Source organism: Polypterus senegalus, chromosome 14 (genome assembly GCF_016835505.1).
Source record: "Polypterus senegalus isolate Bchr_013 chromosome 14, ASM1683550v1, whole genome shotgun sequence".
NCBI classification, from domain to species: Eukaryota; Metazoa; Chordata; class Cladistia; order Polypteriformes; family Polypteridae; genus Polypterus; species Polypterus senegalus.
In genome coordinates this window covers 11,046,620-11,118,708 of record NC_053167.1, presented here as the reverse complement: position 1 = coordinate 11,118,708, position 72,089 = coordinate 11,046,620, and the positions used below count along the sequence as shown (strand labels likewise).

At 39.4% G+C, this 72,089-nt stretch overlaps 3 protein-coding genes across 3 annotated transcripts in view; 2 read left to right on the top strand and 1 right to left on the bottom strand.

The window, feature by feature from the left end:
• The window catches only part of ppp1r16b (protein phosphatase 1, regulatory subunit 16B), a 55,191-nt gene extending 42,672 nt beyond the window's left edge, over positions 1–12,519 (top strand). The window contains exons 6-11 of the mRNA XM_039735931.1: positions 4,449–4,573; positions 4,912–5,037; positions 8,303–8,378; positions 8,927–9,056; positions 9,138–9,285; positions 10,691–12,519. Of these exons, the coding sequence (XP_039591865.1) occupies positions 4,449–4,573; positions 4,912–5,037; positions 8,303–8,378; positions 8,927–9,056; positions 9,138–9,285; positions 10,691–11,152 (1,067 nt within the window). The 3' untranslated portion in view covers positions 11,153–12,519. The remainder of the gene's footprint in view (positions 1–4,448; positions 4,574–4,911; positions 5,038–8,302; positions 8,379–8,926; positions 9,057–9,137; positions 9,286–10,690) is intronic.
• A 15,790-nt stretch (positions 12,520–28,309) lies between these two features.
• On the top strand, positions 28,310–36,474 carry fam210b (family with sequence similarity 210 member B). The gene is made up of 3 exons (XM_039735396.1): positions 28,310–28,664; positions 29,461–29,612; positions 35,682–36,474. The coding sequence occupies exons 1-3, from the start codon at positions 28,449–28,451 to the stop codon at positions 35,896–35,898; spliced, it is 585 nt and encodes a 194-aa protein (XP_039591330.1). The 5' UTR covers positions 28,310–28,448; the 3' UTR covers positions 35,899–36,474.
• Positions 36,475–42,450: 5,976 nt separating this feature from the next.
• aurka (aurora kinase A) lies at positions 42,451–61,779 on the bottom strand. Its single transcript, XM_039735072.1, has 9 exons — positions 61,688–61,779; positions 61,504–61,561; positions 61,018–61,297; positions 58,436–58,469; positions 57,328–57,519; positions 54,726–54,864; positions 53,109–53,257; positions 43,101–43,275; positions 42,451–42,975 (listed from the first exon to the last, which is right to left on the bottom strand). Exons 2-9 carry the CDS (start codon positions 61,555–61,557, stop codon positions 42,772–42,774), a joined length of 1,227 nt encoding a protein of 408 aa, XP_039591006.1. The 5' UTR covers positions 61,558–61,561; positions 61,688–61,779; the 3' UTR covers positions 42,451–42,771.
• Positions 61,780–72,089: the final 10,310 nt, after the last annotated feature.

Below are 72,089 nucleotides of genomic sequence, written 5' to 3'. Positions count from 1 at the left end.
AAAATATAAGCAAAAAAGAAGCAAAGTGTCTTTGCATTATGATCATGATTAAAGGAAAAGCCGCTAGAAAAACGCGGCACGCAGGCTGGATGACATATCTGAATCAGTTCACCTTATTTCTGACTGAATGAATGACATGAATCCAGTGGCTTTGTATAATTTTGAATGATCTTTCTGTATGAATAAAGAATGTCTGTTTAGCATGGTGTTACTAGTAATAGTAGGAGCAGTCATAGTTGTAGTAGCACTGTCACATGCACAGAGTACGGATGAAATTCTCGCTTGTATGGCCCAATAACACGTCATCATTCTCTGGCGCCATCATAAACTTTATGTTACTGAATTAAAACAAGAGGTGAAGTGTTCGACACATCAGGCTAATGGTGCTTTAACATCAAGGGGAATTCCACAGATGTTTTCCTGATTTTGTGGCATTTAGTAGAGTGTCAGTGTAAGTTATTAGCACTCAGAATCTACTTCCATTTTGAATGTAAGTACATCTTCTTAGCTTTAGGCTCTGGATTTTAATCAGCTAAGTATGTGGCGCCAGTTACACTGGACTCTGTGTTCAGGTTTTTTTTTTTGCTGCTCCAAGTTCTTAGGTACTTTTATCTGTGCACTTGTCATTACCGAGATCTAACATCTTACAACTCTAATTCGGGCACTGGTTTCTGTGTTTGGATGATTTTAACTCCTTTTTCTTCTGATTGGCTGTCAATCCAAAGTTTAGGACAGTAACTGTAGGTGCGTCTTTTCCAGATTCCCAAAATCAAACAAACAAGAGAGACACAGCAGCACACCTTGACTCACACACACACACACACACGCATGACTTACAGCTGACATGATAACATCTGCCAGGCGATCACACCACATATCTGCCAGGAAGCGCATCAACTATAGGACACAGAATGCTGACGCGACAAACACCGGTAGTTTCCTGAACAAACTTACAGTCATGGCCAAAGGTTTTGAGAATGACACAAATATTCATTTTCAGAAAGTTTGCTGCCTCGGTTTTTATGATGACAATTTGCATATACTCCAGAGTGTTATGAAGAGTGATCAGAAGAACTGCAATTAAATGCAAGGTCCCTCTTTGCCATGAAAATGAACTTCATCCCCAAAAAAACATTTCCACTGCTGTTGTGAAGAAGGCTTCAGGGCATCCAAGAAAGTCCAGCAAGCACCAGGACAGTCTCCTGAAGTTGATTCAGCTGTGGGCACCACCAGTGCAGACCTTGCTTAGGAATGCCAGCAGGCAGGTGAGGTGAGGTGAGGTGAAGACTTTTGGAGGATGGCCTGGTGTCAAGAAGGGCAGCAAAGAAGCCAAGAAAAACATCAGAGAAAGACTGATATTCTGCAAATGGTACAGGAACTGGACAGCTGAGGACAGGGGTAATGTCATTTTCTCTGATGAATCCCCTTTCTGATTATTTGGGGCAAAAACGATTGTCCGGAGAAGAAAAGATGAGCGTTGCCATCAGTCCTGTGTCAAGCCAACAGTAAAGCATCCCGAGACCATTCATGTGTGGAGTTGCTTTTCAGCCAGGGGAGTGGGCTCACTAACAGTATTGCCTAAGAACACAGCCATGAATAAAGAATGTTACCAAAACATCCTCCGAGAGCAACTTCTCCCAACCATCCAAGAACGGTTTGGTGATGAACAATGCCTTTACCAGTATGATGGAGCATTGGGTCATAAAGCAAAAGTGATAACGAAGTGGCTCGGGAAACAAAACATCAAAAGTTTGGGTCCATGGCCAAGAAACTCCCCAGACCTTAATCCCACTTGTGGTCAATCCTCAAGAGACGTGTGAACAAACAAAAACCTACAAATTCTGACAAAGTCCAAGCATTGATTATGCAAGAATTGTCTGCCATCAGTCAGGATTTGACCCAGAAGTTGATTGAAAGCCTGCCAGGGTGAATTGCAGGGGTCTTGAAAAAGAAAAAAAGGCCAACACTGCAAATATTGACTCTTGGCATAAACTTAATGTAATTGTCAATAAAAGCCTTTGAAACTTATGAAATGCTCGTAATTCTACTTCAGTATACCATAGAAACACCTGACAAAAACATCTGAAAACACTGAAGCATCAAACTTTGTGAAAACCAATACTTGTGTCATTCTCAAAACTTTTGGCCAAGAAAGCCAGCAGGATCTGCAGCCTCAGCTTACCATTGGTCTAAAAGCAAGACCGATTTTGCTGATGACGTTTGGTGCATGAATGTTCACATGAGCAAAGCACTGTAGATACCTGACAAGATCACAAACTTGTTACATCCATGCCTGTTCAAATGAAATCCTTAAGCAAACACTTTCATGGCCTGAAAATACAGACAAGGACAACATTTCATTAACGCAAACAGACCTCACGCTCTGGCCTTTAAGAATAGAAGACAAGATTAACAAGAAGAAAAACTACAGGCACATTAAGGAGAGAGACAGGCTCAAGAAGTTAAAAAGTACTTCACCACTGCCTTGTTCACCTGACCAAAGCCATTACAACACACAGAGCTTTGTACATGTAATAAAAGCTACGTAACTACTAAAAGACATTATAACTTCCACAAGATGTTCAACACACCACTATTTACAACACATACCCATTGTCAACAGTGTCATCTTTTGCTCTCTTGATGATTCCTCAGGACATTTTGCCTCCGTGTTTACAATTCATAAGCAAATGTATCATTACATTGGTTTACTACACCCCTACAAAGACCTGCCTCCAGCTTACGCCAGTCTTTACAATGTTAATCCTAATAAATGCCTTGGTCGAACATTTTTAAGGCTTGAAAATAAACACAGCTCTCCTCATTTGCTTCAGAAACTACAAGATTTCATTGCCACAAATGATCCTTATGCCTGAACGATTACAAACATGAGGCAAATTCAAGAAGAAGAAAATCAAAAGACGCAAATGGAGGGCACACCAGTTCAAAAAATAAAAATATACTTCCAAACCAATTTTACAAAAGGCAGACGTTATAATGCTCCGGCATCAAATGCCAGTGCTGCCGTGTTCACTACAAACAACAGGATTGTTTTCCATTCCATTCTATTTAAAGAATGAAGGTCAATGTGTTCTACTAGTATAGCTTCTTCTTCTTCTTCTTTTTTCGGCTGCACCCGTTAGCGGTCGCCACAGCAGATCATCTTCTTCCATATCTTTCTGTCCTCGTCATCTTGTTCTGTCACACCCATCACCTGCATGTCCTCTCCCACCACACCCATAAATCTTCCCTTAGGCCTTCCTCTTTTCACCTTACCTGGCAGCTCATCCTTCTCCCGATATACCCACCATCTCTCCTCTGCACTTGTCCAAACCAACACAATCTCGCCCCTCTGACTTTGTCTCCCAACCGTCCAACCTGAGCTGACCCTCTAATGTACTCATTTCTAATCCCGTCCATCCTTGTCACACCCAATGCAAATCTTAGCACAAAACAAAATTCAACAGAAAATGAAAAATATTGAAAAACCAACAGAATCCTGTATATAAAAAGAAAATGTATTATGAATGAGCTAGTAGGATAAACAAGAAGATCTTAGGTTCAAATTAGGAAGTTTATAACTTGCAAGGAAGGTGGGAAGGGAAAATGAAAACAAAAAAGTGAAATTCACCTCTCTGACTTGTAGTTGGAGGCAATGGAAACTATGTGCCATGGTGTCTGTCTTCTTTAAATCACTCTTATTCTCCCATCTGTCCCCTTCGCCTTTCCAAAGCATGATTTTTATGGTTGGAGAGCTGGGGAGACCAGAAGTGGGAGCTGGTCCCCTGGAGCTTGTGTAGAGCTTTTGTCCCTTCTGCAGTGAAGAGGATAGACAGGGCTGCTAAGATGTCTGGTGGGAGACTTGAGCCCTACTGTGTCCTTCTAAAAATATCTCTTCTAGGAACTGACCCAACACCTTTCTTAGAATATTTTTAGGGTTGCTCCAAAATAAAATAAAATAGTGTCCAAAGGTTTTTAGTTTCATATTTTAGCTCAGGCAAATGATGATGATTATTTCTTAATTCCATGAAGGTCTAACAAAGGGTCCACCATAACTCTATTCCAAGGCAAATCAAGTGTACTGCAGGATATGAGTTTAGTTACAACTTGTGTATTTGTACCAAAATGCTTGATTCATGTCTACCACCACCAGAGAACTTTTTTTTTCAAATATCTCTCTATATAAACCAGAACATCAAAGGTGCTACTTGTATAATGATTAAGTCACACATGAGGTGGGTACATACCCACAAAGAAGATGTGCTCATATTTTTTTATGCTGGTTATCAGTTATCAAACTATCTCAGAGACTTCATAGAGGAAATGACTTCTCCTTTAACATAGGTAATTTCCTATCTTTTAAGCAGGCCAACATTGCTGTTGTGTCCCATTCCTGTCACTAAATTCTCAAACCCAAAGTGTGCATTTCTGGCTTTTATCCCCCTCAGGCATAACCCAGGAAATTATTAATGAGACACGGGAGGCACAGGAAAGACTCATGGTGGCTGATATTCAAGAAATCGTACAGCAACACCGGGATATCAACCAAACTGATGAACAGGGTGTCACTTTGGTGAGTGTAATATGGGAAGGGGGAGAGGGGCAACCCCTCAAATGATCCAGAATAATCAAAGCTTATCCATAATTCAGATCTCCTGAATGATTCAGTGTTTTTAATAATATACACAACATTTTAATGGACTTCTCTCTTAATCCAGTTGCTATGGTAACCCAAGCCACTCAGTCCTCAGCTCCATTTAATTTGCCAACCTTTCCCAGTTCTGCACTGTAAAGTTTGTTAAATACTGCCCTCAAGTGGCTATTCACTAAACTTCTATTGTGATCTGTTCTGATAGTATTGACAAAGTCAGTGTCTCCAGCCAGCATGCTTTATCCTTCTTGTCCTTGCAGTTGCACATTGCTGCCGCTAATGGCTATCTACGTGTAGTAGAGATCCTCCTGGAACAAGGTGCCAAACTTGATGTACAGGACTCTGAAGGATGGCAGCCACTTCACGCAGCCACTTTTTGGGGCCAGGTGAGTCAGTCCTCTTTCATGGGACCTGCCAACTACATAAGAACATAAAAGGTACAAGCTGTGAGTGGACATACAGACTAGCGTGGTCCTCTTAATTAAACAATCAAGCCCTGTTCTGCTAGCACAGTATTGGTCTGACTTAGTTTACTTTGTAGAAGACCCAAAATTCAACTCTTTCCACTCTAACTTGATAACCTTCAGAGTGGTTTACAAAATGTCATAATTTGTGACCAAATTACTTTAGCCTATCATATGGTGACCACACCCACTATATCTACCCTGATCATATCACTTGTAGGTGGTGTCTGCCATTGCTGTGTTTATTCCATGGGGACTCCCAAGCGGAGACTCCTACTGCCTTCTCTTCCTGTTTACATCCTCTGTATATAAAAAAAAACTGCTGAGATAACAAAGGCTGAGATCTAAGAAAGTGCCAATAACATTCATCCTACAGTACTTAAGGAGGTTAATGATTACATATATAAAAATAAAAAGGCCAAAATCTTAGAAATTACCAGTAAGATTTATCCTGGAGCACCTAAAGAGGTTTGTGATTAGACATATAAAGATAAAAAGGTATCCTAGTACAGGTTGACTCCAGGCTCCATCTCTTCTTTGGGAGCTTCTTAAAACCGCTAGCATCAATACCATAACTGAGATAAGCAAAGCAAATGAGGACACACACATAGCAAGGGGTAGGTGCAAAAGTGATACAGTGCTTTTATTTAAAATCCAACAGTCAAAAAACAAACAGTGTTCAAATAAATAGTGCAGTGAAAAAAGTCAATAAATAAATAATCCAATAAAAAACAGTGTTTGTGGAGGTTAAAAATTAATCCAATTAATAAGTTCATAAAAATGAGTTTAAAACATGGGAGGAATCTTCTCTTTAAAATCACAGTCCCCGGTGCTTCCCTTTAAAACAGACGTCTGGTCAGCTTACCCACAAACAGGACCTTGCAGCTGAGGAGACGCCCAACTGACAGTTCAGCCAAACTCCTCGGAAAGGTTCCAGTTCCTGCAGCCCATGGCTCCCAGCAGGACATCATGCCGAATCACCTTGCTCCTGGGCTTGGAGCTCTGTAGCCATCTGTGACCCCGCTGCCAGGGTCACATCACGGGGGTCCATGGATTCCCAGTAGGATGCCTCACATTATCCTTGCAGGTCCCGCTGCCTTTCTCCAAGACTTACACAGCAAGTAGCTATATCGAGGAGCACGTCACTCCAGCTACCTGATCACTCAGCTGAAGAAACCTCCTTCAGCCCCTGAGCATCGGCCATATGCTCCCCAATGGACTTCTTCCTTGCTGCCCTCCCTCCCTCTTTCTCACTCTAGCTCTCTCCACATCCTACCTTCATCTCTCCTTTTTTTAACCTCCATCTACATTCGATCTCTTTTTCTGTTCTTTCATTCTTCCATGCCGGATTCCCCTTATATGTCTCTGTGGGCGCAGTGCCTCAATTGGAAAGCTAATGAAGCAATCAGGACTGACCAGACCCTCACGTTCAGGTGTGCTCCGTCTCAACCACCCCACCAACCTCCTACAGCCATGCAAGCACACCCACATACGGAGATCAACCTGGCTATTCAGTTATTTATTTAAAACAGACCTGTACTGCTTAGCCATTGACCCACTATTCCACATATGTATGATTTTTGATCTAGTATATAATAAAACGCTACTGTCTTTGTGTGTGTGTACATGAGTGGGTATGTGTGTGTGTGGTCCCTTTGAGCAATCTGACTGGTTAATTTGGCAACAGAGTTAAAGTGATGCATTTCAACAACATCAAAGTGAATAACAAAGAGTGATGTTGGGTCGCTAAATACTAACGAGGTACAACCTGACTTGCCTTTAAAGACAAGAAGTATTCATAAGAATACAGATGATGTTTTCACAGTGGGTAATGACGGCTCATCTAACATTGATTGTAGTTTAAAGTGGACAGGAGGCAAACAAGGTATCTCGACATGACTGAGTCTGAGAAATAGGCTTTATGGGAATGTGATCGAGAGAGAGGAACTACTGGGCAATAGAAGTCGAGACACACAAGGATACCAAGGAAAGGTGCAGAAGGAACACTGAGGGTACACAAAGGACAAGAGATGTCACATTTGTAAAAATGTATTCTATTACCTGTTGATCCCTACGTACATATATAAATCCTTCATGCATATATTTCAGGGATCACTGCACACAAATCCTTCAGGACCAGAACCCAACAAATGTTACTCATTATAAAAAAAAGTGACTGGTCTGATCCAAGAAACCATAGGCTACTAGGCATAATATGCATCAAGGATTAAATTATTGGAAGTAATTATTAAGGAAAAGATTTAGCATATAATATAATCATCTCAATTTTTAGAAAGCTTTTCATAAAGTCCTACATGAGAGGCTAGTGTTCAAAATGAAAAGAGTGGGAATTCAGGGCACAATGTGTAGATGGGTGAAAAGCTGGTTTAACCACATGAAGCCAAGAGTTATGGCGAGAGTAATGTTTTCAGAATTAGGTGATGGTAGACGTAGTGCCCATCCACTTCTCTATTTAATATACATAAATGACCTTGACAAGAATATAAATAACAAGCTGGATACGTTTAGAGATGTCCCTAAGCTAGGTGGTTAGGCAGAGAGAATAGAATCAGCAGAATCATAACAGAGAGATTTGGACAGAGTGCAAACTTAGGCAGATTCGTAGCAGATGAAGTTGAATGGAAATAAATGTAAAATATTACATGTAGGACGTAAAAATGTTAGATTTGAATACACAATGAGAAGTTTAAAACTTGAATGAATAGGAATCATACCGGACCCGTCGCCATCTACATTCACACAGCATACATGAGTGATAAATAAGACTAATAGGATGTTACGTTATATACAGTGACCTGTATGTGGAGCACAGGTCCAAGAAAGCTATGCTTAAGCTATATATTGCACTAGCAAGGCCTCGCCTGGAGTACTGTGTACCTGTTTTGGTCTCCATATTACAAAAAGATGCAGAAGCACTACAGAATATTACAAAAATGTTCTTCACACGGAGAACTGTAGAAACACGAAACAGATTACCAAGTAGAGTGGCAGAGTGTAGGGATTTTAGGAACCTTCAAAACCCAACCCAGTGTTATTTTCAAGAAATGACATTTGTTGGGCTGAATGGCCTATTTCTGTCAAAGCTGAACTAAAAGGTCAGTCATTCTTTTTGGGTCTCCTCAACTACAGTTCTCTGTAGCTGACTGTCAATATTTTCTGTTCATAGGTGCATGTGGCAGAGCTACTGGTTTCCCATGGAGCCAATCTGATGGCCAAATCCTTTCTTGACGAGACACCTATTGGTAAGCTTTACTGTCACTATTCATGATTCTTCTTTTGAACTTTGTTCATCTTTATGGAATGACTGATGACTGCATTTTATGGAAATATATCAGAAATGTTGCAGGCTCTCCAACCATTACTGGCTCACCACTTGACCCTGACCAACTCACTCTACCTGGCTGTACCACAGCTCTATGTATTCTGCCAACAAACTACAGTGAAAAGGATTGCTGTTTGCCATGAGGGGTGTTACGAGTGATGAAGATGTTTAAGAGAATTCCAGACAGATTTCTGTTTTCCTATGTGCTTCAGTACATTTCACACGTATAAATCTGGTCTCATGCCCTTTGTGACATATTATAGTCCATGGCACTCAATTGTTCAATCATTTCCGAGGTTAGCTTCCTTATCAACCACAGTTGAAGGACACCCAGCTTACACTGCTCTCTCTCTCTCTCTCTCTGTCTCTCTTTCTGTGATGCCTCACTCATACCACACTGCATCTCTAATTGAATTATATCTGTGGAACTTTATGCCATCATGACATTGCTTCTGTTGTCTTCCTCAGATTTATGTGAAGATGAAGAATTCAGGGCTATATTACTGGACCTAAAGCATAAACATGACATCATCATGAAGTCTCACCTGAAACAGAAGACCTCCTTGTGCCGGAGAACATCGAGCACTGGTAGCCGAGGGTAAGTGGTCAATGAGATCTGCTGGACTCACTGGCTCTGGTTGGCTCAGGTTTCACAGTAGATTGTTTGATGCCTCCACAGGAAAGTAGTCCGCAGGGCAAGCCTCTCGGACCGGAACAATCTCTACCGCAAAGAGTATGAAACAGAGGCCATTGTGTGGCTAGGAAAACCGGAAACAAAAGAAGCAGACGAGCCAGAGAGGGTTTCTGACCAAGAAAACACAGATCCTGTAAGTGCCTGTCATTGACATGAATGAAAAAAACTAGAGAAAAATTAGGAAAAGGTGGGAGATAGAATAATAGAAAGCTACAGAATAGGAGTTGTCATACAGGGTGGTGCTATTGTAATATTCCATGCCAAGGAGGCTAAAATGTGCAAACACATGTACAATTATAAAGTAACTAAACATAAGGGATGATTGAAGATTGCGGCCACACAAAGCAGCAATAAACGGGACAGAATAAGAAAAGAAAACCCTGCAGGCTCCCTGGGTGCACTTATGACTACCAGGGAGAATGGCTTGCCAACTTGACTGATTTCAAGGCCCATAAAGCCATCCCAAGCTCGCCTCCCACTACTCATCTTTCTCCCTGTCTCTCAAATTCTCTCCTAGTCTCCCTTTCCCTCGATGATTTGAATCCTTGTCAAGCTGTAAGGTATCAGGAGGTTCACCAGGGTTAGTTCCAACTAAGATGAGGAATCACGTCTGGGGGTTATGGGTGCGACCACATTTGCTATGGGAACACTGGGCTTAAAACTCACTCAAGAGCTTCTTTGATGATCCTGCACCCTTGAGCCTTCAGTTGTTCTCAAGGAAGCTCTCCAGCTACCAGTTCTATTAAAGGTACAGCACAGTCCCATACACGGACTACGGAAAGAATGCACAGCAGAGAAGGGAGTGCACTGCATGGGATGCAATTATTCATTGTTCATTTTCTTTCTATTCAGTATGCACTATAAAAATCACGAATTGGTGTGAACAGCGACATGTTGTTTCCTTGTAGCTTAAATAGTGTTTGTGTATTTTTGGTGTTAGCAGACACATCTCTGTCCATGCCCAGTCAGTCTCCTGATGCAATCAGAGAGATCTTTGATTACATAGTTGAGAATTTAGAATGAATGTGTTTAATGCATGTGTTAAGCCACAACTGGAATATGGTGTGAGGCTTTAGTCTGTTACATGGAGGATGTAACAGTGCTCATCAAAATCCTGCAGGGAGCCGCCGGAATAGAAATGAACTGGACATTCAGGCAAAGCGTAAGACACATGTCTGAAGGAACAAAGGAGCGCAGTAATGGAAAACGGTTATGAATGTCCATCCTTTCATTTTCCAACCCGTTGAATCCAAACACAGGGACATGGGGATGGTTATGAATGTAATTCACACAAACATTAGTAATGATAGTTTCACAGAGGTAAGTGGAACTACTTTCAAACAAACTGCCTGGTACTGTAGCTTAAAACATGCCTCAGTGGTCTCCACTCATTTCTAGACTTTCTTATGCTCTTGGAACCTTTTTTGGACACAGGAGAGTATTAGGAATTGATGTGATGTGGCCAGCTAATTTTCATCAAATTTTGATTTGCCTATTCCTAAATCTTCTTTCTTTCTTTTTCATTTTTTTTTTCCCAGAATACCTTGCCAGATGTATGGAATGCAAAGCCAAAAGAGACCAAACATGACACCCTGACCCAGACTGAACCTGCCATGAAAGCTGACTCCAACTGTCAGGTTCCATGCAACGGCACCCTTCCCAAGAGCAATTTGTTGCAGGAATTCAAGAGTGCCTCGTGTTCGCAGCCAGTGGCTGCCCCCTGGACAGCATGCAGAGATGGAAGTTACCAGACACTGGCAGAATTAAAAAGACAGAGAGTGGCTGCAAAACTGAGTGGCCACCCCCTGCTCAACGGCCACCTGAGCAATGGGGATGAAAATGGTCCTGGAGTAGCTCCAAAGTCCCAGATTTCCACAGTCAGCTCCAATGGAAGTGCCCTGAGTTACACAGTGAGTAGCGGGGAGCCACCTCTGCTGAAGCTGAAGCAACCGCTTGAGGTGGCGGAAGAGAAAGAAGGAGGCTGCTGCAGCATTTCTTAGCAGCTCTAGAGATAATCGTCAGAGGTGCTTCCCTGTGTAGACTTGGGTTGCACAGTACGGTCACTTTAATTTGTTGCACTATCCTGAGATGTCAAGGCTGTGCTGACCTCTGCACATGACAGACAGGGATGTTGTACTTGCTGTTCAGGTATGGGAGGGCATCTATCAACCACATTGTGGCTTAAAGCACATTTTCAGTTGAGTGTGGTGGTAATGTTTTGCTTTCTGCTGAACACCAGCCGGTGAACAGTGAGCTGCACAAAAGGAGCCGGTGTAAATTATCCCAAGGTCTGGAATTTAGATGGGAAAAAAGAGCACAGAGAGACAGGAAGGAAGAGGTCTCTTGGGTCTTTTATCAGACGCTTGCATATTGCTGCAGCAGTGATAGGCACCTATACATTCAAAGATGCTTACAAAAGCAGATGCATGATAGGCAAAGTTTTGATAGTGTTTCTATAAGGTGCACTTTCTAGAATGTGTCCTCTCCTTGTTCAGACCGTCTCACATTGTCAGGACTGTTTACAAGACACCGTCCATTACAGGGTGGACACACAGAACACCGTTATTACTTAAATCATGCTGTCATTAGCATATGCCAGGCAGCTATACACCAGCATTTGTACAAGCACTCTACACTTCCTAGAAGGCCCAGATGAGCTGCCAGATATAATTCTGAGAGTATGTGGTCAGTAAAAGGATAGCTAAAAAGAACATCTCTTACTCAGAGAAACACTGGATCAGCACGAGAGACAGCAGGACAGAGCCCAGAAGGACAGATCACTTAAGCAGCGGTAGGTGAACTTGAGAGGGAGCGGACAAGTGTTGAAGGGGACAGGTCGGCGCATAAAAGAGCAGATGAAGGCTGAGGAAGGTGTCAGCCATTGGACTCTCTGCAGGCTGGCTGTGTCGCACACTGCTCTTCACTCTCAGTCACTACTGACCTATTGGTCCTACTATGGAAAGTGTGAATGGGTCTGGTTTTCAGATCAGTAAAGAAAGAAAAAATGCTGCTTTATAAATAAATCGAAATTTTGCTGACATATAATTTTGTGGGAATTTTTATTATTATTTTTTTAATCAGGCTTCACACACATATTCTCACTGTCTCATTCTCACTTGTTAATGTATTTTTTGCACACACTGTATACTGTATGTGCATATATTTACAACACAACCTCTACCTAGACTGTGTTTTCCGGCCATTTTAATAAGATCATGGAAATACTTATTTATTTAATCGTCTTGCTGTTTTATATCAAGTGTGTTTTGTGTAGTTTTTGTGTGTGGACTGCTGTAACGGTGCAACTTCTCTTTGGAATCAATAAAGCATCCATCAATCTATCAATATATGTGTTGCAAAGAAAAAAGAGCATCTTCCAGGCATGTTTCTTTTCTAATATTTCGCTGAGTGCTTCAAAAGCTGACAAGTCCTTGAAATTTTGGGGGTCTAATATAGGAATGGTTTTTTTTTTTGTTAGATGACAATCATAAATAGACATCTTCAAGGCAAGAATCTATTCATAAACTGTGTGGCAGCACCATACTGCTTGTCAAACGTGTGATGTGGAGTATTGAAAGTGTCAAAATATAGTGAGGTGTCTTTGACACTCTAATTAACTCTCTGGATGTCCAGAAATCCTGAAAATTAAAATTATGTGGGGTCCCATAAAATACATGTTAAAAACATGCTATTGTGTCGTAAACCATTCTGTGCCTATTACTGTTTCTGTAATAAAAGATTTGTTGTGATTACTGCCACTAGGAAGCACAAAAAGGGATGAAGCCCTCGCAAAGCCTCACCCTAGGCAGCCTAGTGTCATGAACGTGCATTTATTTTTCATTTTTTACAGTTTCTCCTTGACCTTTGAAATGCTCAAGATTTTGTTATGTGGATTTCAGAGGTCAAGGAATTTGGTTGTTACATTGTTTTTTAATGGTGTTGAAAATTAAACATGTTCTCCAGTGGTCTTGTTTTTGTTACAGATGCCAAGTGGCAGTTCACAGAGGTGCACCAGGTGACATTATCGGTGCAACAACTTATAAGCCAGTAGCACAGAGCATTCAACATCTAAGTTTGTTGCATACAGCCTATTACCAAATTTTGTTATTTGAACATATAAAAGAGTCAATGGTTTTAAACTGTGTTCTGACCCTTGACTTTCATTTACATCGAATGTTTTCGCTTTTTTCACTATTCTCATTTCCGACCTTCTCACCATGATTGTCTACTTACAGTTCTTGCCTCTTGCCTCGTTTCCTTGGCTGTGTTTACTAAATCTCATTTTTCTCGTTTTTTTTTACAATGCATCTTCTGATTCCCTCTACTCAAAACAACTGCGGCCCTGTGCAGGTTGTATACCTAACCCCAACCTCAAATGACAGGCTTTCTTCCTGCACAGGCCCAACAATAGGGCAAAGCTTTTTAAATATCACATATTTTCAAAAATGTCAAAAAACAGAGAAAAGAAACACCACAAACCTCTGGCCCAGGAATAAAACAGGCAAAGTTCCTCTATATTTAATTATTCATTAGGAGATTCAAAGGCATTGCAACCAACAAGGCAGGACAGTAAACAACAGTAAAAAACGGTTAGAGAAAACAAATACAATATTTTAAAACCTAACAAAACATTGCTAAATCAGAATCAATACATTTCATGATAACAGGGGTCAAAACCAGGAATCTGAAAACAGATGCACTAAATCACAAACAGGAATGAAAATCAAAAATGCAATGCCAAAGCTGCAGTGAGAATAACAGCTTCTTCATTTATACTGCATGATTCAGTCCTAAAGCTGCACAATTAAGTGGCCCTGCCTCCTTAGGCTCCACATAAAGAAGACAGGACAGAGAACACAAAAAACTATTATTTTTAATATAATATAAAATTTTTAAGTAATTAATTTTCACAATTAAAATGATATTATTACTTACATATAAAAATGATAAAACACAACCAAAAACATAATTCATAATAAAATATACAAAATAAATACCATATATACTTGCGTATAAGTCAAGGTCTTGAAACCCAAAAAATCGATAATAAAATCAGACCCCAACTTATAAAAAATATGACACTTATTTTTTTTTTTTTTACATCTTCTTGCCTACATGCAGGGATGGATGCAGATTAACGTCATACCACTCCATCTGAACTAGTGTAGTGTTGAGGTATCACCTGTTGCATGGCTGCACTCGGGTCCTAATCTGGATCCTGAGTTGGTTTGTCGTGTGGTGGGTGCGGCAATGCACTGTACCAGTGCGTGCTCCTAACCTCATCTTCTTGCTTCATCCAATCTCACACTAGTTTCTCAGACACATCGAATTTTGTTGCAGCAGTTACCAATTTCTTTCGCCACTTCAATGACTTTTAATTTTAAATCAGCTTCATATTTTCTTCTGATCGAACGCTCCATCGTAGATAAGGGATGCTCTTATGATAAAGATGTATGATGGTGTAACATACCAAAAATACAAAACAGTGCAAACGTTGCTTCGGAATAGTTAAGGTATTACCGTGTGGTCACGTTGGCACAATACATAGAAAAAATGGCAGTGTGCTCCATGGTTACTTTCTCAGGTGGGTGTTAGCATATCGTAATCTCTTGGACCAGTAGTGTGAGTTTTCTGCATTCAACCTATACGATGAACATTATAAAATGTAATAAAAACGGTAAAATCAAGCCCCAATCTAAATGTGAGTATATACTGTATTTGAAAAACCACAAAATGTTAAATAGAAAATAGGGAAATGTCTGAACCATGAGAGCATTACAGTAGCCTGGAGATATCTTTTCACCGCCTGGATGGAGCTATAGACTTGAATGGCAGCAGTCTGCCTGGCAGAGAAGCGAGTGGGCAATGTGCCCTTTGACAAGCCTCAAAAGGATCTGAGAAAGGGTGCAGAGACTTTTACAGAAAAATTATAAACAGCCATTAGTGATGAAGAGTGTGATTGACAGCAGAAAGTGACTGAGACTGCTGATCCCAACCAGCGTTCACATAAGAGAGAAATACTACCTTCTCCTCAAAACCCATGTTTCTTCTGCCTTCTGTGCTTTTAACAAACTACAGTTGCAGTTGTGATCTGTGGCAGGATGGGAAATTGGTTCACAGCACACAATAATCTCAATCCACGTGATGAAATAACCATATTAATGTTGCACACACAGCATTTAAAAGTGTGTATCTTATGAAAGTAGCTGTTCTGTGCATTTCTGGTCAGACATACAATGTGGTGTGGCTTTTCTTTGCAGACTGCAAATTCATGTGTAATGCAGCTTGTCTACTTAAGATATGTATATTCAAACTGGTATGTACTTAGCTAATTTGTTTTATATTTCACAGTACTGAAGTAAGATTTCAAAACTGGACCCCCGGTGTTTAACACACTGTTGGAAATCAAATGCCATTTTGTACACAAATTCTGTCCCTTTAGTATCAAGGGACTCCTCATGCACTGTGTCTTACCCAGCAACCCAATACCAATCATTTCGGAGACATGTGGCACAACCACCTAAGCCACAGCTGAAAATGAGAACTAACAGCTTAATAAACATTTCCAAATATTTGATCAGCCTCAGTGAGGTTTCAGTGTGGGCAATCATTCATTTAAATAATGTTACTGAAGCTGTTAGGGAGATTTGATCTCTTTGGAGCTGAACCACACAAAAGGAGACAAAATGTTTTGCAAATACCAAAAAATACCAGCATTGAGACAGTGTAGGTTTTGTCAGCAGTAAAACAGGATATGCACACCCCCAAAGGCTGTCAGTGGAAAATCAGTGGGGGTGAAGGGGCTGGACGGAAAAGGCACTTGTTGGCAGAGGTGAGCGAAACCACCATGTCTTAACACCAGTGTAAGTTCACTTGCATGGGGCTCTCCCTTGTCAAAGATGAAGTTCCAATGGACATTTCTAACAGCAGGCTTGCTCATGTAGCTTGAAAATATGAAATGACCTTTCTGCACTGGCATGTGATTCTGCACCAACTGCTAACAAAATATATTCTTGTTTGATTCTGACTTCACCCATCAATAGTTTGATCCCAGATGTGTATTAATGGATACACCACACATCTCACTTAATGGCTGGTTTTAGGTGTAGTTCTGGTTCTGCAGAGTCCAGTACAAACAGCCTTTGTCCTTTCTAGATCACAATTTTAGGTCTGAACCACAGAGACAATGTGCAGTGCTAGCACAACAACTGTCATTCAGAGAATACAATACTAGCATGAAGGGTCCTAGACACTGAGCTTGAAACATCAGACACATACTCTCTTCTCAGAGATACGGTAAGTAGCTTTAAGATTACACATTGCAGGTGCCAAAGAAAAAGAACAGGCATCCTGGCTGGGATAAAGGATGGATTCGTGCCTGGCCAGGAGGCAACAATTGCCGGACTGAGCGAAGACCCGGGCAATGTAACCACAAGGGGACACCACTGAGCTCCAAACCACAAACACAATAATGCCCAAACACAATTCCAGTTCAAGAAAAATGTTTTTTTTTCATCTCCTTCCTCTTCCAAGAAAGTGTTGTCCAATGTCTCCCGACAGTGATTTAATTAAGGGAGACGACGGGGTCTCTTTTAAATTCAATCCAAAAACAGCTTTGGGTCATCATCTCCAGGTCATCTGGAGCATTTCAGGGCTGTATGGAAACCAGGGCAGCCCTCCCCTGGCAGTGCCATCTGGCGGTATCCAAAGATCCTGTGCCACCCTGCAGGTATCTTAAACAGGTTCAGCCTTGATGAGCACTCCCTTCCATTTTTTAGGGGAATGAACTACTCCCAGTATGCCAGTTCACCCACCCCATCAATTACCTGGCCAGTCAAGAATCCATCCTTTATCCCAGCCAGGATGCCAGTCCTTCCTCCCTGCCACCAACAACATGTAAAAGTAGATTGAACAGTATCAGAATGTGGGAAGTAACAGAAATGTACAGGTATGTATACAAAAAATAATATGTGAGTGTTTAGAGCTGACTGTTAAAGCCTACCTTTTCTGTATTAAATCATGAATGGCATTTTCAGGAAAGCATACATCTAAACTTCAAAATCTCGTTGTCTTTTCATTCTTCCTTTACTGTGAGCACTTTGCTTTTTAGTAGAATGTAGAATGTTTTTGTAGGCCATGCTGATGATTACTGATACATTTTTAAATGTGTACCTCAACACCACCACTACACACCTTCCCCATTTCCTTACTCCAAAGTGCAACCATACTGTTCACTCCATTGCATACTCTCCTTCAGATAGATAGATAGATAGATAGTGTGGTCTTTGGCCAGCTTGTCATCCCGGCCAATACCCCCAGGCCGCCAGATGGAGCCCTTCCTGCAGTGTGGAGGTGCCCCGAAGACCAGCAGGGCATCATGGACAATGTTGTTTTCATCCGCAGCTCTGCTGGATACCACACAGGCCACAAGAGGTAGCTGCAAGGAGGACCAGAGACTTATTTGTACACCATGACCCGGAAGTTCGTCATAGGAAGAGCGACGGACTTCCGGGATGAAGAAAAGTACTTTTTACCTGACCCGGAAGTGATACAAGATCACATGGACTGGGGACTGGGAATACTTCCGGGTCAGGGAATATAAAAGGACTGAGGGAACTCCCAGACGGCGAGCTGAGCTGGGTGGTAGGAGGGCAACGCGTCTGGGAGTGGAGGATTGTGATTATTATTGTTATTGTGGTTTATGAATAGTGTGGAGTGGAGGGTGCTTAGTGCACATTATTATAATAAATATAATCTTTGTGGCAATTTTACCAGGTGTTTGGCGTGGTACCTGAGGGTTCAAGGGAGCACTACTGCCCCTACTGCGACAATATATATATATATATATATATATATATATATATATATATATATATATATATATATATATATATATATATATATACTGCTCAAAAAATTAAAGGAACACTTTTAATCAGAGTATAGCATAAAGTCAGTGAAACTTATGGGATATTAATCTGGTCAGTTAAGTACCAGAGGGGGTTGTTAATCAGTTTCAGCTGCTGTGTTGTTAATGAAATTAACAACAGATGCAGTAGAGGGGCAACAATGAGATGACCCCCAAAACAGGAATGGTTTAACAGGTGGAGGCCACTGACATTTTTCCCTCCTCATCTTTTCTGACTGTTTCTTCACTAGTTTTCATTTGGCTACAGTCAGTGTCACTACTGGTAGCATGAGGCGATACCTGGACCCTACAGAGGTTGCACAGGTAGTCCAACTTCTCCAGGATGGCACATCAATACGTGTCATTGCCAGAAGGTTTGCTGTGTCTCCCTGCACAGTCTCAAGGGCATGGAGGAGATTCTAGGAGACAAGCAGTTACTCTAGGAGAGCTGGAGAGGGCCATAGAAGGTCCATAACCCATCAGCAGGACCAGTATCTGCTCCTTTGGGCAAGGAGGAACAGCAGGCCACTGGTGTGAATGTCTCTGACCAAACAACCAGAAAGACTTCATGAGGGTGACCCAAGGGCCCCATGTCCTCTAATGGGCCCTGAGCTCACTGCCCAGCAGCATGCAGCTCGATTGGCATTCGCCATAGAATACCAGAATTGGCAGATGCACCACTGGTGCCCTGTGCTTTTTACAGATGAGAGCAGGTTCACCCTGAGCACGTGACAGAAGTGAAAGGGTCTGGAGAAGCCATGGAAAACATTATGCTGCCTGTAACATCATTCAGCATGAGCAGTTTGGTGGTGGGTTAATGATTGTCTGGGGAGGCATATCCATGGAGGGTCACACAGACCGCTACAGGCTTGACAAAGGCACCTTGGCTGCCATTAGGTATCAGGATGAAATCCTTGGACCCATTGTCAGACCCTATGCTGGTACAGTGGCTCCTGGTGCACGACAATTCCTGGCCTCATGTGGTGAGAGTATGCAGGCAGTTCCTGGAGGATGAAGGAATTGATACCATTGACTGGCCACCACACTTTCCTGACCTAAATCCAATAGAACACCTCTGGGACATTATGTTTTGGTCCATCCAATGCCACCAGGTTGCACCTCAGACTGTCCAGGAGCTCAGTGATGCCCTGGTCCAGATCTGGGAGGAGATCCCCCACAACACCATCTGTCATCTCATTAGAAGCATGCATCGATGTTGTCAGGCATGTATACAAGAACACAGGGGCTATACAAAGTGCTGCGTACAATTTTGAGTTGCATCAATTAAATTTTGGCAAAATGGACTAGCCTGTCACATAATTTGTTCACTCTGATTTTTGGGGCGTCTTTGAATTCAGGGCTCTGTAGGTTGATCATTTTCATTTCCATCAAACGATGTGGCATCCTTTCGTTTCTAACACATTACCCAGTCTATATCAGTATAGATATCCAGGAGGATTTCTTTTCCCATTGAGATCTGATGTGTTTTCAAAGTGCTCCTTTAATTTTTTTGAGCAGTTTATATATATATATATATATATATATATATATATATATATATTTGAGATGCTTCAAAGAGGATCCCTTTTAAAATCCTTCTTCAAGGTCATATTCTGTACTTGTACATCAGGGACGTGCAGTCAGGGGAGGCAGGTGAGACAGAGCCTCACTAATAATAAAATAAAATAAATCTGTCTACTGCTCTGTGCTATAAATTTGTTTTCTGTATGATTCCAATCATTTTTATCATTTTATACTCAAAATCATTGAATTTATCCATTTCCTGTTCAAATACAGGGAAGGAACACGAGGTGCGGCAGCAAAGAGCTGAGCCTCACCTGGGACTGTGCTCTCCATCATACCCTGGGTTGATGCATGCAATTGGTGCGTGCCTGTCGCTGTCTCTCTATATGTCGCTAATATAATGTTTACAGATGAGTTTATTATACACCCTGACTTTCCACAGTCTGGCTAATATCTTTAATGAATGTGTGTGACATATTTAGTCTTGCTGATCGGACATATAACCTCAGTGAAAAGGCACAAGGTGAGGCAGACAGTACTGTGCCATGCTGAAGGGGGCACATGTGAGCCAAATAGGTACTTGTTGCTGCTGTTTTTTTACGCAGAGAGGCTCCAATAAGTTAGCGATATCAGAACGTCAAGTGCACTGTAGCGATCCGCTTATTTTTATTTTTTGTTCAGATTGACTACCACAATGGAAGATTAAAATTTTTAAAACTAAAGGATAATAAGGAGGGACTTTTACAAGAAAGTGACAGATTTTCGTGGAGAAGAATGGACTTCATTTACAAATAAAGGTACGACAATAAATGGTTTTCCGTTTTAAAACAAATGGGATCAGACTAAGAAAAAAAAAACAATATTTAAAAACTAAATTTTGACCGTAAATAAAATATTTTTTTGTTTTTCTTGTTATCCTTTCGTTAAACAGTCTGTATTGAAATTGATTAAAGAATCAGAATTAAAAGCTTTTAAAAACAGCTAAATATTTCAATTAAGGTCAAAATTTGTTTTTGAACATCACTCTATACTTTCATTTGTACTGAATGAGTGTGAATTGTGAAATTGCAACAGCAAATTTAGAACACATGGAGGGTGCATATCAAATGCACTCTCTCTGCTCTCTCCCATTGCTATAAGTGTAACGTTCTTTCTCAGCCAAATATGCGCCTTACCTATGTGTGTGTAAAGAATGCTGATAAGATATGAAACATAACCAGTAGTCAATGTGCATGCTGCCAACTGAATAGTGAAAAAGCTCCTCTTTTGGGTTAATATATTTGTAAATCTGACTCTGAAGGAGTCCATGCCTCACCAGCCATGAACCCCACCACACGTCACTGTAGGTCTTTGAAAACATTCCATAGTCCACCTTCGTCGCCTGAAAAGTGTCGCCAGTATAATCCTTTTTTTAAAATAGGTATAGCCCATTAGTCACCGGGTTGGCTTCTGTTTTGACTTGGAACAACTGCTTGTCGCTTATGACTCATTCGTGCCCGGAGAGCCTACCATCGTTTCTTAGTTGAGTCTCTGGTTCAGTTTGCTACAGTAGGCTGAGTTGAAACAGTGTGGGAAGTGTTTGGTAGTGGAACGAGCAACAACGCTTAATTATTGGTTTAGCCATATTGCTGTCGATGCCATGAGTGGAAGAGATTGTGGCACACTTTTTTAATAGATTATTTCGATATCTTGCAAAAATTTAGCTGAATACTGTAATGAGAAAATCCAGTGTATGTTAACATTATTTTTATTAAATTTGCATGCAAGTTTATACAGTCCACACATATCAGTAACAGCGTTTGACAGTAACCAGCCCCACGTGGGGTTAGTAGGCCCTAGGCCCCGTACACCCCTCTATTAGTTATTACAAAATATCATTATGCAAGCCAAACATTTATGTGAACAAAGAAACAAAGAGAACACAGAGCTTCTGTAAAAGGCTGTTGTCTGAATAGGCAAGGTCCTAGTCTTGACTTGGAGCTAAAATAAAAATTGAGAATCCCTTCTACTGAATCAGTGTAATCGAAATGGAAAACACAACTGCACTAACATTGTACCTTCGCTTTTTTTGAGAAAGTTCAGCTGTATTAGATAGTAAATTTAGAAAGAATTCAGACAGGACAAGATTTAAGAAATGTTTTGCAAATATATTAAAAATAAAAAGCTGGAATTTTACATTGACACAAGTACTTAGACCCTTTCCTATGACATACTATTGATCATCACTCAGATGCTTCTACCCCTGGTTTGGAGTCCACCTGTGGTTCAGCCATTCAATTGGTTGGACATGATTAGAAAAGACGCACACTTGTCTATAGAAGGTCCCACAGTTGACAGTTTGTACCAAAACAAAAACCAAACACAGATCTGGGGAAGGCTAGAAAAAATTCCTGCAGCACTGAAGTTTCCCAAGAGTACAGTGAACTCCATAATGTTTGGAACAACCATGACGTTTCCTAGAGCTGACCGCCTAGCCGAACTGAGCAAATGTGAGAGAAGAAATTTGGCAACAGAGATGACCAAGAACTCAACTGAGCACCACAGAACCTGTGTGGAGATGAGAGAAACTTCCAGAAGGACAAATATCACTGTAACACTCCACCAATCTGGGCTTTATGACAGAGTGGCCAAACAAAAAACTCTCCTCAGTAAAAGACACATACTGTAGTCACCCACTTGGAGTTTACAAAAAGACCCATAAAGGACATTCAGACTGTGACAAGCAAGATTTTCTGGTCTGATAAAATCAAGCTTAGCATCATGCCTGGAGGAAACCTGTCAGCGCTCATCAATTGTACAATACCATTCCAACAATGAAGCACTGTAATGGCAGCCTCATGCTGTGGGGTCGTTTTTGAGCAGCAGGGACTGGGAGACTAGAAAGGGTTGAGGGAAAATTGAACAGAGCAAAGTACAGTGACATCCTTAATGAAAATATGCTCCAGAGCGCTCTGGACCTCAGACTGGGCTGAAGGTTCACCTTCCAGCAGGACAATGACCCTAAGCACAAAGAAAAGACAACACATGAGTGCCCTGAATATAGCTGTCCACTGATGGACTCCATCTAGACTGACAGAACTTGAGGATCTTCATAGAAGAAAGGCAGAAAATGCCAGAAATCTAAATGACATTTACACATTGACCCCTCACAACTAATGACTACCAACAGTATAAAAAATGTATTTTACATCACTTGTCTGCACAGGCATGGAAGAAAATGGAAGAGGCATAAAAAGTTTTATCTTTTTTATAATGGATGGCCAAAGAGCTAGGCAAAGTCCTCCTGCTTTTTCAAACCTAAACTTCCCTGATATAAAAAAAACTGGAAAAAAACATCAAGAAATGGATCGAAATCTTAAATGTAGCAATAGTCAAAACCAGATTATCAAGAAAACTAGGAACCAAAACCAAGATGTTAGGTAAACTCATAGTCAAAAATGTTCTGTGTCATTTTTAAACCATAAATCACTAGAAAAGACAAATACACTGGTAAATGCTAACATCAATCCTAGATGACAATGAGCATGTGACACCGGCTATTAACGTAAAGACATCGCGATGATGATACGACACAATACGACTTCCAGGACTCACTCCCTAACAACAACGTATCATGTTGTTATTATGACGCCTGTGAAATGAACAGCCTTGACATGTGAAAAAGGTTTGGGGCAGTCACCCATATACTTGAATCCAGGCTGCAAAAAGGCAAATATTAAGTATAGATGTGGACAGAGTTGAGTCCAGAACAGAACTCAGTAAAAGCAGGATGTGGTCTGGCTGTTTTGGCAGGTTAGCAGAAGTGACATCATCGAGGCCAGAACTGGAAGTGACAACATCGGGCTCGAAACTAAAATTGATGTCATCAAGCCTGGAACCAGAAGTGACGTCATCAGGCCCGGAACCAGACAGAGTTTTCCCATGTTTGGTCTATAAGGTGTAAAGGCCAAACCTGACACAGACAGGCGTAGGAAAAAGAAACAGAAGAGAGAGTAGGGGTCAGTACGGATTTTAGAGCCACCATGAATAGTTATTATGAAGAATTGAACATACAGAGTATCAGTATTAAGTTAAAGTGAAGTTATAAAAAGGCCATGTTGAAGAAATGTGTTTTCAGCAGTGTTTTAAACTGCTCTACTGTATCAGCCTGGCGTATTCCTATTGGCAGGCTATTCCAGATTTTAGGTGCATAACAGCAGAAGGCCGCCTCACCACTTCTTTTAAGTTTTGCTCTTGGAATTCTAAGGAGACACTCATTTGAGGATCTGAGGTTACGATTTGGGATGTAAGATGTCAGACATTCCGATATATAAGATGGGGCGAGATTATTTAAGGCTTTATAAACCATAAGCAGTATTTTGAAGTCAATCCTGAATGACACAGGTAGCCAGTGTAGTGACATCAAAACTGGAGAAATGTGTTCGGATTTTCTTTTCCCAGTTAGGATTCTAGCAGCTGCATTCTGCACTAGTTGCAAGTGATTTATGTCTTTTTTGGGTATTTCTGATGAAAGTGTATTCTTCACAGGATAAATTGAATTCCCAATGACAGTCATTGCAAAGAGACTATAAAAATGTTAAATAACCTTGAAACAAAACTTATACAGAGCAGCAAGAACTGATCTGAGTCAAAACATTGTCTTTGTACTTTTGTGAGACACCACAAGCCTATTTGGGCTACAGTTTTAACTACATGATATACCTGTAAGGTGCAAACATGGATTTTATGTACTCTAACACATATAATTACAGTACACTCAGTTATCACTGCAATTTGTAATATGACTCACTGTTGCAAAAGTAATAAAGTTGTAATACAAGTAAAATCATATTTAAAAATGCTCATATTTCAAAAAGGTTAACCATGATACCTAACTGTTCCTGAATGCCACTCCATGTGTATATTTTCTTATTAGTCTGTTACGTTTTTAAAACTCTATTTTGCCATATTGCTGTCACGAGTATTAATTATGAAGCTTGTGCTGTTCACTATTAGGGCAAATGAATGACTTATTGTTTGCTTCCCTGACAATAACTTCTTTTATTTCTCTTCCTTCTATCTTTTGTCTTTTCATAGCTTCTTGCTAGGCTTCTGTTTGAAACTGATAGACTTCACTCTGCTTTCTGTTTACTTTTTGATTATCTTGCATATTTATTACATATTTCACATAGCTTTCTTGATATGCTCTTTCACTTTCCGTCCCTTTCTGTTACAACCTCTTTGCCGTTAATATCTATCCCCTCTAGTTTTCTTCATCCATTCTCATCTCTTCATTTTTTTTCATTATTTTTCAATTCTCATTTTTCAAGGGACCAGTTTTCTCCTCACACTCAAGTGCTTGTTTGGTGCACTGGTTCAGTGTAACCAAGTGTGCCACCATCTCCAGGGTTGCCCGTCACCTTGCACACAGTGCTATACAGGCGATTGCGCTCTTGTGACAAGATAAACTGAACTAGAAAACAGATGTTTCTCATGTCCATTTCTATTTGTAAATTTTTAACTTTCCTTCTTTCTCTTATTGTGCGAGTTTTTTTTCTAAATATCCCAGTTTTTGACAATTTTCAAATCAGAATCAAAGTCACTTTTGTTTGCCAGTACTTAATGAACAGGTATTTATTTAACTTGGGAGCTTTGGAGCTGCTTGCATGAGAACACAATGTCACATACAAATAAGAATTAAACAATTCACACTATAAACAGTTGTAGCATAGTCATAAAAGAGCTAAGTTAATAATCTGTAAATGAAATCATGTGTATGTATAGCGTGCATATGCACATTCACAGCTTCAAACACAAAAGAACAGAAGTAGGTGAGGCTAAATGACTGACTGCCTCATGAGAGCTGGCAGGCAGGCAGGCCGTGTGTGTAACGGTTAAGGCTTTGGACTTCAAACCCTGAGGTTGTGGTTTCAAATCCTGCTACTGACATTGTGTGACCCTGAGCGATTCACTTGATGTGCCTGAGCTCCATCTGGAAAATCAAAAGAAATGTAACCAATCTCCTCATATAATAAGCTGCCATGGCTGTCTGTCCAGGATTTTAAATCACCTGTAGCTCGCAAACAGTTTGAAATATTGACCTGACATTTGGTACACATATACTACGTGACATCTGCTGTCCGCTTTTGGGGTGATGATTGATCTCCAAGGTTATTTCTCTTTTTATTTTTATTTTACTGTAGAATCAACTCTTGGCAGCGGCCAGCAGGGCAGCCGTGCGGTGCATGTGTACGGGCGACGTTCTCATCATTACCACCTTCGCCATCACTTCCCCTACCTCTTCATATCTTAAATCATTCTTGAGGCAGATCGAAGACTTAAGTGCCAGCTTAAGTGAAAAATTAAAGAAAATGTACTAAGTAATTGCGACACAAACACCGACTTAATCAGTTTTAATGCGAAAAGATGCCAATGAAAGAAGAGAAAAAGCAGGCCGCTAGGGTGAAGAAAAGAAGAGCTGCTCAGGAAGCAGCAAACGCATCAACCTCTGAGCAAACAAATGCTAAACGTACAAAGAAAGAAAGTGGATGAAAACTATAAGTCAGGTGTATTCACTGCACACCATTACTGGCTGTATCATAAATGTTGTAAGTCTCCTTTGATAAAGGTGTCAGCCAAATAAGCAGATGTAAAGGCTTCATCTCTGGGAAAGAAGATGTCTGTTAGTTTTAGTTTTAATTGAATTACTGCATTTACCAGACTGGAGCTTTTGGGACATGTAATGACCTGGATGAGAGGAGTCCATAGTGATCCTTTTGACATACTGTAAGATGCTTGATGTATACAGGTCTGCAACAGATGGAAAAGCACAGACAATTACTTTCTCAGCAGATCTCAAAACACGCAGTAATTTATTTTTTGAGCAGACCATTGCTGAACCAGACCAGGCAACAACAGAGAATGTGCTCAAACTTTCAGTAATGGCTTTATAAAATTGTACAGATAATACATCCGCTGTTGATGTTTTAATCATCCATCCATCCATCTATCCATTTTCCCACCCACTTCAACCTGAGCAAGGTCACAAATAAGATGGAGCCTATCCCAGGCAGCATAGGGCACAAGGCAGGAACAAACCCTGGACAGGGTGCCAGTCCATCGCAAGGTGAACACACACTAAGGCCAACTTAGCTTTGCCAGTTCACCTAACCTGCATGTCTTTGGACTATGGGAGGAGCACCCAGAGGAAACCCACACAAGCACGGGGAGAACATGTAATCTCCACGCAGCTCCTCCTGGTGACCCCCAAGGAATCCAACAGGGCAACCCTGTGGTATTACAATGTCTATGCTGCCATTCAGACATCCATAGAAAGGCTTGCCACAAGAAACCCTGCTACTCAATGCATGGGTGGACAAGTTGAGCATGACAAGCAGCCACCCACCGTCTCTCATTTCTTCTAGCATCCTGACGAAGAAAGTACCTGCTAACCATCCCCGATCGGGATGCCTCATCATTCTAGTCATCCATTCACTATTCTGACTTACCAGCCAGGTAAAAGATTTCCATCTATTAGAACTGGACTGCCAGTCCCAGGATATCATCACTCATTGTGCCCCTTCATGCCAGCATCCCGACTTAACAGGGACTATCCTATTTGCTTTCCTGATTGCTTGTTATGGTAGCCCTCAGTCAGGTAAGGGAACAGGGCCCAGTCCACCCATTACACTGGCTTATTCTTGGGATCTGGCAGGAAATAACCATCAACTGCTACAAAGTACTGTACATGGATTTCCTTACTTCGTATTTTTTGTAAATACACAGCGGTAGAAAAATGGGTTCACTTTCAGTGTGTAATTTTCACGTTCTCATGAACGCCCGTTTATTCTCTGGGTATTTTTTCCCAAAACCTAATAACTTTCGCCTTTGCCACGCTCGCCTCTTTTTCCCTAGGATCCGGACTTCGACGCCCCTGAACTGGATTAGGCTGGTTTGAGAATGGACGGATGAAACCTTGAAACTTTGGAGTCAGCCCTAGCAATGCCAGATCCTTCCGCTTGACGACGCTGTTTAGCATCGTAGTACAGATTAAAACACATACACACATTTTAATAATTACCAATACCAAAAAAGTGCTTCAGTGACTCTATTTAAGAAATAACAGTTTCGTTTTTTATTACATCCGCCTCGGATTTCTTTACCTGCTGTGTTGTTTTATGTGTCTTTGTGCATTTGCTGTACATATGTCCTTGCATTTTTCCTGTACTTGCATTTTCGCTCGTAGTTGTTTCTGAATATATTTGCTCCGTTCTTTGTGCCATGCTTTATACGGCCTCTTTTGCGCCTGAGCAAATAATATATTTGCATGTACTTGCAGCTATTTGCATACTTGCATACAATTTGATACTTGCATCCACCCATTTGCAGTGTCAAGCTTACTTGGTAGGTTGGAGACGAATAATATTGAATAGGCAGCTTGACGTTTCACACGACACCTGGGACAGTATCATAAATAGGAGATATGAATATTAATTTCGGGGTGTGCTGTCATGACCGCCAGTGGAGATTGTAGGCGGTAAAGAATATGCAACAAAGACATGACGTGACAACATATCAGTCGGCTTTAAAAAAAAAAAAAAATCTCCAGTGCTGATGAATATTCAACACAGAGGGACTCGTGATGGCCCGCGTGGCGGCTAATATCCCTCTTACTGGAGGAAAGGGGGTAAATATTTAACAGTGGGCGTGGCATAGTGCCGGCGTCTGGCAGCTTGCATTGTAAACTTCTACCCTGTGTAGAGTAAACACCGCATCACGTGGCTCCGGAGAAGGCGGTTTCTCGAGTTTAGAGCCCACTCTGATGTGCCGCCCTTGGCCGCTGTGCGCTGCTTCAGTCTGGATAGTAACACTTCACCGCCGCAGCAATGTTTCAGAGGCTTGTATGTGGCTTGCATACTACATCCCGCCTGGCGACTAACCGAGTTTCAGCGGCTTCCCTCAAACGAATATCCTGCGCCCACATAATCGTGCCGCGGCCTCCTTATCTCCTTTCTACGGCACCGCCGACCTACAGCTTGCAAACGAGACTATCCGGCTCAACCAACAGGGGCCAAGAGATAAGGAGCCCGGGCAATGCCGAGGTACGTGTCATCGCGACGCACGAGAAAATGGGCATCAGAAAGGGTCGAGGAAATTCATTGGAACCAGGCAGTGCAAACCAGCGGGTGGAAATTGGGCACGAAGGAAAGTGAAATTGGGGTATCACTGGATCGCATGTGTTACCGAGTCGGCAATACTCAGTGCTTGGAGATTATGGGACACTCTGAGAGGACTGCTTCTTGCGTAACTCTTTTGGCATCTTATAGTAAAAAAATGTTCAAAGGGCATAATATTTGCAGTGACACTATCTGCAGGTAATGTAGGGATCGTAACAGGCGGAATAGGTAGAAGTTAAAAAAAAAAATCAAGGGAAATAAGTGCGGAAGAGAGAATGAACAAAAGGGGGACTGCGCTGGTAACTTTAAGTTAGGAATAAAAGCGGCAGCCGAATGAGGCAGGAAATGGGACTGTTAAGGAGATAATGGAAGCACAGTACCCCTCTCTGTTTTGTGATTAAAATTGAATTACATTGAGGTTTTAAAAAGTGGTATTACAGAAGCGATTGGATCAGTGAAATGAACACATGAGAAGGTGCACTGGTTCAAAGAGAATATTAGCCTGATTTCAATAATAACTGAATTTAATATCTCACTTTTAACACATATAGACCCTCTCTGTTCAGTCGGACTTTTAAGTCAGCACAGAAGCCAGAACAGCAAGGGACAGAATGTACACAGATAATATGAGAGCTTTCTCAACTCCACCCAGAAAAAGTTCTTATGTATCTCCCTGTGAATACTGCATCATTTCACAATTAGCCTTTTTTTTTTCTCACAGGATAAGCCTGAAGGAAGTCCGGATATGAATGGGAAACCAAGCAAGGCCCAACAGCTGAAGACAGTTTTCAAGGAATATGGAGCAGTAGGGGTTACTTTTCATATTGGAATCTCTTTGCTGTCTCTCGGGATGTTTTACGTGGCTCTGTCAAGGTGAGCAGGTCCAATGTGGAATTAGAAAGAATGTGATGAGACTTGCATACGTATGAATGATTTGAGTAGCCTAAATAGGACAGGGGTTGCACTGAGCAAGATAACCAGTATGGGTCATTCATCCCTGCTGCCCAAGTGCACAGATATGAGCTCAATAGAGCATATTTCAGAGAGATGACTTCATTGTTTGGATTTTGTGGTAGATGACAGGAAGACTTCCCCTAGATGCATATGTTCATGTAAACATATCTGATTATTTGTAAAGTTCTAGTTCAATTGGGGTTTAGGTATGAAAGAGCTCTTCATAATTTTTTAATTTTGATGGCTAAGTTGCATTCAATTTATGGTATATGTTGGTGTCATTCTGAATGAATTAAGTGGGTGTGTAATTTATAAAAAGTGTTTTTTTATGTCCTATTATGATGTTTAAAATACTTTCAAAATGTATAGTAAGTGCAAACTTCCAGTGCTAAATAAGTAAATTGAAGGCATGGTAGTGCTGCTATTAGTGCTACTGCCTCTCAGCTCAAGGTCATGGTCTGGATTTCAGCCCATTTTCCCTGTGTTTGTGAGTTTTTTCCTCCCACTTCACAAAATCATGTGTCTTAAGTTCACAGAAGACTATAGACAGATGCGATTAGTCTAGGTATGGACTGGTGCCCTCTTCAGGGCTGCCTTACACCTCTTCCTAGGTTTTGAGGCATATTTATCAATGCTACAACCCTGAACACGGTGTGTAGGGAAAAAAAAATGGGATTGGTAGATATTTTATTCACAACAGAACACAGAAAGCATATGAAATGTATAAACTGGGAAAATGTACCATTTTAAGAAAAGAATAAGGTCATTTTGAATTTGATGGCAGCAACACGTCTCATGTTTAACACTGTGTAGCATCCCCTGTTCTTTTAATGAAAGTCCATAAACACCTGGGAACTGAGGAGACTAGGTGCTGGACTTTTTGGACTAGAATGTTTTTCCATTCTTGTCTGAGATAGGATTCTAGCTGTTCAACAGTCCTGGGTCATCTTTGCTATATTTTTCAATTCATGTTGCTCCAAATGTTTTTAAATGTTGAAAGGTCTGGACAGCAGGCAGGCCAGGTCAGCACCCAGACTCTTGTACTATGAGGCCATGCTGTTCTATTAGCTGCAATATGCACTTTAGCATTGTTGTGCTGAAATATGCAAGGCCTTCCCTGATAAAGATGTTGTCTGGATGGAGCATTTGATGCTCTGTATATACCTTTTAGCATTGATGGTGCCTTTCCATATGTGCAAAATGCCAATTGCATAGGCACTAATGCACCCCCATACCATCAAAGATGTTTTTGAAAGAGAGACGATTACAAGCCGGATGGTCCCTGTCCTCTTTAGTCTGGAGAACGTGGCATCCATGTTTTCCAAAAAAAAATTTAAAAATTTCAATTTATCTGACCTCGGAACAGTTTTCTACTTTACCTCAATCCATTTTAAATGAGCTTTGGCCTAGGGAAGATAGTAACATTTCTGGTGCATGTTCACATATGGCTGCTTCTTCCCACCTTCATTTGTGGATGGCACAATGAACTGTGTTCACAGATAGTAATTTCCAGAAGTGTTCCTGAGCCCTTGCAGTGATTTCCATGATAGAATCAGACCTGTTTTTAACACAGTGCCACCGGAGGTCCCGAACATTACGGGCATCCAATATTGATTTTTCAGTCTTGTCCCTTGCGTACAGAGCCTTGGAATCTTTTGATGATATGATGTACTGTAAATGATGAGATATTCAATGTCTTCGCAATTTTATATTGAGGAACATTATTCTGAAATTGTTGCACAATTTGTAGATGTAGTTTTTTGCAGATTGGTGGACCTCTGCCCATCTTTACTCCTGAGAGACTCTGCCTCTCTAAGATGCTTTTGTATACCCAATCATGTTACTGACCTGTTGACAATGAACCTAATTACTTGCAAAATGTTCATCCAGCTTACTTACTTTTCCAGTCTTTTGTTGCTCCCGTTCCAACTTTTCTGAGACGTGTTGCTGCCATCAAGTTCAAAATGATCTAATATTTTTATTGAAATAGTAAAATGTCTTACTTTCAACATTTGTTATTTTTTCTAGGTTCTGTTGTGAATAAAATATGGCTTTATGAGATTTTCAAATCATTGCATTCTGTTTTTATTTACATTTTAAACAACGTCCCAACTTTTTTGGAATTGTAACACAGCCCCACACGCCAATGAATTATTAATTATGGACAGCTTCTGTAGTGTAGCAGTAAGAGTCGCTCACTCTGAGTTCAGTGGGCTTGCCGTTCTTCAGAGATACGAGTTCAATTCCCCTCCTGTGGAGAAAATGTTATTTTTGTGAATTCCCCATTGGGATTAATAAAGTATCTATCTATCTATCTATCTATCTATCTATCTATCTATCTATCTATCTATCTATCTATCTATCTATTATATAGTGTCTTTCAAATCTATCTATCTATCTATCTATCTATCTATCTATCTATCTATCTATCTATCTATCTATCTATCTATCTATTATATAGTGTCTTTCAAATCTATCTATCTATCTATCTATTATATAGTGTCTTTCAAATCTATCTCTATCTATCTATCTATCTATCTATCTATCTATCTATCTATCTATCTATCTATCTATCTATCTATCTATCTATCTATCTATCTATCTATCTATCTATCTATCTATCTATCTATCTATCTATCTATCAGGTCAGTAGTATTAATGTTGTAGACTTGCATTAGTTAATTGCATTAAGGTGACCCAATCAAAGCCCTGATTTCAGACAGACTGAGAATTTGTAGCTCTAATTAAAAAATGTGCGTCAGAGTGTCATTCAGTAAACCTGCATAGCCTGGAATACATTTCCTAGAAGTATAGCCCAAAATCACTTGTAAACAATGTGCATACTCATCTCAATGAGTCTCACAATCCCTCCTAACCCATTAACAGCTGTGTTTGGTGTTCTTCCAGATGGGTTTAAAGCGAAGAAGGACAAACACACTGCGATTGCCTTCACTACACTATTGGCACTCAGACTTATTTTGCTAAACTGGAAAAATTCTAACTCTCCTCTTTTAAGTCAGTGGGGAACTGATGTTTTATACTATTTGAAATTGTAAAAAATTAAATTCTCATTTAGAGGATCTGTGCAGAACTTTTTAAAAACCTGGCAGGATCTAATCAATAATATTTTACAATAAGCTCTTAAAGCACTGAGGAAGCAGATTCTCTTCCCATTTTCCTTTTTTTTTATCCGCCTATTAAACTCATCAATTTATGTATTTTGACCAGTTTTAAGTTTTACTCCGCTGGCCATGCTGTCTTTCTCAGGGGTGGGGTTTGGGTTGATTTGTTTTCAATCCTATTTTTTGTAAAAATTGATCTATCTGTATGGAATGATTACAATACAACAAATAAAAAAAAATACTGCTATGTCATCTTGGCAGGTTCACAGTCACTCGTGTTTATCATTGAACAGCTGTACATTGAGAATGTGAACTGTCTCTTCAAGATTGGCTTGGCTGTCTGTGATAAGTTGTCAACATAAGTTGAGACTGAGGAACAAAGCATTTTGTATAATCAAAACACAAACAACTGTATGGGAAGTAAACATTTGTGTATTTAAAGATCAAAGAATCTGCAATGAACAAGTACCAAGGTCCAATAAATATTCTATAATCTATAATCTAATACACTGTGTGCACAATTATTAGGCAAGTTGTATTTCTGAGGATTCATTTTAATATGGAGCAAATACAGTGCTATCAGTCAATGCAAAATGTTAATAAACCTGAATGTTTTACAAAGGAAATGTGAGTGTGAACATTCTCAGAGGAATACATATGTATGCACAATTATTAGGCAAGTATTAGTGTGAAGAATTATTACGCAACTAAAGGAAAAACTAACATTTTACCATCTCAATTGTTTATTTTCATCTGTTAAAGTGAGAATAATAAGCAACTCAAAATTTACAAAGAAACATTTCTGACATTTCCAAAAAAAAAAAAACGGTGACCCTTCTTTTCAATAACAATCATAAGTCTTCCATTCATAGAGTCTGTCAGTTTCTTGATCAACTTTTTGTGCAGCAGCCAGCACAGCCTCCCAGATACTGTTCAGAGAAGTGTACTATTTTCCTTTCACCTTAAATCTCCATTTAAGAAGGGCCCACAAGTTCTCAGTAGAGTTAAGGTCAGGTGAGGAAGAGAGCCATGTCATTATTCTTTGAACCTTAAGGCCTGTACTGGCTAGGCACGCAGTGGAGTACTTCAATGCATGTGATATAGCATTGTCCTGCATAAAAATCACGGTCTTCTTGAAAGATGCAGACTTTTTCTTGTACCACTGCTTGAAGAAAGTGTCTTCTAAAAAACGTCAGTAGGGTTGGGAGTTGATTTTGAGTCCATCTTCAACCCAAAAAGGACCAACTAGCTCATCTTTTATAATACCAGCCCATACCAGTACCTCACCTCCACCTTGCTGGCATCTGAGTCAAAGTGGAGCTCAGTGCCCATTAATGATCCAGCCACAGGCCCATCAATCTAGTCTGTCAAGAGTCACTCTCATCTCATCAGTCCATAAAATCTTTGAATAATCTGTCTTCAGATATTTCATGGCCCAGTCTTGACGTTTCAACTTATATGACTTGTTCAGGGGTGGTCGGGTTTCAGCTGTCCTTACCTTGGCCATGTCTCTGAGGACTGAACACCTTGTACGTCTGGGCACTCTTAAGTTGCAGTTCTGGAATATGGCAGCACTGGAGGATAATGGGTTTCCTGGTAGCTTCATATTTGACCCTTCTTAAATCTTTGGCAGTTAATTTGCGTCGTCTTTTCTCGACACGTCTCTTGTGACTCTGTTGACTATCTGTAACAAAACGTTCGAAGGTTCTGTGATCACGCCACAATATCTTAGCAATTTCAAGAGTGCTGCATCCCTCTGAAAGACTTTTTACAATTTTTGACTTTTCAGAGTCAGTTAAATGTCATTTTGGCCGAGGAAAACAAGCTGCCTAATAATCATGCAGGGGTCCTCAATCCCAGTCCTGGAGAGCCGCAGTGGCTGCAGGTTTTTGTTCTGACCTGGTTGCTTAATTAGAAAGCAATTCTTGCCAATAAAGCACTAACAAGCTATAAAAATTAAATTAACTCTGCTATGTCAGGTCATTCTCATATCCTAGATTTTCTTTCCCTTTCTATCATGCAAATGATTTGAAAGCTAAAATGGACGAGTAATTCTCAGTCCTTCACTTTTTTTCTCTTCATTTTTCTTCCAAGTATTTAATTAAACCCATTAGTGCAGATAAATACACACAGGTGTAAATGTAAATAAGCTAAATGGAGAAATGCTGCTCTCTCTTTTGTCATTTGCATGTTATTGATAATAAGGAGCAATTAAAATAGCTGTTTAAGACAAAATGAAGCAATAAGGGCTCAAAATCACTAAAGTGAAGCAGAAGTGTTACTTTAGCAATGAGTGCTTTTTATTAAGCAACTGGGTTGGAGCAAAAACCTGCAGCCACTGCGGCTCTCCAGGACCACCGTGATTGAGGACCCCTGATATAGGGTGTTGATCTCCTTAGGCCACACCCTCCCTATCTACACAAATACACATCACCTGATATGCTTAAATCCAATAAGCATTCAAGTTTATACAGCTTGGAATATATGCATAAAAATGATAATATGGTCAAAATAATCACTTGCCTAATAATTTTGCACACAGTGTATAGGTAATAGTCATTTCTATTTTACCATTTAAAAAGAAATAATAAAATTCTAAATATATTGACCCATGGAAGTCATTTGAGTGTTTCTTAGCAACACAGTCAGTAGGTTTATTTGCATGAAAAAAGGGTGAATGAAGTTACAGGAAATGCAGTTAGTAAAGAGATAAGAAAAGAAGATTGTCTTTCAGATTAGACGTTTTGTAACGTTGTTTGTTCTCTATTTAACGTTGTTTCCACCATTAATTTCTATAAGCAGTGTTAACCCGAAAAAAAAAGCAAATCCTTTATTTCTAATTTCCATCTCTTTACTTTGTTCACAGTGGCATTGACATGACGTCTCTTCTGTTTAAGATTGGCTTCAGTGAGAGTGTGGTCCAGTCCAAGATGGCTGCAGGCACCAGTACATTTGTGCTGGCCTATGCTATTCACAAGATGTTTGCCCCCGTGCGGATTAGTATCACTGTCGTCTCTGTGCCTTTAATTGTGCGTTACTTCCGGAAAGTGGGCCTCTTCAAGCCTCCTGCCTCCAGCCATTAATGCATCGTGGTCTATTTGTGTACTCTAGCCATATGTAGTCAGCCCATGGGCTCTTCAACCAGTCAGTTAAGTGATGAAATGTAATTGATAGGTAACTTAGAATTCAGATAATAATCACCTATTTTATTACAAACACCCTTTGACCATCAGGGTAGCTCCTTGCTGATGGGTATTGTACTATGGAGGGGCAGTGAATAATGTGTCTGGACCAGAATAGTCCAAGAGTGTGGATTTGTGTGAGCCGGGATTGGAGCAGGTCGTCTTTAAGTGGGTGCATAGCAAAGCTAGTAGAGCAAATACAATCAACTAATATCTAAATGCCTTTAGATACAAAACATACTGGACCTTCTATCTAAGATACAGAATATTTTTCCTTTTAATTGATGTTAATATAAATGGAATTTGAAAAATTTAAGGAAATAACATATTTTTATAAATGTGTATCTTTTTCATTTATTATGCAATTTAAGAAAGTTAACTTAAATCAGGAGGACAGTCGAATCTTCCTTCCATTTGGTACTCAGGTGAATGTCATTGAAAGTTCAGTGCACAAATAAAAAGGGTGAAATGGTTTCACTGTTTGCGTGGCCTTGTCTTCTTTCTAGTAATAAGCATTTACTTGGCTAATAAAACTGGTAAACGAACAACTGAGCTCAAAAACATTTACCAAAATTAAATTATAAACCATACATAGTGGATCCATATACTCGTGTGTGTGTGTGTGTGTATATCTGGATACACCAGGCTCTGGAGCATAAAAATGCATTATCACAAATTAAATGTGTAATACAGGATAGCACTGAGTGCAAGGCAGAAACCAACACTGAGCAGGATGCCAAGTGCTTTCATAGCCCACTCACATGCACACCCAGATATTCAGGATTACCAACTAACCTAACCCAGATATGCAGACACAGATCTTTAGGATGAGGAAGTAACGTGGAGCAAAACCTGTGCAGACAGGGCGAGGAAGAGCACAACTCAAACCCAGGATGCGGCCAGCCAGGAGTCAAACCCCTTAAGTTACTGAACAAGTCTGCTTTCAAACTGTGAACGTACCTGCATGCCGATACATGTCAATAGACTGATAGGTAGAACTTTGTTTGTTTTTTGTCCCTAGGGGGAAAATTTAGTTTTTTTTTTAATAGAAGCTCAAGACTCCCCTCAAATACACACAAGACAGAAAACATCTGACTTAGTTAAAGGTAAAAGAGCTGTCACGGTGAGCCATTAGAAAGGCGTACTGTATTGCCATAGCTATGAAGGAACCCCGGTCATTGGTTTGAAGTATTTTAACTTTATTATGTCAGAGAGAGGATGTGCAGACTTAATAATGAGCCAGCCTCTCCTCTGCTACTACCTCCAGCGGGTCGAGACTGCATCCTATAGCTGCGCCTGCCCTTTTTAATTACCTTACTGACTGGGTGGGCCTCTTCTGAAGTGATGTTACTGGCTGAACACATCACGGTGTAGAAAATCACACTGGTCATCACAGAGTTGTAGAAGACGTGAAGGATGTGACTACACACGTTAAAAGTATGCATTGTCCTAATAAAAAGAGCCTGTTCCGCTCTTGTACATTTCCTCTGTGTTATGAGACCAGTCCAATCTGTCACTGATGTAGACCCACAAGTACTTGCAGCATTACATCACCTCGACTCCCTTTATAGTGACCAGAGTAGACTTTATGATGTGCTAAAAGTCAATAACCAGCTCTTTGATTTGGCTGATGTTGAATTGCAGGCGGGTGGCGCAGTGGTAGCGCTGCTGCCTCGCATTAAGGAGACCTGGGTTCACTTCCCGGGTCCTCCCTGCTTGGAGTTTGTATGTTCTCCCCGTATCTGTTTGGGTTTCCTCCAAAGACATGCAGGTTAGGTGCATTGGCGATCCTAAATTGTCCCTAGTTTGTGCTTGGTGTGTGTGTGTGTGGCGCCCTGCCCAGGGTTTGTTCCTGCCTTGCGCCCTGTGTTGGCTGGGATTGGCTCCAGCAGACCCCCGTGACCCTGTAGTTAGGATATAGCGGGTTGGATAATGGATGGATGGATGGTGAACCTTCACCCTCAGGCTTAACATGTATGGTATATGAGTAGCTTTGAAAGTTCAAAACTGAATGATGTAAATCTTTGCAGTTAATATTTATTTCATATTTATAATGCAGGTATATGCATTTCCTAAATATTGTAGTCAGTATAATGCTAAGTACCGTAGCTTCAACACATCCAGTTGGCCTTGATAGGCTGCCATTTACATTTAGAAAACTTTGGTCTTAGGTAGGGTGGGAAAATAATTGACCTTGATTAAATACTTTAGTGAGTGTTTTTTTTTTTCTAGTAGACACACTTGCTCTGTACATTTTTTATGGCTGTAGTAACTGAAAAGCTGGCAAGGGTTCAAGACAGTAAATATTAAAAGCTTAGAATATTTGGATATTGGAAGAGGTGTCTTCACCTTTGCATTAACACCCCTCATTTCCCAGCTAGCATTTCAGTATCTCCGGCTGAGTAAATTCCAGAATGCTGCAAATCAGACAAATCAAATATCAAGACACTGAACCAACTTTGTTTCTGCACAGATGAGGGACCATTTGCCAAATGGCTTTGTGGATCTGAGGAGCATTTATGGCCACTTAGTTGGGCCCAAGTATTTTAGGATTCTGCAGCTGCCATTGCATTTCCTGTATATGGAGGGCGTCAGTTGTTATCCCCAATCTTGCCACGTCATATCTACTTAAGGACAGGCATAGAACACGATTGATGGTATATCTGGTTTCCATTTACAAGAAATAACGACTGCAGACACAGCTTTGAGAATATCATCTGCGTTGTTCATGGTGTGAAGCCCAGGGCATGTATGGCCACTTTTTCCCCCCCCAACACAGCAAGAAGGCAGGACATGACTTTGCCTCACAGCATATGATTTACTTGTTCACAACACAAGCCCATATCACAGTCCTTTCTCCTCAAGAGCTTCATCCTCTTCCTCCTGACTCAGGCCATTGAGTGGTGGGGACCTGCTCCTTTTATAGGGCACCTGGAATGAGTCCAGGTGCCCAACAAGCTTCTTCCGGCAGAAGTGCTGCCAAATAGGGACCTGTAAAATTCCAGGTGCCCCCTTGGTGGGCTCCAGCAGGGTTGAGCTTTGATGCTTTTAGCCTGTGGCCCTGCTGTAAGCCAAGGGGGCTGCCCTCTGTCGGGGAAAAAGTCTTGCAAATACTCTCTCCCATGGTCCTTCCATACTCAGGGTGTCCTGGCTGTGTTTAGAGGTATGCCTGGTCTTATATGGCCTCCAGCTCAGACTAGAGCAGATCACAGGGTGGCTAGGCTGAGAATTGGCACCTCCAAATGGAAGAGGAAAGGTAAAGCAATCTAGCAAAAAGGAACCAGAGTAGAGCACTTTAGATAGTAAATGGAAAAGTCCTATAATAAACTTCATCTTCATGCCTCACTGTGACTATAACTGCTATTTTTATCTTTGCATTTTTACTTTTAGTTATCGTGTTTCTGATGCTCTTTGTTATTTAAGTTTCCCGCCCCGGGACAGTAAAGTGCTACCTAATTTAATCTTGGAGACCTAAAAAAATGAATACACCTCATCTAGAAAGGTTTTTGACCAAGCAACTTGGTTTGTATCAAAAGAAAGTAAAAAATCAATTGCCATGCAGTATTAACACTTTTAAAGTAGAATTCATGCATCCACTATTAAACCGGATTAATTCCGGCAATGACAGCATTCACAAAACAGGACCCAAAACCTGGGGTCTGTTCCAGAAAGCAGGCTTCATGTGAAATGCAGTAAACGTAAATCAGAATACACAGAAACTGGCCAATTCTGTTCCAGAAAAACAAGATTTAGTCAAACTTGTGTTCCTGAAACAGATTAAGTCTTAATTATGTGATCCGCTAGGGCAAAGATGTGAATACTTCACTAATCCTGCTCTCTAGAACAGGCTTAAGATTTGTATGCTCCAAAAAACAAAGATATGATGTGATCCAGCTCCGTGAGAGTGGCAACCAGTGCTCGGACACTCACCTGCAAAAGAGCAAGTCTGTAAATGTCCTGCCAGAAATGCTGATTCCCAACTGCACTATTAAAGTAAAAAAAAGCCAGACAAAATGTCAAAAAATAACCTGCCCCTTCCAGAATGAACAATCAACACAAAAAGTCCAAATCAGACAGAGATGATGGAATATTACCACTGTATACCCAAGACTCACATTTTTTTGGTTAATGGCAGCTTTCTCCAAGACATTAGAGATGCCACACATCAGCAAAGCGATCATAAAAGTGTGCCTAACTTTGAACTGGTGTCTCCATGTACATACTGTACACACACACAGCCTCAAATTAATAACCAAAAAGAAATTCCACAGAATCACAGGCAGGGCAATTAAACTTAATCGGCAGCAGCATTTTCTGAGCACTAATAATTAGGAAGAGACTAGCTGGTGGATCAAGCTGCCCACATTCATCCCTTCATGCCCTTCTATTTCACAAGACTCTTCTGGAAACACCTAATAAGTTTATTAATGCAGTGTCAACAATACAACTTTTATATTGTGTTGTAGTTCATATGGCTGATGGCTTTTTCTATTGACTACAGCACTTCAGATTACTAGCTTAGTTGCCATTTTCTATTTTGCTTTTACTTATTCAGGTAGCTTGCAGAGTGGCACTTGCAGCTCTGCTCACCCCGGCAGGTACTTACTTGAATGGATTTCATCCCCTGCATGTTGCTTTGGATAAAGCACAAGTCTCTTATTTACAGAAGAGTGGATTCTGAGGTGGTGTTGGTGAAAAGGGAAGGATCCTCCAATAGTGTTCCCTCACATCTCCTAACTACTGCACCACCCTAAGGAATCTCTCGATTACATTTTCAAAATCCTGTGATGAGAAGAGACATTTTGGAAGATAATTTTCAAGTGCTGCGAGCGGAGACTTTGGCTATGAGATTTTTTTTTTTTGTTTTTTTAAAGTCAAGTCCTCCTCTCAACTATGCACACAGTCCTCTCACCTCTCATTTGTGTGAATGCTTTTGACAGTTTCGGAGCTCTCTACGCTTATAAATGTTAGCGTTTTCCTCACTTTAAGATGTATTATGTCCAAATCTTATTGATGAATTTCATCATGAAGGGTTATCAACAGAAAAAAAAAATTGAGTACACTACATAAATTACTGTTGAAAGAAGGATGTATCCAAGAAAGGTAATACAGTATAGCACATCCTCAGAGGATAACATTACACAACAAAGGAGATCTCGATATGCCATTCATATTAAAACGTTAAAATGTCCCCATTAGGATTTGCAAAGACAATTAACAAATCTTGGAGCCAAACATTTGAAAAAGTCATTTTATGTAATAGAGAGAGAGAGAAAGAAACGAAACTCAATCATGGGCAGTTGTACATTGCGTTGTCAGGATGAAAGTCCAAACACAGAATCAAAATTCAATGCAATTGACGAAAATTTAACAAAACAAAATTGACAGTAAAAGTTTAAAAAGTATTTGCGTGTTAATTTTAAAGCCAAAGAGAACGAAAAACGTATAACGCAAATTACTTTTTACTCTTTAATATGGATGATTACTTGCTGTAATGTAAAATCTTCAAATTATGCACATGTAACAATTGCCATGAAAATAAATATCCGTTTAAATTGTACATCCGCATCCCCCATATGCGAGTGACAGAACCGCAAAGAGGCCAGCACATAGCACAGGCCCGGGGATTGACAAGCAAAGCGCACACACACACACACACACACACCACATACACTACTTTGTACTAAATGCTCCTCCATCGATTATTGACCTTTTAAATTCATAACCTGAATCTGACAAACTTCCAAATGCCATTTTCACCAAATTTTATTTATGAATTATATGTTTGTGTTCAGTTAGATACACAGAAGCTGCCTTGTACATAAAAACGTTCCTGCTTAACTTTTATACTTGTATTGAATTTTTAGATGCTTCCACTAATTTGGAAGAGGGGGGTGTTGTTGATCACGTCATAATAGACATTTCCTCAATATCTACATTCTGCTTAATGTGTGATGGAGCATTAAGTGCAGAGCTGGATGGGGCACCAACCCATTAGTGTGTACCTGATCTCTTGCCCTACAGTTGTGTTGCTGGTAACACAGGATGGCCATTTTTCTGTTAACGGAGTTGAAGGAAACCCACAGGGAGGTCACGACACCTGCAATGAGACTACATCCAAACTGGAAATGAAAACCCCGATTTCTAAATACTGTACATAGATGTAATGACCGCTGCTCCAATGTGCCATTCCTGCATCATAATGTTGCCCAACGAAAGAAAATAGATTTTTTTTTTTTTTTGTAAAAGAGGAATAAATACATATAAATTAAAGCATCAGCCAACATTTACCCTGCTTCAAATGAAAAGAAACCTAATCAGACAAGTTTACTCCAATATTTCCAGCTTTACTGGTCTTTTCCAGTATGGGGAAAGAACAATGTCTATGGAATTCAGTGTTTAAAAGCTTTAAGATAAGCCAGACTCAACCTAGACAAGAACACCTAACATGACTTCCACTGTGCAAAAGAACATCATTTATTCTTTATTGATAAATACAATTAAAATATATACAAAATGAAAACATTAAGAGCTATTTACAAAATATTAACCAACCCCCAGCTATTCATGAACAGAAACCAGCTATTGCACAGTAGTGTCTTGATAGACATACCAATGTTTAGGCTTCAAGGCTCAGTCAGAAGCCCGAGCAGTAACTGCTTCTTCTAGTGGTCTATGAAGACACGCCATTGCCCAAGACTGCATGCACACCTAGGCATGTCCGACTTCAAGTATACTCTCATCCAGCAGCCAAATCCTATCTATATCAACAGATCACTGCTTGGCACTCGATTCTGGCACAGGCTGGACAGAATCCTTCTCATGCATGAAGGTTGGTTGTTTAGTGGAGTTTGCTAAAATCCAGGGATGCACGAGCACCTGATTAAGGGGTAGTCTCTCCTTTGGGTTATGTTTCAGCAGCTTAGAAATTAAATCCCTGCTTCCCTCACTCGTAAAAGGAGGAAAGGTGAACTCCACCTAAAAAAACAAAACAAAAATCGTCAGCATATTTGAACTTGAGCCAGAGGGAGGGACACCCCACTAGAAGTAGTAACAAGCAGCACTATTGAGATCCCAGCCATGTAACTAATAAACTCACTCACTTTAGAAATTTTCCGGTAGGTCTCATCGTGTGTAGTAGTTTCAAAAGGCGGCTTTCCAACTAGAAACTCGTAGCACAGGACACCCAAGCTCCAAAGGTCAACCTTTTCATCATGCATTCGCCCTTCAATCATTTCAGGGGGTAAGTAGTCCAGGGTCCCACAAAGTGTTGTCCTCCTAAATAAGTGTGATTGAAACTGCACATTAGCTTGATCAAGAAACTCAAATGCAATGTTGATTAAGATGGCAGTTCTGTTAGCTCTCATGATCCTAAAAATCCAGTAATTTTTTTAGTGGAGCGTCCAAAACCCTATTAGCACCATTCAATTGTAAACACACTTGAAGTTCAAGTTATAATCATTTTCACATCAGGTAATAGTGGGGTGACATTTCAATCAAGAGGTTATAACATCCTGCGCACACACACCAAGGACCTGAATTAGATATATACAGGACTTATCTACCTTAAAGGGAAGACATATCATCAATCTGAACTTGTGGGCTGCCAGCTATAATTGTAATTGCATGCCTTGTGTTCATTTCTGACAGGCTCGTCACAATCAAACTTGCACATCCACAATATTTGAATTAAAAGTAAATGCATGTAGTAAACTCTTCTGAATACATTTGAGGTTACCAGTGGGATGCTTTTTAGCTTTTAAGAAGCATAGGCTTTAGAGTTTGTGTTTGTGGGCTGCCTGCCCAAGTAAATGCATTACTTTTTCTCATCTCAAGTTTCTAGTCTCCAGCATGACCTTTTCAAGATACATAAAGTCGCTTCTCAAAGGAAAGTTCTGAGCAAGAAACACTGAAATAGATTAATATGCCAAACTCAATTCTTCTGCTGCAAAATGCCAGTTTCATTAAAAAGGTAGAAAATCTATTGCTCAGGTTTTAAGAGTAAACATTAGACGTTGATCAAGTTCTTAAAATTAAAAGAAAAGCAATTAACAGTATAAAATAGAAGGCTCTTTATTGCCAATTCAACATTAACATTGCAATAAAAAGGTTCATAGTAGTTGAAGGGAGGGAGCTAGAAGCAAAAAAAAAAAGATGTCCTCACAGTCAGAAGCCCGATTGTTTACAGGGGGTCTCCTTGAGCTTGACTGGCTAAGTTCATACCATGCAATCTGAATAAAGAATATGCAATCAAGTAAGGAGCAGCTGCCCAAGCAAATGTCTTGTTTATGACAGAGGTACAGTAGTGCCCATAAGCTGACATACCCTGGCAAAAATTTGTGAAACACTGGCCATTGTTTGCCTAATTAAGTAATCATGCAGAAATCTTTTTCAGTGTGCCCAAGCGAAGCAAATTATCACATAACTGTGTGCCCTTTTTAAAATCATAACTGAAAGCACCCAGATGGGCCTAATCTATAGTGGACTTGCCCTTAAATGTTGGGGCTGATAATATAGACATGCACAGGTTTAAATTAAGGGAGTCAGTCCCCCATTACTGATTATAAACTCTGGATCGTGAAGGTATTCAAATGTTCAAACGTGAACAAGAATGCTAAAATTCACTAGGATTTAGCTAAACTCAAAATAAGGAAATCAAGGACAATGCCACTGAAAGCTTTAATTTATACAAACCCATATGGAAAAAAAAATACCATTAAAATCACTACATAAAGTATCTATCTTGCGTCTACAAGAGACCATTACAAAGTACTTGAGTGACATGGCTCTGTTAACTATGTATCAAGTGGTGTTTATTTTCTTACAAAATTTAAAATCTTCTGAAGACTACAAAACTTTCAAAATTGTTTCCTGGCTCCCCTAGCTGGGAGGTGAGAGGATCAGAACAAATTAAGCAAAGCAAAGACAGGAATATTTGAGCCATCTGCTGCGACTCCCATCTTGGCACAGATTCAGAAGACTCTGCTTTCTCCAAAGCCACACAAAAAGCACCTCCAATCCTCTTAGAATTCCAGTGAAGGAGACTTTAAATTATTGTCATAAGTTACATTTAGAAATAATGCCATACTCTAAGATTCTAAAAATGTGTTAATAAGCGTGTCCGATAGATGGGCTGGTGCCCACCTTACATCAATGCAGGCTGAGAGAGAGAGAGAGAGAGAGAGAGAGAGAGAGAGCTCCAACAGTAACACCAGAGAGGCAGGTGCATAAACGAAACAGTCCAACACATCTAAAGAACTTCAGATTTGGGTCCTACTGTATGCACATACTCAATTTTGTTACCATGTAATAAAATCTACCATGTTTTCAATTTGGATAAGCACTAAATCACCACAGAAAGTCAAGTGTTGTACATTTTATCAGAAAATTCCCATTAACCACTATCAACCTACTTTACAGCATAGATATGTGGCACAGGTTCCAGGATAGTCAAATCTTAAATCAATGGATCAGAATGGGTTAAAAACCCTTATTTAGACCTAAGCCCACACACATTCATTCTTTGGAATGAAAGCAAGTAACCAAGTATCAGAAAACCCTTTTATAAATTTTGTGGTTTTCAATAAAGGTAATGTTTAAAACATGCACACCAAGAGGTAATGTGAAGTTTCTCATTCTGTATTGTTGTGAATTTCTTTTAAAGAAATATTCCAAAAGGTACTTTGCAAATAGTTCAGTGTGTATATACAGGGTGGTTCAGATTGTCTGGATAACTGATTTATGTGGGGACGATTCCAGTTCAGCGTGAAGAGGAGTGATTTTTTGGGTGATTTTCTATGTAATAAACTTAAGTTATTGCGTAATGAAAACTGCATAATTAGATCTGGACCAACCTATATTAAACTGTATACACACACACACACACAACCAGTCATACGTCTGGACACACCCAGAAACTGTCATGTTTTGTTACAAATTGATATTTTAAATCAAGCTATCATTAAACCGATTTAGAAATACAGCCAAGACATTTTATAGGTGTTTCTAATGGCTATTACTGCTTGAAATACTGCAGTCACATGTGAGTAAAAATTTTAAATCAAAGTCTCATTTTCAGCAGATATTAATGTCCCAATAGTAAACTCCCTTAGTGTATTCTTAATCATGTAAATAAGCTAATTGTGAATTAGAGTAACTTTTAATTACACTGGAATTGCTGAAAGATGGTATTCAGTTCATGTGGGATGCAAGACATTGCTAAAAGTTCAGTCAGTTCAAAACATAGGCAAAACAGAATAGTCTATTGCTTTTTTGGCAAAACAGGTTATCCCACATGACAGACTGCCCTCTTTAAGATTGTTAATCACCTTTGTATCAAAATAAGTTTCTTGGCAATAGGCATCTAACCAGAACAGAAAAAGGAGGTGGATGACATAGAATGAACACATGCCTAAGAGAATGAGGACATCCGAGTGTGTAGTGCAAGAAACAAACACTGTACAGTTCCCCAGTTGGCTTCTTCCTTAAATACACACTGAATACCAGTGTAATCTGCCAACAGCAAAGAGAGGACTCTGGGATGTTCACCATTATATACTTTTCCAGTTATCTTCTACCCAATGCTGGTGTTCTTTTGTCCATTTTAACATTTTTCTTCATTTGCCACCTGGGTTTTGCAATCATGTGAATAATAAATATTTTTTTTTTTAAAAAATGGCAGTAGGTGCCAATAAGAAACACTAGTAATGTTGGGGCTATATTTTAAAATTGATTTAATGGTATCTTGATTAAAAAAAAAAAAAAAGGTATCCGTTTCTACCAAAAACATGAAAGTTTCTAGGTGTGTCCAAACTTTTGAATGGTATTTTATTTTTTAATTCAATAGATCTATTGGAGAGTGGCATGTGAATTCTACCTGAGTCACTACATCTTATAAGCCTAGCTATGTGTCTAGTTAGAGATAAGAAAACAAGTTATTTGAGGAGATTAACTGTTTTCTATTATTACATGGTCAAATCTACATGATCTTGAAAGGCGAGACTGGAATATATTTTCCTTTATATATAAAAATATCAACCAACACATTTTTACACCAGTGTGAGCTTTTCATTCTCTCCACGTCATCTGGACAATTATCCAAATTTAGAACTTCCAGCTCAAAAATAGAAAACCTCGATGTCATGTGTTGCGATCTCTTCTTATACCATTTTTGTTTTTTAACTGGGTCTTTGAACTCCATTAGCATATTTTCCTTATTCTCTCCTTAGGATTTTCATAACCTGTTTATTACTGGAGAGAGGAAGAGCATGCATGTATGTATGTACAGTATGTATGTAGCCAAATTTACAACTTGGACTTTCCTTTCAGTCTCATTTTTGTATGTCATTTAGGCTACATGGCAAAATTTACAGATGCTCAGTTAATTCTGTATCACTTTTGACAAACACCAGGACTACTATTAAACAGGTGTACTAGCCTGATTAACCTACAAAGCTGCAACTCAAGTTAGTTAGTTGGCAGTAGACAGTACTGATAAGAGGTGATGCTCCATGTTGGGGTGAGGTCATCAGAAGTCCATCAAGGGTGTGACCCTAGACTGCTGCATTTATCTATTTTATTAATGACATATTTTGGTGTAGTTAGTGAACTGGTGAAATTTAGATTAATTTCACATTAGTATTGGAGGGGCAGCAGATAACAATTCAAGAAGACTTGGCACAATTTTCAGAGCCAAGCACACACTTTAAACTTTGCAGATTTCTACAGTAAACTGCATGAAAATGTTACTGTAAAAGTGCTACATGTGGGCAGGAGATGCTTCAATTATAAAAACCAAGATGGGAAACGGTTTTAAAGGCCACAATCTCCAAATTCATCCAAGTAATGTGCAGAAGCAATTAAAAGGCAAATAATGTTTGGTTATATAATAAAATCTGTGTAAATCAAGGGATGTTGTAGTCTCACTAATGCAATATAGTCTGAGCATACATACATGTCAATGAAACGTCTGGGCTATTGATCTGGTCAGTTAAGTAGCAAGGGGGTTAATCAGTTTCAGCTGCTTTGATGTTAATGAAATTAACAACAGGTGCACTGGAGGGGCAACAATGAGAAGACCCCCAAAACTGGACTGGTTTAACAGGTGGAGGCCACTGACATTTTGCCCTCCTCATCTTCTGTTTTTTCACTAGTTTTGCATTTGGCTACGGTCAGTGTCACTATTGATAGCATGAGGCGATACCCGGACCCTACAGAGGTTACACGGGTAGTCCACCTTCTCCGGAATGGCACATCAATATGTAATATGTGCCACTGCCAGATGGTTTGATGTGTCTCGCAGCACAGTCTCAAGGGCATGGAGGAGATTCCAGGAGACAGGCAGTTACTCTAGGAGAGCTGGACAGGGCCGTACAAGGTCCTTAACCCATCACCAGGACTGAAAGGTATCTGCTCCTTTGGGCAAGGAGGAACAGGATGAGCACTACTAGAGCCCTACAAAATGACCTCCAGCAGGCAGGGCGGTCTCTGGTGTGAATGTCTCTGACCAAACAATCGGAAAACAGACTACAGAGATATATTTTATTTATTTATACATTTTTATATGTCTATCTCACGAGAGAACTACTTAACATGTTTAGATCACCCCCATATGCTTAAACATTCCAGTTGATTTTGCAACTTCTCATCACGGTGCAATTTATTTGCACGAATCCGGAAGAGAGGCTGCACGTCCATTCACATGCTAGCCTTTCGCCATGTGTTGGAGCGTACCTTGCCTCCACTTCTCTAGCAATACCCATTTATTCAACGGACATCTACAGATTTGGGGAAGAGAGAGAGAGAGAGAGAGAGAGCTACGTGCGTCCTAGAGGGTAGCTGTCGATTACCAGAGAGATCACCGCCACATGCTTTTCTCCTCACTCGGTGGACACTCTCTCTTCAGAGCTGAACACGATCAGATACAATACCAATGTTTGACCTTCGAATATACCTACCTTCCTCTTAGAATTTTTAAAGTTCGTCCTTATTCATTACGATGTGTGCAGAGCTACAGGGGCCAGCTAGTATTATATACAAGTTGAGGCACAGGGAGTCTACTCAAATTTTAAAAAAAGATTTACTGAATGTACTTCGTGTTGCTTTATAATGATCTATAAAGTATTTCCTTGTTCACATTTGGTAAACACTTCATTAAGAAAAACTTAAACATTCTGCTACACACACAAAAAAAAAAAGAAAAAAAAAAAAAAGACACACACAGCAAAAACCAATGACAAGCAGAGTTTAGAGCTTTAAAAAACAAAGGCTTGTGGAATGTAGATCAACAGTGCAGAGGAGCCCAATTTGATAACTTTGTAGAGCATGGCACCGGTAGTTCAAGGATAATATGCAGGATAATGCTAAATGGTATACTTTTCTTCCTTTAAAACAAAAATATAAGATGTGTAACCTTAGTACTTGGTTTTCATTTCACCTTCGTTTTACAAACTGTGCAATCAAGCTAGCAGCCACCAAACTGCTACCTCAAGCAACATGTCTAGTATGCTTTACTGACACTGAAAATCCTCTTTAAAAATGTCAGTTAAGCTGATCTAATAATAAATGGAAAAAAAAAAAATCAGAAATATGGTAGTTATTTCCCATTATGTTTGACGAGAAAGGAAATTAACTTTTGTTTGCTACAAAGATAGCTTAAGAAATGTTTAAATTTAAAAACAATTCAGGGATCTCAGGTTCAAGGGTGAAATGGAACAGGCTCAGGAGGAAAGGAAAAAAAAGTATACTTTTAGGGCGCTGAAGAATACAATGCTGAAATAAGTGCAAAGTTAGTTTTTTTTTTTGAATAAAATAGTTTTTACAATAAGACTTATCATATATATTTAAATGGATATTTGAATGCTGCTGCTCTGATAGCCCTAGTTAGAAGCCATACAGAGCTATTGCTGTAGAATTGTTTGCTGCGTCATAGAGAATATACAAATGTCATGTATAAATAGTTATTGCATTTTGCTTTATCCTGGACCAGAAAGATGCAGCGAAAAAAGAAAAAAAAAAAAATCTGACCACACCGGATTCCACTAAAAGCAATTGACCTGTTAATGACCTTTATAATAAAAAAAAAAAAAAGTGTTCCTGTGATCTAAATTTTAACTTCCTATTCTAAAGTATACATTTTAAGTCAGTAACTGTCACTATAATTGTGAGGTGACTTTGCAGTTATGAAATGTGGGTGCTTGGGGTACAAATAAAATTTGGCAAGTGATGCAAAGTTACTTTCAAAAATACATCATTCTATAATATGCCAATGGCCTCAAGAGTGGATAGCATTGTTTGTTTCATGGATTAAAACATGCAACATCGGAACTAACAAACATACCAAGATTTATAACATTTTCTTGTGCATCTTGTCAGACAGTTCGTTAAGTGGACAGACATTTCCACAATTGCAGGTTACTTAATGCTAGATTTCACAAAGTCATGCATGCTCTTCATATGCACAGTGCTATCTTATATTGGTGTGATGTGACCGAGTAAGCAAATCTGTTCGGTACATAATTCAGGTTTTATGTGAAAGGGGAGGATTCAGCAAATTATTATGGCAGTGAATGTATGGTAAATTTACAAAATAGATTGACTAAAAAACATCACTGCCATTATTATGTTAAGGAAAGGTTACCTGGTCCGATTTATATAAAATAAAAAAAAAAAAAACACACACCCCTCACACATTGAAAAAAGCAAATGTAATATACTTCGACAAAGTGCTCATGGTATTTACAATGTATTCTTTAAATGTAGATTTCCATATGTAATTTTCAATGCATATATCCTACATACAGTGCATCCAGAAAGTATTCACAGCGCATCACTTTTTCCACATTTTATGTTACAGCCGTATTCCAAAATGGATTAAATTATTTTTTTTCCACTCAGAATTCTACACACTACACCCCATAATGACAACCTGAAAAAAGTTTACTTGAGGTTTTTGCAAATTTAATAAAAATTGAGAAAGCACATGTACATAAGTATTCACAGCTTTTGCCATGAGGCTCAAAATTGAGCTCAGATGCATCCCGTTTCCCCGACCACTCTTGAGATGTTTCTGCAGCTTCATTGGAGTCCACCTGTGGTAAATTCAGTTGATTGGACATGATTTGGAAAGGCACACACCTGTCTATATAAGGTCCCACAGTTGACAGTTCATGTCAGAGCACAAACCAAGCATGAAGTCAAAGGAATTGTCTTTAGACCTCCAAGACAGGATTGTCTCGAGGCACAAATGTGGGGAAGGTTACAGAAAAATTTCTGCTGCTTTGAAGGTCCAAATGAGCACAGTGGCCTCCATCATCCATTAGTGGAAGAAGTTCGAAACCACCAGGACTCTTCCTAGAGCTGGCCGGCCATCTAAACCGAGCGATCAGGGGAGAAGGGCCTTAGTCAGAGAGGTGACCAAGAAGCCAATGATCACTCTGTCAGAGCTCCAGAGGTCCTCTGTGGAGAGAGGAGAACCTTCCAGAAGGACAACCATCTCTACAGCAATCCACCAATCAGGCCTGTATGGTAGAGTGGCCAGACGGAAGACAATCCTTAGTAAAAGGCACATGGAAGCCCGCCTGGAGTTTGCCAAAAGGCACCTGAAGGACTCTCAGACCATGAGAAACAAAATTCTCTGGTCTGATTAGACAAAGATTGAACTCTTTGGTGTGAATGCCAGGCATCACGTTTGGAGGAAACCAGGCACCGGTCATCACCAGGCCAATACCATCCCTACAGTGAAGCATGTAGGAAGAATTCTGAATGTCCTTAAGTGGCCCAGACAGAGCCCAGACTTGAATCCGATTGAACATCTCTGGAGAGATCTTAAAATTGCTGTGCACCGACGTTTCCCATCCAACCTGATGGACCTTGAGAGGTGCTGCAAAGAGGAATGGGCAAAACTGGCCAAGGATAGGCGTGCCAAGCTTGTGGCATCATATTCACAAAGACTTGATGCTATAATTGCTGCCAAAGATGCATAGACAAAAGTATTGAGCAAAGGCTGTGAATACTTATGTACATGTGATTTCTCAGTTTTTTTTTATTTTTAATACATTTGCAAAAACTTCAAGTAAACTTTGTTCACGTTGTCATTATGGGGTGTTGTGTGTAGAATTCTTAGGAAAAAAAATGAATTTAATCCATTTTGGAATAAGGCTGTAACATAAAATGTGGAAAAAGTGATGCACTGTGAATACTTTCTGGATGCACTGTATTTGTTTTTATAGCTTATATATTAGCTTTTAACCTATTATAACAGTATCATGTTACAATAAAATGTATGCATCATATATTCTGTACAAGGCAATTATTTGAAATGAACTTCACATATATTTTATGACCGTACTTCTATTACATGTCTGCATAACCTATCCCAGCAGCAACAAGTATAAGGTTGGGTCCAACTCTAGGAAGGCCCAGCCAATCGCAACCCCAGCCCCCTCTCCACACCCCTCATTCAGGGTCAATTTAGAGTAAGATTAGCAAAGAAGGGAGCAAATACAGAGAGCCTGCAAATTCTGCAGAGTGATTAGGACAGGATCAGAGGTAAAACCACCTACATTCGAAGATACAATCCATTAAGCACATTATTTCTATTTTGTAAATTTACCTACACAAATCAAAAAAGAGATTAAAGTGTTTAGTCAATCTAAATTACTGAAGCTTACAATGTTCTGGCAATGAATGGATCAATTGATTTTCCAAACTTTTCCAATGTGTTTTTGCAGGCTTTAGTCACATGACGATTTTTAAATAAACTCACTTCAGCTTTATAAATTGTCAGACATATTCATTTTAAACAAAAAAAAAAACAAAACCCACTTTGTTAGTGAAATATGATCAAATTCCAGTACTCTGACAAGTTTGAGCAATATGCTCTGCCCAGTGGCAGGGGCATAATTTCTAGGATGCCAGAAGGATGATTTGTGAAAAAACAGACCATCCTTCCACTTGCCACCATCACCAGTCTGAGTCAATAGGTTGGAATGTCACACACAAATTAAGTGGGGAGAGGGGAGGGGAAAAAAAAAAAAGTGAAAAAGAATCCACCGGATAACAAGGTAGTTGCTCAGCAACTCCAGCCCATAAATTTATACAAGAGCACATACCTGGATGAAGGAGCATGAACAGACCACCCAAAATCTGCAATCTTCAGCTGACCAGTACCATCAAGGAGAAGATTCTCAGGCTTGATGTCCCTGTGAATGACTCCTCTGGAGTGACAGTAGAGCAGTGCGTCGGACAGCTCAGTTATATACTGTTAAGCATACAGAATCGCCATCAGCATTAACAGGTACACAGAATAGACCACCCCCCCGCCAACCACCCATATTTCTAGGCTGTAAAACAGCAAACAAAAAATGAAGACCAAAGTGTATGAACCGTTCCACTTCCCTACTTCATACTCCATGTCCATATTCAAGATGGATGCTAAATGTGGTTACTTTTTGTGGAAATGAAGGGCAATACCTGTACTTTGACACTGGGCACAAAAGCCTGACCAGTTCCGAGTTAAACAAATGCCTTGTAAATTTGTAATGGGCCACTATGTGAATTTAGCTTAGCTAACTAAATTAACTTAGCTGTCCACATTTGACTTTTTTAATTTTATAGATAATGTTATTAAAGTCAGTCCAGCAGCAACCCACTCTGTGGACAAGCACCCCTAAACAGACCTGTCATATTTTAGGTTTAGGATGCAAGCAATTACTATTCTTGGATTGCTCAACTATCACAGGACTAATTTCAAGGTTACTAGATACAGTCAAGGAAGGACAGCAAAGTGGCCAAAACACTTAAGGGAAGCATGGATGAAGTTCTCTCCATTCATAAACAGTAAACAAAGAAAATACTTTACTACAGGTACAAAAGTGGGAGACCCCATCTACCTAAGGTAGTGTGCCACTTCAGACAGGTCAAAGATGTAAATAGGGGGATGAATGCCATTAAAGTCAATTTAATTTTTTTTTAAATAAAAAAAAAACGCAAGGAAATCATCACAGGCCTCATGCTTGGTTGTGGATTCACAGCGGCCAATGAAGACTTTCTCAAATTTTTTTTCTGCAGGTTTATAATATTGGAGTCTTTTCCTAAAGGAAAACTCCAGAAGATTACTTACACATGTAAAAGCAGATTTAAAAAAGGTTTCTGCCTTAACCGGGTCAATCACATTATCCCAGTTATATACTGTATGTGCATGTAGTTTCAGCAGAATCTGCTGTACCTGTAAAGGTTTGCATGTCAACAACTTAACATAGATAAGACACACACACACACACACATATATATATATATATATATATATATATATATATATATATATATACACATATACAGTATTTAAAAAACCATACTGTATGTACTAAAACAAATTCAGCTTGCCTGTTATTGCATATCATTACTTGCTAAATCTGGTATAAGATTTTATGCTTAAGGTTAGCCTCAGCTGATCAAGGGTATAAGTCAATCATCATAAAATAAACATCCATCCTATAACTGACAAAGGATCATTTAATTAACCAGATAAAAGTTATCGTGCACTTGGTGACTGGCCAAATAAATATCACAGAGTTTAAAGAAAGCCACCATGTCCTAGACCACCTACACTATTTAGGACAAAATTACACACAAGTCATTGATCATAGAAGCAAATGACTTAGTTGGGTGGTGGTGTGTTTCCAAATCCATTATTACTCCTTCACCTGCACCCAAACCCTTTTTCTTACTGTGGCACTTCTCTGATCATCAAAACGGACGCATTTTTGTAGTTCACTGTACAGTTCACCCTTTGGAGCATATTCCAAGATGAGGTACACACGGGCAGCATCATGAAAATAACCGTAAAGCCTCAGGATGTTGGGATGCCTAAAGGTGGGAAGGATGGGGTGGGGGGAAGAAAAAAAAACCAATGGTTACAAATTTTTCTTCCATATAAAGGAATATTTCAACTCCCAGCCCCACCAACATTGTGAATAAGTTTCCTGTGAAGCGGTCATTTCCTTCAATGGTAAGACCAGAACCTTCAACATCTGATCATCCTCTAGATACAAACTTTTTTTTACAACTATGCCTAGCTACAAATAATTTCATCTCTTCAACATGGTTAAAAGGGACTGGGTAGACTACAGGGTGCTAGGTTCAAAATATGACAGTAATGTGCAGACCCATAAGTAATGTTTTTGAACAAATCATTGCAAATGGAGTGGGCAAAAGTTTTCAGAAGTTTATAAAATTCATAACTTTTTTTTTTTTTTTAAATATAATGGCTTTATTACCGTATGTACTCATGGATAAGTCGGGACTTGATTTTACAGTATAATTTTTGGTATTTTATAATGTCATTCATACAAGTCAAATGCGGAAAATTCATGCTATTGGTACAAGATTATGATATACTAACACCCACCTAAGAGTAACCACGGAGAACACTTCCATTTTTTTTTTTCCTCCATGTGGGTGAGGCAACATGCTGTATCAGCATGAGCTCCTAACCACTCACGATCTCTCTATTGTACCTACGTGACCACACGCTAACACCCAAACTATTCCAAAGCAACATTTGCACCGATTTCTGTTTTTTGTATCTCACACCCTCATACACCTTTATCATAAGAGCATCCCTTATCTACAATGGAGTGCTCGATCAGAAGAAAATATGAAGCTGGTTTTAAATTAAATGTCATAGAAGTAGCAAAAGAAATTGGTTACTACGCTGCTGCAACAAAACTGGATGCATCCGAGAAACTGATGCAAGACTGGAGGAGGCAAGAAGTAAAAAAAATAAATAAATAGTCGCATTTTTGAACGGGCGTACAGTCAAGGTCTGATTTTACAATCGATTTTTCATGTTTCAAGACCCTGACTTATATGGGAGTTTATACAGTAACTAAAGAGATTGTCAACAGCACCTCGGTAAAATTTTTAGTTCTCAAATCACTGGCCTTGCGCACTTACAACTGTAAACCTACTTTTGCCCAACCCTGTATATTCAGTTACTTCAGGTGGCGTAAAATGGACTGATATTTCCAAATGTAAATATACTAAAAAACTAAAATAATTAAATGCAAACAAATACTGAACGCAGCCGTATTACCCACTTTAAACATTGATGTGATGTACTAAAATGCTGCAGATTGCAGTAAACAAGATCAAACATGGATTCCCTGGCTGAACTCATTGTAAATTTCGGCAAGTACATTTTCAAATCAAACAGTTAAAAATAAAAAGCTACAGAAAATTTGAGAACAGTTTTACAAGGAAATTAAGAGAAACTCCATCCAATTTTCTTTGTTACTTACCTCCTGTACTTTGTAGTAATGGCCAAGAAAAAAAAATAATCATGTTTTACAGAGAGTGGTAATAGCCTCCTATTCTATCAGAAATATTATGGAGACAAGTGCTGGACAACAGCAATCAGTATATAAAAACACACAGCCAAATTTGGGGACGTTGAGAGAGAGAGAGAGAGAGAGACTCCTATTATTCGTGTTGCATAATCCACATGTCAGTACATACATACTTTGGAAAAATGAAAGCGGTCCACATAAGGAAGCCCCATCACACAGGCTTTTTAATAGATGATGATCTACAAACCCATTTATTGGATGAGACTAATGTCTTGACACGCAATTCAATTAAAGTAAACCAGCAGCAAAAAAAAAACCAAAACAGGTCACTAATTAAGAGAACAGCTAGAATGAAAACCTGAAGCCATGGAAGCACTCCAGGACCAGAGTTGGAGACCCCTGCCATAATATTTCTAATAGAATGGGAGGCTATTTCGTATTTTCCACAAAGAGATTTTTTTTGTTTTGTTAACTATCAATATAAGCTACATGGAGCAAGTAACAAAAATATTTTTGGGTACAATATTCTTTTAACAATGACATGACACTTGAATCCCATAATTAATTTCATGTCAAAATGGTACAGTGTTTAGCACCACTACCTCGCAGATGCAGCAGAGGTCTCAAATTTTGCACCTGCCATCTGTGTGGAGTTTGCAGGTTCTCCTTATATGTATGGGGTTTTTTCGCCTATTATTTTGGTTTCTCCCCAAGCATGTATAGGTTAGCTATACTAGCATAATTAACTGGCCTCATACGAGAGAGTAGGCCTTCTAAGTGGGCGGGCACCACACAACCTGAAATTGGCCTATAGTATATTTAGTTAAAATGATTTTTAAAAAGAATTTAACAGCTTAAATTTAAATACCACTGATGTATCCAAGACTAGGATTATACTCTTCAATGCTCTGATCCATATAATGTATCTAATTGTGCATGGTGTACAGATGCAAATCACATCACACACAGCAGAAGCAAATACCTCAGATGGGCTTGTATTTCCACCTCTCTGCGCAGCTGGTGCTCTACACCAGCTTTTTCAATCTGGCACTTAAAAAGCACTTTTAAGGCAAGGATGAACTTGGACTGGCGCTCACGGGCCAAGTAAACATTGCCAAATTTTCCTTTTCCCAATGGACGGCCAATGTCAAAGTTGTCCAAAGTCCATCGCTTCCTGAAAGAGATGCCAAAAGAGTCGTAATTAGTATGGAGAAAACCATTCTAAAATTAACATTTGATTATCACAAAGCCAATTAAAACCAAGAGAAGAAATCCTGCTACTAAAATGGACATTAAACTGTCCAATATTAGAGTATTATATTCCCCATCTAATGTATATTGAAAGAAATCTTCAAAGGAAAAAAAAAAAAATTCTTTTGAATACAATTGAATTTCAGATCTTATTTCTTCATCACTGGCTACTCTCTGTAAATGCATAGACTTCTCTCTCCTCTGAGCAAAGGTTACTAAAAGAAAAATCACATAATGAAAAGCCTTAATATACTAGTAAAAACAAGTCAATGTCAGGCTCTTTTTAAAAATAAAAACACAAGCTTTCTACCTACTATGCAAACTGGACTTATTTAATGTCAACAGATGGTCTCTCCTCTTGAGCAAGTGCTTCTTTTAGCAAAAGGCTCACTTTAGAAGCAACCTAGTTTACAAATTTATCAAAAAGGACATGTCTTAAGGGCTGTTCCCACCATTGGTGAGGACAGCTAGCTCTTTTCAGTGCCACATCTATGTGCTGTGGTTTCGATTTGTTCACTTCCCATAAACTTACAGTGAGCCTTGCAGGAGAAACACAAGGTTACTGTTGATCCGATACTAGATCTAAATTGAAAGTCAAATTAAAATTAAATTTGAGCAAATTGTGAGCACAATGAGTCCATAACATAATTGCTTCCTTACCTGGTTATTTTTTGGGATAACCAAGTTATCTATGAATTATCGCAATGGGAGAAATCACCTAGGAAGCCATTTACAGGAAATTTCCTACTGGAAAGCTCTATGAAATACTGGGTAAATACAGCATACTCCTATAGATAGCACAGTTTTACATAAGTTCAAAGTGTAAAACACAGACTTACTTTTCAGAGCTTTTGTTATCTTCAGATATATAATCTAGAAGGGAGGAAAAAAAAAAAAAAAAATCAAAACATACAAACAAATATACTTTGGATGCTTCCTGGCAACAGCATTACAGTTTAAGCTTCTTCATTCCATCCACTAAGAAATATGTAAAGCATTTGTGATTGCACAACATCTAACTAGAAGTATCATTACAATGCACAAGTCACCCAAACTGAATAGAAGCCTGGGGCAGTGTGAACCTTACACTAGTCAGTCAGTGACTGGGATTCTCAAGCCTGGTAATAAAGTAGGCTCATGACTGCTAACTTTCATGGTAAATCTTTTTCTCACCAAGAAGAGCTCTTACGACTGTAAAATTTGCAAACCTTTATTAGAAAGAAAAAAAAACCCTACACACCTTTCCAGTACACTGTTTGCTGGACCATTCTCTCTCTGTTCACAGGTAAATTGATCATTTACAATATAAACCGTGCATGAAAGTAGGGCAGAGGTGAGAACTGTTTAGTATACAGTAGCACCTTCAATGTATAAGTTTTGGCAGCTGTAGCCATTCAAGCAGCATGGAGACATAAATCAACCCTGAAGAGTCTACCAGTCCATCATAAGGCACACACACTCCTACCAGCCCATTTTGACCTAAAATGCCTGTACTTGGTATGAAAGGACAAGTATCTAGAGGAAAATGACCATAATGACCAGTACCAAAATCCAAACCCAGTCTGCTCAAGGTCTGTAGCAATCATGTCATGTGCCAAGAATACTGTAGGTGTTTAAATCTGGAGGCATTACATTAGTCAAAGAGATCAAAATTTCCCTTGGATAATGACTCTGGGTTTTCAGTCACACACTACCTCGAAGAGCAAGGTGCGTCATGGGACAACATGAAAGGATTCAAAAAGGGGCTAGAGTCAAAGACTGGGCCAAACTGAGGACTTTATAGTTTTACAGACAGTGTCATATTTTCTGCTACTTAATGAGTTCAGTCCGACTTTTTACACTTCTTGCAACACTACCAGCTGTGTACAAAGTTTTTTCTGTGATTAGTTTGTGGTAACCGGACTTTAACTTCATAAACATCCACTCATATCTTAACATGATTCGTTGTTTAATGGTCTAAAGCAGGGGTTCTCAAACTTGGTGCTGGGGACCCACTCTGGCCGCAGGTTTTTGTTCAAACCAGCTTATGTTTTTAATCGGACTCCTTGGTTAAGTGAACTGTTATTTTTCAGATTGTGCTTTGCAAACAATATAGAAATTTGAAAATTATATTTTTCTCCAGCACACACACACATAGTATTACATACTAAGCAGTTATATGGGAATAATGTATTTTTTTCTTCTTTAGCAATATTTTCATTGTACTTCTAATTGTTTAATCCATTATTTACTAATTAATAGGTCTGCCGCTAAAGTAGGTGTAGCCTTTCAAGATTCAGTATTTGCCGGGCTCCACTCCTTTATTAAAGATACAATGAAGGAAGCAGACTGCACAGAGAAAGGGCAAAATATAGTGAACAAGAGAGAGTTAAAGCATTTAAAACTATAGCAAAAATAATAATAATGTCTACAGGTCTTACAAAAGCATTCTGTTGTGCTTTTGAATCTAGAAGAAGGGGGGAAAAATCCAGCTAATTAAGTGAGTGTATTATCAATTGTTGTCACCTATTATGAATTTGGTTTAAACAAAAACCTGAAGCCACAGTTAAACTTGGTCGTGGGGGGTGTCAAGAACCCCTGCTCTACACATATTTAAAAAAAAAAAACAAAAAACCCAACAACAACAAAAACAAAAAACAAAAAACACACATTTATGTTAAATTAGAGTTTCTGGTGCAAGATTATAGCCAACTTTGAATGACATACCAGCAATACACCCACCTTCCCAACCTGATCCAATTTATGATGCTCAATTAACACAACAGCCAAATGATTTGTGAATAGGGCTTTTAAAACTGCACAGTCAAGTACACATCACCAACCACCTTAAAGTAGCAAAACAGTCAATTTACTTGGAAACAAGCAAGTTGTACAATGCCCCAAGTCAGTTTTGCAAGATTAAAATAGTTGTGGAATGCCTAGATGGGTAACAGGTTTGAAACTAATGTGGGAGTTCCTGGTTGCACTGGAAGATTAAAGCAGCTCTGTTAACAAGGCATGTTAGCAAGATGCTCAACATAGAAAGGAGCTTTATACAACGAGTAGATCCCATATGTATTTATCAACATTTGATAATGGAGAAGGTGGCATTGCAACACTTGATCCCCAGTGCAGTTACGAGCATGGATGTCACTGATGAGTTTGCACATTCCCTACACACTGGCTTTATTTGTACATTAATATGGCACGCCGGTAGAAGAGGCAACCCAGAAGTATCAAGCAACTACAACTGTGAAAGTGGAAGAGGATGCAGGATGATGGACTGCACTTCGATTCAGGGTCAAACTGTCCAACCTGCATATCCGCTACAATCCTGAGGATAGGCCCCCTTTGAATTCAGCAATATGAAATGATTAAACCAAAATCAACACGGATAAGTCACAGAATATAAATACACACACCCCAAGGCAACCTATCATACCCGGTGCATTTTGACTCGACGGGTCCGATGATTTGCTTGGCACCTGAGCCACATGAATCTCGGAGACTGCTGGCTTAGACTTCACGTTTTCCTTGGCCACAACAGCTTGCGAGGAAGGTTGATGCGATGGAGGTTTGCGCAGATCTGCCTTTATTTCATATTTCTGCTTCTGTACCCGCTGGGGTCCATTCGCGGGTACAAGTGGTCGAGGGACTGGTAATGCAGCGGCTGCTACACGAGTCGGTGCCACTGGTACACGCCTAGGCCCAACTCCAGCGGCCTATATAAAAAAAAAAAATACATTTACATAAATCATGAAAATACGTTACACTGGAAAGCTTCCCATCGAACATATAGTATAGCATATTCACTTTTACTTTTCACGTGAACTCACAAACACAAGAGAGCTTAAATTTACTAATCTCTAAACTATAGCGATGAATATATTTTCAATAAATAGCAAAGTAATAGCGATGGTCTCCTTACCTGCATTGTGGGCCCGGTCAAGGCGTTGTTATTCAGTCTCCTGACCGGATCCATCACCCTGCAAAATAAACGACGTTAAACCAAAACCTTTAACGTTACGTAGCCAACTCTGAATCAACCGTAAGTTTAAGCCTTACTGAGTTGCTACGGACCAGTGAACGTTGAAATCACTAATATCACTCACCACTGTCAGAAAAAAGCTGTACCTTCCTCTATTCCAAAAGCCCAGTTCAGGACTTGACTGTTTAAATTCAAATCTCTCCTTTTAAATACCGCCTCAACGTCTCGAGTGTTTATTGGCCGAAGGACAGGAATAAGTTAAAGCGCAGGCGCTAAGCACGTACGTGTGACGTAATTACGTCGCATTTATTTGTGCGCATGTGCTAAGCGATTGGTCTCCTTGTTTGTATGTAATGTACAGACTATAAAGGTTTAAAGCGGAAATTCTAAGGTAATAATTATAGACAGTAATTCATTACAGGAAAATAAAAAATTGATCTACTTTTTAAATCTCTCTGCTTTTGCACTGAATAGTATAGATTATAAATTAACTATATACGATATTTAATGCATAATATGCAAACTATACGATTAGCTAGGAAGCATTTTTTTTGTAAAGTCATTTAATACTTACAGAGGTCTAAAATGAATCAGAATATTCAAATGGAAATAAATCTCTTACTTAAAATATTAGAAAAAGTAAGTTATTTTAATTCCAGGTTAAACCAGTTTTAAGAATTCATTATAAGGAATAACAGTATTTTTGAAATTTACATGCAGGTGGCTCAGTAGTTAGCGCTACCGCCCTTACTGTCCCGGAGTCCTGGCTCCAGTCTCTGACCAGATATGTATCAGTGCATTTTATCCTCATACTTAATTTTCCCAGCCACATCACATCACATCTTATGTTCATTCAAATTTGACTGCGTTTGGTGTGTGTATGTTGGGGTCCAGCAATGTGCCATCCTCACACTCAGTATCATCACAACAGGCTCCAGCCTCCATAAAAAGATTATGTGGGCCTGAGGATGTTATTTTTTACATGTGTTCAATAAAATGAGAAATTCAAATAATTCTTGCTTTTCTTAATATAATTATATCTGTACAGTATTTGTTTAAAAAATAATGTTTTTTTTTCTTGAAAATGCTTAATTTTTAATTCACATATTGGTTCAAGACTGCAAGGTCAAAATCTTTGGATAAGAATATAAGTAACACGCTGGTTAAATTTGCAGATGATACCAAGCTAGGTGGATTGGCAGATAATTTGAAATCCATTGAATCATCAGAGAGGGACTTGGAGAGCATGCAGACTTGGGCAGATTTGTGGAGGATTAAATTGTCAGTAAATGTAAAGTATCCCAGGCAGGAAGTAAAAATGTGAGGTTTGAATAGACAATGAGAGGTCAGAAAAATTGAAAGTACACCTTATGAGAAGGATTTAGGAGTCGTGGTGGACTTTACACTATCAGCTTTGAGACAGGGTTCAGAAACCATTAAGAAAGCTAGCAGAATGTCAGGTTATATAGCACCCTGATGTGTGGAGTACAAGTCCAAGGAGGTTCTGCTCAAGCCTTATAAAGCACTGGTGAGGCCTCATCTGCTTTACTGTGTACAGTTTTGATCTCCAGGCTACAAAAAGGACATAACAGTGCTAGAAAAAGTCCAAAGAAGAACGTCTCTGCTCATTCCAGGGCTACAGGGGATGAGTTATGAAAAAATATTACAAGAGCTTTTCAGTTTAAGCAGAAGAAGGTTAAGACGAGATATGTTTGAAGTGTTTAATATTATGAAGGGCATTAGTCCAGTGGATCGAGACAGTTACTTTATGAAATGAGTTCAGCAAGAACACGGGGACACAGTTGGAAACTTGTTAAGGGTAAATTTCACACAAATATTAAGAAGGTTTTCTCCACACAGAGAACCGTACACACTTGGAATGAGTTCCCAAGTAGTGTGGTAGGCACGAGGACTTTCAAAACTTGACTTGATGTTCTTTTGGAGAAATTAAGTGGATAGGACTGGTGAGCTTTGTTGTGCTCCATGGCCTGTTCTTGTCTGGATTGCTCTAATATTAATTTTTCTGCAGCACCAAGCAGTAGGCAAGAATGAACCCAGGGTACCAGTCTAGTTTAGGACATACTAGCCAACCCATTCGTATAGTGGATAATTTACTGTAAAGCTGCTAATCAACTTAAAGGATAAGTTCAGTATTTTTTAAGTCAAAGTTCTTTTTCTGGAAGGTTGCGTACATTCATTTGTTTCAGAAAGTGAAGTTTTTTAAATAAAAATCATAGGTTTACAGTGTTATATGTTTATAAGCTCATTGCTGTCACAGTGAAATTCTTACTTGCATGTGCTAATCAAAATTTAACATGTTGCCACTCTACATGATTAGTGAGCAAAACAACTTTACCTCAACACCTCTGTCTTCCTTATCTGACAAATCTCAGAATACAGTTTATGATCCACCATTAGTAGAAATACAGCCATGTGATAATCTACTTAGAATTATTTGAAGTTTTAACATTTTGAATATGATTTCACTGTACTTGAATTTTTGATGTGCGAGTGTACCAAACAACTCAATAACTAGAAATGCATTAGGGAAAGAAGTGCACAGTTAATGTATACTTTCTAATAAAGACAACAATACATTGACAATTGAAGACAATTATTTTATGTATTGTATATCCAAATGACATTATTCTGTCACTTTTAACCCACTTAGTTAAATTAACGACCATGATGTATTAAATTTATCGTACAAATGCTCATAAATGAAGGGCACTTAAAAAATGGATGAGCTTTAACATTTTTTATTTACCAGTGTCTTGTTGTTGAAATGCAGTCATCAAGATTATAGTTTGTTTCGCTTGAACCCAAATCTCAGTCACACAGAGTGATCATACAAAGCATACACTTATCACTTTCCTGTGATCATACCTAGTTTAAATGAATAATTGAATTTACATTCGAAGAATGACTGTCATAACTTTAAGGTCATCAACACACCAATTGTATTCTGATATTTACTGCATTAAAATTTCAGCATTGGGGAGGATTTACATCTTGGATACCATTATTTCCTTCACTCTCTTTATAATATTTAACTTTGTTATCATACTCCCTTGTAGTCTCCATTTGTTTGTGCTGTAAATCTCATATCTTGGGAATGCGAGTGAAAAAAAAAATACCAGGAAAAAAGCCACTCAGGCATGATAGAGACATGCAGACTCCCCACTGATAATGCCTGCTACCCAGCAACATTAACCACACGGCGCCACCTGGACAACCATTATTATCAATAACTTTTAAAAATATATTTATTATAGCTTACCTAACAAACTATAACAGCAACAAGAACATTTCTTTCTATAGCACATTTTCATACAAATAATAAAGCTCAAAGTGCTCTACCAGATAACAATGGAAATAGAACAAGAACAGATAAATAAATCAGAATTAGATACAAATAATAATAAAACAAATACCAAAGTGTATTAGATAATAATCAATTAGTACATACTTATCTAACATGGATATGCAAGTGATAGAAAAGAAAATAAATTCCTTATTTCATTTTTAAGTCTGTAAAGATTAGTTATTCAGTCTTTAAAGGTAAGTCTGATGGCATGGTGAGATGTCCGATTAAGGCAGAAAAAATAAAAAATACTCCAGATAAGCTGGAGAAAAAAGCAAAATCTGCAGGGTTTCCAACGCCAAAAAATCCACAGGTCATTCCAAGCCCCCCATGGCATTCTACGAGGTGTGGCAGAAAAGTAATGAGACTGATTTTTTATTTACCAAAGTTTTTTTATTTTTTTCAAACATCAATGTTATCCCCTTCAAAGTAGTTCCCTTGGGCAGCTACACAACGATGGAGACGTTGTTCCCACTGTTGGTAGCAGCGCTGGAAGTCTTCAACCGGTATGGTCTTCAGCATGTCCGTTACACTCTTTTGGATGTTTTCTAAAGTCCCGAAATGATGTCCTTTTGAGGACATTTTTAAATTTAGGAAAAAGGAAAAAGTCACACGGACTGAGGTCAGATGAATAAGGGGGCTGGGGAACCACAGGAATGCCTTTTGAGGTCAAAAATTCTGTTATGGAGAGGGCAGTTTTTCGGCACCATTTTGGCACAGACCTTTCGCATGTGCAAATGTTCAGTCAAAATTTGATGAACGGTAAATCTGTTCAAATTTAATTGTTCACTCAACATTCTTAATGTTAAACGACGGTCTGATCTCACAAGAGTGTTCACACGTTCGATGTTTTCATTGGTTTTCGAAGATGAAGGCCTCCCTGAACGGTGTTCATCTTCAACGTGTTTTCTGCCTTCCAAAAATGATTTGTGCCAGCGAAAAACTTGAGCTCGGGATAAAGAATGTTCCCCATAGGCCTGTTTTAACTTTTCAAACGTCACACTTGCCGATTCTCCAAATTTAATGGCACAACGTTACTCCAAATTCCGCTGTTCCATTTTGCGTGACGCACAACCAAAAACACAACTTCGCTAATAGCAGTCACAAAAATCACGTAGTTAACGGAAGGAGTTGAAACTCGCGCTGAGCTATGGGAGGGTACTGATACACGTGCTCTATCACGGACAACAGCGCAGCGTTGCCAGATCGCTTGCAGTGTTGCCAGTCTCATTACTTTTCTGCCACACCTCGTATAGTACATGAAGTTTCTTCATTTTTCCAGCATCACAGGGGGTTGCAGGATACTTAGGTCAGGGAGCAGGGGCACGTGGCACTAACACAGAGGAGCGTGTTAGTGTAAAACACTAGTATTTGAGATGTTAGCAATTTAAGTGTTTAAGAGAAAGACAGATTCAATAGGTGCTTTTTAGTAGTTTATCAAAGTGCTAAATTGTATTGACCCTGCATATATCTAATTATAAAGTATTCAAGATTCTTGGTGCAAAGAAACAGAATGTTGCCTCCAAAATTCTTTTATGCTTTATACTCTTGGAAAATACCAAGAGGATCAAATGTTAACAATTAGGAGTATAGGGCAACAAGCAGACTAAATACAGTATAAGAAGGTGCTAGATTGTTTAGAGGCTTACAATTAATATTTTAAAATCAATCCTAAATGACACAGGCAGCCAGTGGAGTGGTGCTAAGACTGGTGAGATATGCTCAGATTTTCTGTTTTTGGTTAAAATTCTTGATGCTGCATTTTGAACTAATTGCAGCCGACTTGTATATATTTTTTTGGTAATCCTGATATTAGTGCAATTGCAGTAATGCTAACACCGAAAGACAAAAACTGTATTAACTTTCCTGCATCTTAAATATAAAAGATCTAACTACGGTAATGCAATGTTTCCTAAGTGAAAAAAATGCAGTTTTAGTAGTCTGCTTAATGTGCAATTTGAAATTTAGCTCTGAATCTAAAATGACGCAGGACTTGTTTGTAAAGCCAGACACCCTAGTTTATGTCTAAGGACCTCACTTTTTTATTTGCTGCCAATAATTAAAGTTATTTTTGCTTTGCCCAGTCCCCCACCATAACCTACCTTCAAAAATTTCAATCTCTGGTTTATGACAAATCTCGATGTTTTAGGGTCCCCTGGTAGCGAAAACATCAATATCTCCATGATGGGTGTGTGTCTGTCTATGTGTGTGTGTCTGTGTGTCACAGTTTCTTGAGGATGGTCTAGAGCTAAAACAGCTGGACAGAAATATACCAAACTCGAAAAGTAAGCCTATTATGAGATGACGATGTGCTGATTAGTTTTTGAGCAAAATCGTGCAAGAGAAAAGGGCACTCTAGAGGAACCCTCAAATACCATGACTCTGCAATTATTATGAATTCTTCTCGTCAATTGCTATCGTAATGACCTATTTTATGATCAGAAAGATCAGTCTCAGAGCCATAAATAATTACTGAAATGTTATAGAATAGTTTGGGTAACTTGGTTCCTAGGGCACACACTCATGTCTGAATTTTTTTCCTTGTTGACTTTAAGAGAATTATTATTCATTCATTCCATGATGCTGATAAGACACTGGGTCAGTGGATTTATATTGGCCTGTCTCTGGATCTATTGTGAATTATATAAGACTATGTGTTAAGCCTGTGTTGTAAAAAGCCTGGGGTCCTAGAAACTATTGAAATCGTCAGTAAAAAACTGAAATGTCGAAATGTCAGGTATTTGAAAAGAACAACTGTGGACATTTCTCTCCTAGAAGAATTTGTTTTGCCGATGTGCTCGCCTCGCTTGTGTATTAGCGGTGGGAGGAAAAGTAAAAGGGATACCGTTTTGCCGATATTAGCGGCTAAGCGACTTTGTATTTCTTTGGAGGTTTCGTATTGCAGACGTGCTCACCTCACTTGTGTATTAGTGGTGGGAGGAAAAGTAGAAAAGGATACTGTTTTGCAGATGTTAGCGGCTAAGAAACTTTGTCTTTCTTCTGAGGAGTCATTTTGCTGAGGTGCTGGCCCTGCTTGTGTTATTAGTGGCTAAGCGAGTTTTCTGTTTCCTCGGTGGTGAAGCCCTTATCGCTACTCCACCTTTGACTTCCGGGCCGGACAGACACACACACACTTCCACACGTAGACGGTTAAATATGTTTTTAGGCAATAATACAAATGCAGGAGATATTGCAAATACAGGTTATACTGGTTTTAATTCTTAATGATTGAACTAAAATGTACAGATCCAGTAAACACTTCCTGTGATTTAATATCATCTTTGTCAAATAAAATTTTGTCTTGTACAATATGTATTGAAATGCGTAGTTGTTATCCTCCAAGACTGTGCATTAGAAAAACAGTAGTAAAGAGAATAAAGAATAAAAATCAATAAATGCAATGACAGAATAGATAATAAATGACTTGATAAAAGAGAATTAACAACAGAGCATCATGTTGCCCTGAGCACTGTACTCAATTAGGATGCAGATGGATTGTTGACAGAAGCTCCCCCTAAATCTCTCTGAAGTAGTCTGCAGGCATTGGCAAAGTTTACCTGACCACAGTACGGAAAAGAGGCCATTGCTAGGATGGCCAGTACCACTAATAATTTTGTTTGCCCTCTCCAGCATGGCTTGATATAGACATCCTGGAAGTTAGAGAGTGTACAAACTGTGATTTGTTCAGCAGGCCACACCACTCTCAGAAGAGCTTTTCAGTCCTGGTGTGTGCTGTTTCCAAACCAGTCAGTAATACTTCCAGTCAGGGAACATTCAATGGTGGAAAGGTAAATAGGTCTTTATTGTCTGGGAGGGCAGCCTAAAATGCCTGGGATGTCTGAGGTGGTAAGGACATTGTTGTGCCTTCTTCACCAAGGTGTCAATATGCTTTAACCAGCTCAGGTCGTCTGCAATGTGGTCGCTGAGGTATCTGAAACTGTCCACCCTCCCCAGCTGAGTGTTGTTTATACTGAGGAGGTGGTAGTGTCTCTGCTGTTTTGTCCCAATGTCCACAATCAACTCCTTTGTCTTGCTGCAATTCAGAAGACGACTGTTGTTGTGTCACCATTGTTACAGTTTCTGTACTTCTTACAGGTAAGCCTGCTTATTGTTTTCAATGATCAGGCCCACTACAGCTGTGTTATCAGAAAACAATGATGTTAAAGCCATGTGCAGATATGCAGTGATACAGCGCATCCGGAAAGTATTCACAGCACATCACTTTTTCCATATTTTGTTATGTTACAGCCTTATTCCAAAATGGATTAAATTCATTTTTTTTCCTCAGAATTCTACACACAACACCCCATAATGACAACGTGAAAAAAGTTTGCTTGAGGTTTTTGCAAATTTATTAAAAATAAAAAAACTGAGAATTCACATGTACTGTACATAAGTATTCACAGCCTTTGCTCAATACTTTGTCGATGCACCTTTGGCAGCAATTACAGTCTCAAGTCTTTTTGAATATGATGCCACAAGCTTGGCACACCTATCCTTGGCCAGTTTCGCCCATTCCTCTTTGCAGCACTTCTCAAGCTCCATCAGGTTGGATGGGAAGCGTCGGTGCACAGCCATTTTAAGATCAATGTTCAATCGGATTCAAGTCTGGGCTCTGGCTGGGCCACTCAAGGACATTCACAGAGTTGTCCTGAAGCCACTCCTTTGACATCTTGGCTGTATGCTTAGGGTCGTTGTCCTGCTGAAAGATGAACTGTCACCCCAGTCTGAGGTCAAGAGTGCCCTGGAGCAGGTTTTCATCCAGGATGTCTCTGTACATTGCTGCAGTCATCTTTCCCTTTATCCTGACTAGTCTCCCAGTTCCTGCCACTGAAAAACATCTCCACAGCATGATGCTGCCACCACCATGCTTCACTGTAGGGATGGTATTGGCCTGGTGATGAGTGGTGCCTGGTTTCCTCCTAACGTGACTCCTGGCATTCACACCAAAGAGTTCAATCGTTGTCTCATCAGACCAGAGAATTTTGGTTCTGATGGTCTGAGAGTCCTTCAGGTGCCTTTTGGCAAACTCCAGGCGGGCTGCCATGTGCCTTTTACTAAGGATTGTCTTCCGTCTGGCCACTCTACCATACAGGCCTGATTGGTGGATTGCTGCAGAGATGGTTGTCCTTCTGGAAGGTTCTCCTCTCTCCACAGAGGACCTCTGGAGCTCTGACAGAGTGACCATCGGGTTCTTGGTCACCTCCCTAACTAAGGCCCTTCTCCTCCGATCGCTCAGTTTAGATGGCCGGCCAGCTCTAGGAAGAGTCCTGGTGGTTTCGAACTTCTTCCACTTACGGATGATGGAGGCCACTGTGCTCATTGGGACCTTCAAAGCAGCAGAAATTCTTCTGTAACCTTCCCCAGATTTGTGCCTCGAGACAATCCTGTCTTGGAGGTCTACAGACAATTCCTTTGACTTCATGCTTGGTATGTGCTCTGACATGAACTGTCAACTGTGGGACCTTCTATAGACAGGTGTGTGCCTTTCCAAATCATGTCCAATCAACTGAATTTACCACAGGTGGACTCCAATTAAGCTGCAGAAACATCTCAAGGATGATTGGGGGAAACAGGATGCACCTGAGCTCAATTTTGAGCTTCATGGCAAAGGCTGTGAATACTTATGTACATGTGCTTTCTCAGTTTTTTTTATTTTTAATAAATTTGCAAAAATCTGGAGTAAACATTTTTCACGTTGTCATTATGGGGTGTTGTGTGTAGAATTCTGAGGAAAAAATTGAATGTAATCCATTTTGGAATAAGGCTGTAGCATAACAAAATGTGGAAAAAGTGATGCGCTGTGAATACTTTCCAGATGCACTGTATATACAGTATGGAGGGAGTACAGCAGAGGATCACAGCCCCATGGAGCAACCTGTGTTGAGATTGAGGAATACTGAAGTGTGACCACCCATTCAAACCACCTGGGGTCTGCTTGTTAAGAAGTTAAAAACCCAGCTGCACAGTGAACAGCAAAATTTACCTTATATACTCACGTATAAGTTGGCTTTGAAACCTGAAAAATCGATCATAAAATCAGACCCCTACTTATACGCCCATTCAAAAATGTGACACATTTTTTTTTACATCTTCTTGCTTCCTCCAATCTCATATCAGTTTCTCAGATGCATCGAATTTTGTTGCAGCTGCGCAGTTACCGATTTCTTTCGCCGTCAACTGGATGATAACATACATACAAGACTGCAAGACAAGCACGTTAGTGAGTCTTCATTGTTTGTTAATTTATTTTTATAGTTCTATTTTTTTTTAATTATATTTTTCTCAAACAGTTAAAAAAAGACACTTTATTTTCCTCCTGGGCAACGCAAAACGTATTTAATTTCAGCTAGTTATAGAAAAAAAACCCGATCTAAACCTGTTAAGTAGTTCTCTCATGAAAAGCGGACACACATACAGACAGACATTGGACTTTATATATAGAGAGATTAGTTGTACTTACAATATCAGTTCTAAAGGACACCGATAGCCAATATAACACTAAAACTGGTGAGATGTGCTCAGATTTTATTTTTCTGGCTTTGATTCGTGCTACCGCATTCTGTATCATTTGACAGGCATCATCTAACAAGTGTAGCATTTACTATATTCCATATTCCTTTATCAAATCATGATCTTCAGTAAACATTGCTTTTCCTATTTAAAACAACTCTGAATTGTTCCATAAGAAAGTGTTTTGAGGATTAAAATTATGTGGACAAATCCCTCCATTATAACAGAATTACTGAAGCCGCTCCAGATCCTCTTGTGTGCCGAGTGCTGTCAGGATTGGCACACGTTTCCATCAACCTTTAACTGGATGGGCAAGTTGAAGGACTGATATTTTAGAATTTGTTGGTGGAACACTGGCAGTTTTTTTTTTGGGAGTATAGATCAGCCAACTTATATTGCTGCAGACACAGAGTTCTTCCAACAGGTCTAAGACCCTGTGAGGTACAGTAAACCAAGCAGTGTGTTATTTTCAAATGTAATTAACTATCCTAGTTACAGCATCCTGCCCTAATTAAAAAAAAATCAAATTAAACAGCCAGATATTTAATGTGACTTGTTTTTAATACAATAGTTTAGTGCATGAGACTTTTTTCCTTGAATTTTATTTATGACAATCCCATAAGTGTCACCAGAGTGTTATTAAAATATT

What these genes read in the sequence shown, in the direction of transcription:
- fam210b (XM_039735396.1), top strand. Translation starts at nt 28,449, where the DNA reads ATGTTTCAGAGGCTTGTATGTGGCTTGCATACTACATCCCGCCTGGCG. An exon ending in GGAGCCCGGGCAATGCCGAG is followed by an intron (nt 28,665 to 29,460) that starts GTACGTGTCATC and finishes TTTTTCTCACAG; the next exon opens with GATAAGCCTGAAGGAAGTCC. An exon ending in TTTTACGTGGCTCTGTCAAG is followed by an intron (nt 29,613 to 35,681) that starts GTGAGCAGGTCC and finishes CTTTGTTCACAG; the next exon opens with TGGCATTGACATGACGTCTC.
- aurka (XM_039735072.1), bottom strand. Translation starts at nt 61,557, where the DNA reads ATGGATCCGGTCAGGAGACTGAATAACAACGCCTTGACCGGGCCCACA. An exon ending in TGACCGGGCCCACAATGCAG is followed by an intron (nt 61,298 to 61,503) that starts GTAAGGAGACCA and finishes TTTTTTATATAG; the next exon opens with GCCGCTGGAGTTGGGCCTAG. An exon ending in ATGATCAGAGAAGTGCCACA is followed by an intron (nt 53,258 to 54,725) that starts GTAAGAAAAAGG and finishes TATGCTTAACAG; the next exon opens with TATATAACTGAGCTGTCCGA.